The sequence below is a fragment of the Lissotriton helveticus genome, chromosome 9 (genome assembly GCF_964261635.1).
Source record: "Lissotriton helveticus chromosome 9, aLisHel1.1, whole genome shotgun sequence".
Taxonomy (NCBI): Eukaryota; Metazoa; Chordata; class Amphibia; order Caudata; family Salamandridae; genus Lissotriton; species Lissotriton helveticus.
The window spans coordinates 453,349,277-453,421,365 of record NC_136070.1 but is presented as its reverse complement, the minus strand read 5'-3'; positions in this window follow the sequence as shown (position 1 = coordinate 453,421,365).

Sequence of the window (72,089 nt, the reverse complement as noted above, 5' to 3'; positions counted from 1 at the left end):
GCCCGCCACTTTCTGAAAGAAAATCTCCATCGTTTTTAAAAACACGTTACATGCAATAAATGACTTCTTGCTCTCTACCACAATTTTCCACAAGGCCAAATCTAGTCAGAGCCATTTATAACTCTTGGATTTCTTGTAAGCCAATCCCGTCATTTGGCATTTCCGCAACTTTCAGAATTAAAATGTTGAAGATCATTTTCACAATCCTGGAATAGTAATATCTTCCCCTTCTTGCTCAGTCATGTTCTACTTTTCCTATGACACTGATACAAGCAGACTTACACTACCTCTATGACTACTACAATTATTTAATTCTCTACATCACTTTTAATCACAAAGCAATGTAAAACAGTAGACAGCATTGCAGACTTACATTCCCTCTACTCCATGTTTTGATTGGCTGCTTCAATTAGTTTATAAAAAGAAACAGTTTTTCTGAACTCATTCAAAGTGCACGTATTTCTCCATAATGTCCAGTCCTATGGTTAGAAGTTATGTCTCTGAACTACACTTATCCTCAAGGCCAAATTGTGTAGGAGCCATTAGAACTTCTTGAAATTCCACAGAGCACATCCCGAGATTATTTCCCTAAAATTTTGGTTTTAAAAACACCAGGTAAGAGTTTTTAAGGTCATACGGCAAATTTTTTTTGAAAATTAAAACAGAATCATTGCAGAATGACCAGCCATTTCTAGACTTTAAATAAGCTGTGTAATGTCCTGATGTTATTGAAGGGCCGTCATGATATATAATTGCTGCAGTTACAAAAGTCCTTCCTGATATTGACAACTGCGAAGCTACAAAATTTTTAATTAAAGTTGTCAATTTTGTTCCATCAGGCCTACATCGTTGGAACATTAAAATGACATACTGGCCATATGTTCGTATAAATAATGTGGACATCATTTCAGATTTACATTGGCTACACTCCATGTTGTGATCAGCTGCTTTTACTAGCTTATTAAAGGAGACTGATTTACTGTCTGGCAAAGTTAAATATATAAATCTTTCTGAGTCTACACTAGTAGTACTTGATACCATACAGTTCTCGCAGTCATGCTGCCATTGATAAGAAAGCCCAAACAGCTGATCTACATCTACACCTTCAGCATGTAATACATCAAGCATATACATTAAAAACTCCTGACAATCTTGCTGAATATTTTGAGAGAATTGTGTTTGGCCTGAACATCTGTCTAACAGATTTCGAATTTCAGACACACTTTCTATGTTTCTTCTATCAGTGGTACATTTCTCTAACACAGAATTTAACAAACTGCAAAATCTTTGATCAGAATTGACCACAATCTCTTCTTTTACATTTTTTAGAGAAAACAAAACATTAATCACTACATTAGCATAGCAGTTGACACCAGAACTGTTTTCAAACTGAAAACCAACAACATCTTCAACAGAATCCTTTTTGTTTCTGCTTGTAATTTTAGGTTCATTGACTTTTTGTCTTTTTGCTACAACCTCCCCAGTATTGTTCTCATTTCTTCGTTTCCGGCCTACCACACGTTTCTCAAACAAAGGATACTGAGGCAAATGTGGCGCATACTCTCTTCTTAACCTATTGTATTCCTTAACACAATCTAGATCCGCACAAATGTTTGTGACATCACACTCAATCAAGTACAATCCCGATAAAGTTCTAACTCGTGACAATGCCACATATGCCATACCCTCCTTGAACACAGAACTGCCAATATTCACCAATGCACTGTCTACACTTAAACCTTGCGATTTATGGATTGTCACCGCATATGCCAAGCAAACAGGAAACTGCTTATGGCGAACATATAAGTCTTTTACAAGCAAAAATCTAGCAGAACAACGAGCAATTAGCTGTACTTCCTCAATGCCATCAAATTTAATTTTTAAAAATTCAATTCCATCTCTATTTCTGTATTTCACAAAATCAACAACATTACCCATTGATCCATTTACCAGACCTCTTTCAACATGTAAATTCCTTCTTAAAATTATACGGCAGTTCAAGCACACATTCAGAGTCTTTTCAAAACCTGCAGTTTTAGATATACTCTTCTCTAATGAATCCAATTTTGTTTTCAGATTCTCAGACAAAATAATTGTTGATCCCATATGCTCTACTCTATCAATAGCTTCCAGTTTCACAATCTCTTGCTTTTCTAAATGCAACATTTTGTTGTTAAATTTGGCACATTCTGCAAGAGTTGGCATCAAACATATTCCAGATTTCTTCTCAGTAATTTTCTGAAAAATATTCTCAGGCACAACATCTTGTTCTGGATATAAATTTGACAGTAATCGTGCATGTAAAGCTTCTTTCCCATGCTCGGTCACTTTTCCAATTCTAACATCTTGTAGAATAGTCTTGTAAACTTCATCCTTCGCCTGACGCATATTTTCATGCAGTTCAGCATAATTGAAGTTTAACCATATATTGACGTTGCCAATGCTGCCTAGGCACTTCCTGGTATCTTCATGCGTGAGCATTTTGAACACAGGTTGCCCTTTCACTGGTGTCAGCTGCAGAAGATCTCCGAAAACAATGATGTGTTTGCCACCAAATAACACATCATACTCAATAACACATCATACTCTGTTTTGAGAACTTCTTGCATCCTCAAATGCACAAAGGCAAGCATGACATTGGAAACCATGCTTACTTCGTCAATGATAAGAAGTTTCATTTTCCTCAAGATTCTTGAAACTTCAAAACAAGCATCTCCAGATAGCTTGTGATATTGTAATTTGTTGTCATGCTCCACTGGCAGCATCAGTAAACGATGTAAAGTAATCCCTTTAATATTATGTGCTGCCAGTCCAGTTGGAGCAGTGACAACACAAGACAGCGATGACTCTGTCCTTTCCTGCAAATAGCATGAAATTGCTTTAATGAGGAAACTTTTTCCAGTTCCCGCTTCTCCACTCACGTACAGTCGGACAGGCTTCAACGACGTACATGAGCACTCTTTCTTATCATGACTTAATCCATGATCAATTTGCATGGTAACTTCGTCATATATTTTCCTCTGCTCAATGTTGAGTTGTCTTTCCAACTCTTCTAAGTTAACCGCATCCTCTTGAGCATGTGCCATGGCTCTTTCCACTTCATTCATAGCAGTGGTAGCTTCATTTTCGATAACAGGTCCTCCTAGTGGATCCTGACTCAATGAAGCAGAACTCTGACTGTCCTGAGAACTGTCTCTGGCAATCTCGGCTTCAATCGTTGCTTCCTGCTCAATTTCCACATTCAACATTTCTACATATTTGGGAAAAGCAGGACATTCTATGGTCTCCTTGGCGGCATTGAAAGAGTCTTCGTAACAGAGGAAATCTCCAAGCAGTTCCTCTTCTGCACGCCAAGGCTTGAAAAGTTGCAAAAGTGCTAAATAGAAAAACTCCTTTTTTTCAGGAGATTCACCACTCAATTTTCGATGGTTTACCAAGTGGCATTTTCTTTGCTTGACCAAACATCCCTCACTTCCTATTACAGCATACACTCCTTTCTCAGTATCTTCTTTGATGTTCCTCTTGAATATGTAATTTTGCAGAACCTCATACAGACAAACATTCTCGAGGTGACTGCTTCGATTTGGATAATATGTATCCAACATGTTTGTCTTCAAAATGTCGGTACTGTTTGGCTCCTTTTCCGCCAAATACTCAATTTCCCGCACAGGTTTGAGAACTCGATTACGCGTTGCAGCAAGACCAAGACTCGCCCAAACGATACTCCTGGACTTGGCATAGAGACTTGCTGAAGACAACCGGTCAGAACATTCGTACGCTCCGATTTCTCGATGCGACAACATCTTCAGACTGAAACTGTACAACTTCTTGCTGAGGCTCTTTTCATGGGAAATGTCCTCCCACATATCCTTCAATTCTGTCTTCTCTTTTTTGGTGATGTAAGACGTCACATACCGAGCCACAGCCATACAGTTATCAGCCACAAACTGTATATCCATGTTAGCATTCCACATGGACAAAATCACCGGGTTGTAGTCGTTGATGTACTTGGACTCTTGGTTCCTCTTCAAATTGTATGTGTTTTTAGGTGATTTCTTCATGACATTGTGTCGCAGCGAAGACATCAAACTGTTTACTCTTCCTTTAGAAATCACCGGTCGTGGAAAGCCGAAACGACATTTAGTGTAGAACTTGTGCTTGTTTCGGAATTTACGACGGCAGTACTTTCCACATCGATGGCTTTGGAAACGCAGAACTTTTTCTCTTAGGCTTTTCTTCTCCTTTGCGTTTGGAACAGCACACGTAGAATACTGTTGGATGAAACTCATCACTGAGTCTTCTGGATCCGTTCCAAATTTAGGTGCATCCTTGATCCACAGCAACATATGTATATGAGGAGCACCTCTTGCTTGGTACTTCTTTCTCCAGAAGAAATCCAACACCTCTCCAAGAGGTGGATTCTTCTTATTCATGATGAAAGACATCATAGCTTCAAATCTATGATTGAAGTACCTACATACATTGACTGGATCCAAAGAGCACAGTTCTCCAGGTGTCTTGAATTCGATGTTATCTACGTTAGCATTTGCCTCTCGTAGAAATTCAAGTAAGTCTTCCCAGCCATACTCGGCACAGCTCAGAGTCAGGAACCATGTGGGAGTACCTAAGTTCCTCAGCATACATTTTAAATCACTATGACGACGGTACCAGTACTCATTAGTACCACGCTGACACGCCATGAGATTAATCAGGTGAGAATCCAAAATACTGTCTTGGACATTGACTTTATCCATAAAGTCGCTTGCCGAGATGTTTTGCATGTGTATACCACTTTTCAAGATGTGGTTCACTGCATATGACAGTCCAGACAGATCGCTTTCAAACAGGAGATGAAACAAATAAGGAATGCATTGTCGAAACCTAGCATCTCCTGCATACAATCGCAAAGTCCGGTATTCAGAAGCAGGAATTTGATGAGGTCGCTCATCATATCTTCCTCCCTGACCTGTTGGAAAAAGCTGTGGGAAACACCGAGCTTCCAAACTTTCCTCCCAAACACTAATGGGACTCCCTTTGGCTTGTTTCATTTGAAACAACTCAATAGCATTCCCCATGACTTCCTTGGAATGCAAAGGATGAACACTATAATGTTCATATATTTCTTCACTAGTAGAGGGTTCTACTTTCTCAATTTGACCAGCACACAAATCGCTATCCTCTTCCTCACTTACTTCCTCTTCTGCAACATATACATTCTTATAGTATTTATTATTTTTTTTCAAATACAATGTTGCCTTTTTAACTTTCCTAACATCTACTAAATCTTGCCATATTTTCTTATTCTTTGTCGGAACCCCATCAACTAAGATAACCAGAGGTTCCTCTTCCACTTTTTCTACTCCAATTGTGTTAATGTTTTTCTTCAAATCTAGAGGCAAATAAACAACTCTTCCCTTTAATCCTCTCTGTAAATCTGATGGAGGCAATTTCCCTGTCTTTGGCTCCATTCTTACAATAGCCTGAAAGGGATGGATACTTTGAATCAAAATAGATTCATAAGTATTTAAATCCTTCAATTCAGAAGGAATCTCAACCAATTCCAGATTATTATGAACTGCTCTAGCAGGCATCTGGTTTTGATTTAATTTGCAACAACAATAAGTACACACACGTTGATCCAATCCCAAATCAAAACAATTTTCTACCATCAAGTATGTTGCAAAATCCTTCCATTCACTATTATTTTCCCTTTCACTTTTTGCATATAAATCCACTAACTTAGTCTGATTCTTATAATAAGTGCGTCGACAACACACACAAGTGAAATTAGGCCTCTCACTTGATTTCACCTCAAACGTCGCAATTTCCCTCTGGAAATTATCTGTACTGGAAACCTGTACACTATCTTCCACATGACCCTCTTCTTCTTGCTCAATTTCAACATTCTCCTCTTTACTTCCAAAGTAACAAAACTCAATTTCTTCACATATATTCTTCACATCTATTTCAGAACCATGCAAAAGAGCAGCGCATAATTGTTTAAGCATAATTGCTGGACTCTTAGCATAATACAACATTCTAACTAATTTCCTCACTTTGTTATGATGCACTGCTAGCATCCTGAAATGATGAAATACACTCTGGCATACTCTCCTGGAAAGACAAGCCAGTGAATGTCCATGCAAACCTGTCACTTCTCTTACTCTGCAAGGATCTAATTCTTGCAACAACATCATTTTCTGCTTCAAACTTTTCTTATTAAATGACCGTACAAAATCACAAAGCAAATTGATGGAATCCTGTCGCACACTGCAAATACTACTACACTTCCAGGTGTACACAGGACCCTTAGCACGTCTTCCTAAAACCTCATTACCTAACACCTCTTCTGCCTCTGTTGTCACAAGTTTTTCTTTTTCAACTGGACAACCATCTTTCACTTCATAAGCACGACCACTGGTGTCAACTGCATGCACCAAATCATTATCCTGGAAATAACTCTCCTCATTAAAAAATGCCTCACAGTTTGAACTATGCATCCATTCTCCAGAAAAAACTTCACAAAAATTACTACGATTAACTATTCTCTTCCATCTACTATTTCTTTTGAAATCATAAATTGCCTTGTTTAGCTTCCTAATTCTATTGATTATCAAAATAAATAACTTACGTTTAATTTCAAATGCCTGATCAATAACTTTCTCAACTTTTTTTTTTCTCTTATAAAAAACCAGTTTCTGTTGACCTTTCTTAATATTTTTTAACAAATTGCCAATTATCCTGTTGCGGAACATTCGTTTACGAATCTCCCTAAACTGTTGTTTCCTTCTACTATCATGCACAGAGTTATCTCTTGCTCTAGCACTAACATTTTTGATTGGCCTTTCCTTTCCATTTGAATTCCTTCTCGTTTTATGGACTGAAACATTTTCTGTAGTAATATTTTTTTTACTACACATATTTCTTATAAATAGTTTAGTGCTCTTACCCGGTGCTTTCTTCGTGACTTGACAAATCTTTTTGTTAGAGGACTGCTGCGTTTTTTTTTTCACCTGCTGTCTTTGACGTTTTGCAGCCTTTCTCTGTCTTTCTATTGTAGGCATGGTGAAATCTTGAAATGATCTGCAGTTGAATCTGTGGAAAAATATAATAAATAATGTTATTAACCATTATTACCAAACAGTAAATCAGTAACAGTGATAAAAAACTTAACACACTACTTGACATTTTAATTAGAAGATTTTTTAGTCGTTGGCAAATTTACAATACAGAAATACCAGAAAAGAAATGACATTTATATTTATGTTACCTATGCTATTTTATATGTGAATCTGATCTAATTTTATGAGCATATTTTAATATTTTATTGAAGACACTACACATAACCTGCTTTTGAAGGTGTCTTTATTTTTAAATTAAACGGTTTACCTTTTTACTTTTTATTAATTATAAAATTTAAAAATAAATGTTTATATTTCCAAAGGCTCAAGCAGGTCAGCTTCCCATCCTATATCATATAATTCGGACAAATCTGCATCCTCATCACGCTCTTCTTCATCCTCATGGTTTAAATCATCCAAGGGATCAACATCCACTGATGTTTCAATTACAAGTTCAATGATGAGGTCAAAATCAACTGATTGCAGATTGTCGCTCATGTTGAGGTTGTCTTTATCTTTAAAGAAAGATAACAACAATGAGATGTTGCAGAGTAAGAGACAAATCTCACAGATTATAATAGTAAAATTGTTTAACAAGAGTAACATTTTGCAGCTATTATTTAGCCATGTCCAGCGATGCTGAGCAGGTGAAGCCTATGTCTAATCTTTCACTGAACAGGACTCATCTCTTCTTAACCTTGGATAAGCCTCACCGACCCTGTGTCCCCTGCACATACTTAAATGTAAAGGGGCAGATTTATGTTAAATGGCACATCCCCAGGCATGCACCAGTTAACGTGCACCACTGCTCTGCCACCCATGGTGTGCCACATTTACAATCAGATAGGAGAAACCTGCGTCAAAACCCTGCGCCTGCTTGAAGCAGGCATAGGTCTTGACGCAACATTGTGGAGATGGTGCACCCCTGAGCCTTGCTGGAGCTTCATCGCACTTGCGATACAACTCCAGCAATGCGCCACCTTAACGACACAGATGCGTCAAGCATCTGTGCCGTTTTTGCCCCATGCTGTGCCGCATTGTAAATGCAGCACACCATGGGTGGCGGAACAGCGGCGCAAGATGACTGGCACATCCCTGGTGATGCGCCAGTCATCATAAATCTATCCCTAAGCTTCTTATCTTGTTAGAGATGAACTGCCATATGTATCATCAAAATATTTTGCATTTCCTAAATAGCGAATTTTAAGGAATAAATAGCGATTCTTTACCATTCCTAATTTGCGATGAGCAAATTGCTAATTGCAAGTTACCCATTCATTTCCATGGGCTAGGAGGCTCATAGGAATGAAGGTTTAATTTGCGATTAGCAATTTGCTCATCACAAATTAGGAATTTTTCCAAGGGTGCAGGGGTGTCTCAAGAACACCCTGCTGCACCCCTGAAAAAGTAATTTGGGGGCATATGGCACACATACATGCCCTAAGGGCATGTGTTGGCGTCATATGGGACCTTTTGTTTTTTTTAAAAAAAGCTTTTTGAAAAGAATTCACAAATTACCACCAATTTACCACAATAGTTTCCAAATCCTTAATGTCATTTTTTACATATTTTTTGTTTGATACATTGCATTTAAGTAGTCACAAAATTTGCAAATCCTTCAGTGCAATTGCAAAATAAGGAATAGCAAATTTTGCTACTCCTTATTTTGCATCAAACTTGTTTGATACATACCATTTGTCTAATTAACATTCGCAAAGGCCAAAATTCGTAGAATTTTGATCTTTGCGAATGCTAATTAGCTTGATACATATGGCCCCAAGTGAGGCCTGTCTTACGACATGGTGCATCTTTTGCATCACTGCTGCATCGGTTTCATGTGGTACGTTTTTTTTACACCATGACATATCTGCCTAAATGCATCAATTTGTAATGTTGTCGCCTCATAGCAAATCTTTTGCACCGCCGCTGCATCATAAAAATGACGCACAGTGGCACAAAAGAGGCATACACCTATCATAAATCTGTCCCTAGCATTTTAAATGATTAATCCAGGATGACGATAAGGAGTGGCCTATCCAGAGGTTTGTTTAAGGTGAGGCCTACTCAGGATTGCAGATTAAAGTTACGCTTGATGAAGAATACAGAGGAGATAATACATGTAAAGGCCTACCAATGAAGTAAGTAATGTGCACTTTATTGCGCCAGTCATCATAAATGTATCCCTAAGCTTCTTATCTTGTTACAGATGAACCACCATATGTACCATCAAACTATTTTGCATTTCCTAAATAGCAAATTTTAAGGAATAAATAGCAATTCTTTACTATTCCTAATTTGCAATGAGCAAATTGCTAATTGCAAATTACCCATTCATTTCCATGGGCTAGGAGGCTCATAGGAATGAAGGTTGCAATTTGCGATTAGCAATTAGCTCATCACAAAATAGGAATTTTTTCAAGCATGCAGGGGTATCTCAAGAACACCCTGCTGCACCCCTGAAAAATAAATTTGGGGGCATATGGCACACCTACATGCCCTAAGGGCATGTATGGGCGTCATATGGGACCTTTTTTTTGGGGGAAAAAATGATTTTTGAAAAGAATTCGCAATTTACCACAAACTAGAAGTTGGTGGTAGTTTCCAAATCCTTAATATCATTTTTTACATATTTTTTTGTTTGATACATTGCATTTAAGGAATCGCAAATTTTGAATTAAGGACATTTTAAGTCATTTCCACATGTGCAGTGTTTTCAAATTATGATTTGAAAATCGTTTTTGGGGAAAAGTAATGGTTTGCAAATTTATGACAAGGACATAATGGTGTATGCTTCTCTATAAGGCATTTCAGTGTCTCTGATGTCATTTTTCCCATATTACATTATAAGACCTTTCCCCATGGAGCACATTCCTTGTAAATATGCTCCCACCTGTGCATGGCGAATTTAGATTTTGACTGTTTGAGTCACATAGCCATGTTAAAAGTGACCCAAATAAATTGCAAACGTTTTAAAAAAACACATTCATGTGTCTTAAGGACATTTTAAGTCCTTTCCCCATGGACAATGTTTTCTAAGTGGCGCAAAAGAGGCATACACCTATCATAAATCTGTCCCTAGCATTTTAAATGATTAATTCAGGATAACAATAAGATGTGGCCTATCCAGAGGTTTGTTTAAAGTGAGGCCTACTCAGGATTGCAGATTAAAGTTACGCTTGATGAAGAATACAGAGGAGATAATACATGTAAAGCTCTACCAATGAAGTAAGTGATTTCTACTTCATTGCGCCAGTCATCATAAATGTATCCCTAAGCTTCTTATCTTGTTAGACATCATCCGCCATATGTATCATATAACTATTTTGCATTTCCAAAAAAGCGAATTTTAAGGAATAAATAGCGATTCTTTACCATTCCAAATTTGCGATGAGAAAATTGCTAATTGCAAATTACCCATTCATTTCCATGGGCTAGGAGGCTCATATAAATGAAGGTGCAATTTGCGATTAACAATTTGCTCATCACAAATTAGGAATTTTTTCCAAAGGTGCAGGGGTGTCTCAAGAACACCCTGCTGCACCCCTGAAAAAGAAATTTGGGGGCATATGGCGCACATAAATTTTAACAACATTCCTTTACCTCAAAAACGATTTTCAAATCATAATTTCAAAACACTACACATGGGAAAATTACTTAAAATGTCCTTAAGACACATAAAAGCGTTTTTTGATTGCCTTTCCTGCATGGTTGGGTCACTTTTAACATGGCTATGTAACACAAACATTCAAAATCTAAATTTTCCATGCACATGTGGGAGCATATTTACAAGCAATTTGCGCCACAGAGAAAGGTCTTACACTAAAATGAGAAAAATAACATCAGGGACAGTCAATTGCCTTATAAAGAAGCATACACCATTATGTCCTTGTCATGAATTTAAAAACAATTCCTTTTCCCCAAAAACGATTTTCAAATCATAATTTCAAAACACTGCACATGGGAAAATGACTTAAAATGTCATTAAGACACATGAAAGCGTTTATTGATTGCCTTTCCAGCATGGTTGGGTCACTTTTAACATGGCTATGTAACACAAACATTTAAAATCTAAATTTCCCATGCACAGGTCGGACCATATTTACAAGCAACTTGCGCCACAGAGAAAGGTCTTACATAAAAATGGGAAAAATAACATCAGGGACAGTCAATTGCCGTATAAAGAAGCATACACCATTATGTCCTTGTCATAAATTTAAATCAATTCCTTTTCCCCAAAAACGATTTTCAAATCATAATTTCAAAACACTGCACATGGCAAAATTACTTAAAATGTCCTTAAGACACATAAAAGCATTTTTTCATTGCCTTTCCTGCATGTTTGTATCACTTTTAACATGGCTATGTAACACAAACATTCAAAATCAAAATTTTCCATGCACATGTGGGAGCATATTTACAAGCAATTTGCGCCACATAATTCATAATTCTCTCCTTAAAGCACACTATTCTCTATCTAAATTAAAGAAATATTTTCTCACCTTAGCAAATACTTTGAGTTTGAAAACAGTCTCAGAAACACACCAATTTGTCTTCAGCAGAGCAAAAGGTATGCACTCCAGAGTCTGCAGCTATCAAAAGCACAGAAATGCTGTAATTCTTCACACATATTTCTCATGTCACCCAATCAAAACTCTTCCCTCACTTTTTTTCAAATGAAAACCCTTCCCCCCTCTGCCCTTTCTGCCTATTTTGCATAGCAACCACCTCTTGGAAGACCTCTGGTGTTTGCAAGTTCACACAACAATGTTGCAATTGAACTCTGAACTCTCAGTGCACCTGCATATCCAGTGCATTCTTTCATTTAATGATTTTTTATTGACCACTCAAAATACATCTTTCAAAGAACACATCTGTGCACCCTAACTTTCTGTTTTCAGCAATCAAAATCCACCAATCACTGTTACTGCTTCATGAACACAGAAACTCCACAGTTTTTTTTTCATTTTACACTCTCATTTTTTCAACTGCCATTTCATTGCCACACTTCATCTGACTGCAGGAGAACCTTCTCTCACCATGTTTTCTGTCTGGATTGTTGGACATAGTTATATTCACTGGGCTCAAAGGTACGTTGAAAACAGGAATTTACCTAACCTCAATTTACAAGATGTGGAAATTAAGTGGTTTGGCCACAGAGGATTAAAATGTCACCAATTGATACCATTGGTGAAAACCTTTATGCATTTGCCAAAACCTGACCTGTTAATTGTGCACTGTGGAGGTAATGACTTGGGCACTTTGACTGGTGTAGGTCTGGAAATGCTTTTAAAGGACACCTTTGAGCAATTAATGGCACTTTTTCCTCAGACTGCCTTGGTATATTCAAATATATGCCAAAGACAGAAATGGAGGTGGTCAAACCAATTTTGTCCACAAATTGAGAAGTCGAGGAAGCATGTAAACAAATCTGTTTCAGCTTACATGAGAGACCATGGAATGGGCTCCCTGTACAACAATAACTTGCGTTACTACATGCAAGATATCTACAGAGGAGATGGAGTTCACTTCTCAGATGAGGGCAACAGAATTTTCACTCTGAATTTAAAAATGTGCATTGGTACCTACTTATAAGTACCTAAATGTACCATAAACCCAAAAGCTCTTCTCAGAGCTACCCTACATCTGATCACTCACAATTATTATTTAACTCTAACATTTTTCACTAATTTTCAACAAAGTACGCTCCCAGGGGCGCTACCCGGTACGCGAACCGGGAGCTAACCTCGCGAAATTTTTTTTAAAAATGTTTTTTTTTCGCACATATAAGCCTCCTCAGCCACCCTCAGAAAACCTAGGGGGTCAAGATAACTCTACCGTGCCCCCTTCTACCCATTCTGAACATTATTTGCCCTCCATCTTGTATCTTAATTCGACCGAAACACAAAATGGTGGACTCCCGGAACGCTTAAGGTCCGCGAACCGAGGCGCTCAACGGTTCGCGTACCGGGTCGCTCCCTGGGAAGCGCACCATCAAAAAAGGTGGGAAAGTAGTTCACAGAAAAGCCACTGGAGACAATTTCACCAAATATAGATTAGCTCATACTACATACCAATCCCTACCATTTTCACAATTTTTATTGGAATTCCATTTAGCCATTTAGCCTGTAGACCTCTCTAAATACCCTGAGGTAAATTACTTCACAAAACACATCTGAAGTGTTGGAATTGACAACCAATGAAAATGTTACTTTCATTTTCTACTTTTTTTACCTGACATTTGATTGGTTATGTACCTGAATATATATAAAGGAAGAGAGAGAAACACAGCCATTTTGACTACTACTTCCTGAACTACATTGCAAGATCATTTTCACTCACAACTTAAACTTGATTTTAGAAGGTGAGATATTATTTTATAAATTTGAAAACATTTTCAGATAGTTATATACTATCCCTCTGTAAGAGTTAGACATTGAGAAAGGCTTCTTTGTTATAATTATGGATTGATTTAGGTTTCTGTGGTATAATTATGAATTTACTTAGGCTTCTTCACAGGCACTTTTTAATAGTACTACTTCACGCCTGAAACCATACAGTGCCCATAGATTACTTCTCTGTTATAAACTCACAAGTACCTGTCTGAACTTAAACCCAACAGTGCCCTATCTCTACTGATATATTTATTTTTTATGCAAATTACAGCAAGAAAATGGAAGGAGAGCAGACTGTTTCCTTTGAAATTGTTCTGGAGAACAACACAGAAAAAGATATTGAGGACAATGATGACTCAGATTTCATGGATGAATCACGGGACCATGAATTAGTTCAATGTGTAGAATCTGTGGATCATTTACTTCATTATGATGACGGTCAAATGTGGGAACTTATGTTCACTCAACAAGAGGACATATCGGACAGTCAAATGCTAGACGTACTAATAAATTTTGAAAAACAATCTGAAAAATAAAATTGTATGTAATATTAAAAAATTGTTTGAGTCTTTAATCATTTTTATATGTAATTAATAAACTAGTTAAATGTTAGAAATGTTATTAAATTTTCAACCACAATCACAATAATAAATAATTGCTTAAAAAACTTAAAAAAATAAAAAATAATCAACAAAACCAACAATCAATTAACATACTGCATTTGAAAAGTCTCTCATTCATTTTTCATTGCAGTACGCTGCCCAGAACGCTTCCCGGTTCGCGGACCGGGCGCTACCCACGAAAAAAAACAAAAAAATAATAATTTTTTTTTTGCCCCGCGGGGCCCTTTTAAAGCCTCCACATTAAACCTAGGGGGTCAGGGAGGATCTACTATGCCCCCTTATGGTTATTTCCCCCTTTGTTTTGGCCTCCTCTTGTCTCTCAATCCTACCGAGAGACAAGATGGCGGCCGCTCCGGACTGTTTAGAATGTTGACAGACACCGGAGAGCCAATCAGCTTCGCTACGCGAAGTTCTGGTACGCGCCCCGGTCCGCGAACCGGGGAGCTGCCCGGTCCGCTGTTACAGATATATATCTTTTTTTAAACGGTAATTTCTCAAAATCCACTGGAGCACATATATTGAGACCTACAAAAGGCACATCGGGCTACCAGTCCCTACAATTTTGCCAAGTTTCGTGCAAATCCATTCAGCCGTTCGGGCTAAAAGTGAGGCCAACCGCCCTATGGAAAACTCAATGTTAAAAACACGTTATGGGACCCCCCTTTTTTCTCGGCCCCCCCTGGACGAACCCCCCCCAAATTTTTAGGGGCTGCTCAGAAACAAAATGTTCCATTTTCCAGAAAATTTCATCCAATTCCGTCCACAAACGCCAAAGTTATTAGACATAGAATTTTCAAAAATCCCATAGGGAAAAAATCCTAACTATATATACCTACTGGCGACCGCCAGTAGGTAATATATATATATATATATATATATATATATATATATATATATATATATATATATATATATATATATACATCGCCAGTAGGTAGTTATAGTAAGGACCTAGTTTCCTTTTTAAATCTTTATTGGATTTTAATATTTACAACAAAACAACCCCTCTCCCCCCACCCCCCCACCCCCCCCCCGGTCAGACAAGCAAAGAAGTAGAACAGGCAGAGACATTTTTTGGATACACAAATAACAGTAATAAATCGGTAAATTAATTAATTACATAATTTTTCCTCTTTTAAGAGAATACAGACATAATTGATGACTTATATTCCAAATGTTGGTTTACAACACAAAAAGGTGGCAGGTACTGTTGCTGCACTAACAAACAGTCATTTCAACCGTTCTTTGGTAAGCGTTTAAATTTATCACTCTTGCCCACCTCCTAAGACCAGCCACCAAAAATGGTCTTAACATATAAACATGTGTAGCACAACATTGGAGAGGCAAAGCGTATCAATACAAATATGTAGCCTTAAATGCCATATAAATCAACATAGATGACAGGAATAATAGTTTTCCAGTCGGTGATGTGATTTTCAAATGCTTTTATTGTGTATCATAAAATCCACAGCCAAACTCCACAGCCTACGCGTTTCGCCCAACACGGGCTTCTTCAGGGCTGTAAATAATGTACATATACATATCATAAGTACAATATAAAAACACACACATATATAATACCTAATTCCAACATACAAGCGAAATGATACAAATGTATTTAAAAAAAAAAACTTATTTACATTATCATTCTCTGAAAAGGAGAAAAAAAAGAAAAAAAGGAGAAAAAATGAGAGAAAGAAAAATGACCAAAAGGCCTGTCTAAGTACAGAGTAGTTTTACATCGCAGTCACTAGGACGGACCAGCCAAAGAACAATAGTATTTACATCACAGTAGCTTAGACAGGCAAGCCAAGATTTAACCTCTGATTTACACTTGATGTTATCTGTCTCTATATTGGTTTATCCCTAAAAAGGTTTAACCAGACACAAGCTAATACACCATTTTATCAAAGTAGAGACTTTTATATTGTTGGAAGAGAGAGGTTCCAGATTTCCTATTTAGCCATATGTCGACTAATAGGGCAGAAAGACCATGGGATCATGGAGCTATTAGTAGTTATTGACACAAATATAGGCAGGAACCCCCTATAAAATATATGGGGCTATTGGCAATGGGGTGATTGAGGTTCTAATAAGTTATATGTTGATATAAGAGCTTTCAAAGGGTATACCTTAGTATCGTATCTCAGTACTGTTTTGGCTCCGAAAACTGAGTAATTCCATGAATATGGTTCCAAAGGACTAGCGAATGTGTCCCCTTTCCCTGAGACCACGCTTGAGTCAGGTCAGGTATTATCTCCTGATATAGAAATGACAAATACCATCATCTTATAAAGTTCATAAAGCTTAGTTAGAGATTACACATTGTATATATGTAACGCAGTATACTAAACACGCTTACCCTTTATGTGCTATCAAACCCCTTGTTTAGGAGGATGAGATGAAAACTTCGAATTTAGCCGTGTCGCTATACCATGCCGATTAGGGCACAGTATCTGTAAATAAGAGAAGGAAATGTGTGTTAGCCTCTTCCCCTCTTATGTCCATAGATACTAATTTTATCCAAAATTAAAAATCATTACTATTAATCAAACGGTTATAATTATATCCTTCCTTTAAACCTCATTAACATGATCGTCATATCCACTACTAATGTTTATGTTTCTAATACATATTGGTGAGAGCTCAATGTCCACGGGTCCCTCTAGTGGCCAAAATGAACATTCTCATGTCTCCCTATGACTTTTGAGAACTGCAGTGTTACTTTCTCACATGCGTGACTCATTGTGCATTGGTGGTGCGACTCGAGTCAAAACAAGGCCAGCAATTTAAAACAAAACAGAAGCATAGCGCAGATTTATATATACGACCCTCTTTGCCTGAAACATTACCCTTAGCATCCATCCTGTCATGAAAAAACGACTTTACCGCCTGCATCAGACCTGTCACGATCACCTGTTCTTACCTCCTACGTCAGGACCCTTCTCCCTCGGTATTCTTTCCGGAAGTGTGGATAAGCAACGCTAGCATGGGCCCCTTTTTATCATGACATTAATTGGAAAAATCGTTTCACCTGCCTCGCGCGCGAAAAGGTTACCGCGGTGTTCCAAAAAACCCGTACCGGAACCGGCATTAATGTCTATGCCGGTAATTGTATACCAAGTTTAGGACCAGAGAATACAAAACTAAGAACCCTGAACAAGTCCAATATTTTTATAATTGTAGCGATGTTGTTATGATGGCATCCGACTGCTCACAAATAAAAAATAATATTTAATCTATAATAATCAAGAAAAAAATATAATTTAGTCACTGTGTGCCGGCTCGAACTCCCTACACCATGGGTTGGATGCAACAAGCTCCTACCAATGGTGCTATATCTCTAATCATTATCTATATAAGCAAATAGTGGCTAATAGAATTTCTTTGGGGTAAATATTGTAGTGATGTTATTAAATGTAATGATGGCACCCGGCTGATCACGAATAAAAATTAATATTATGTCAAAATTTATTTGGTCACTGTGTGCCGGCTCGAACTCCCTATGTCATGGGTGAGATGCAACAAGCTCCTACCAATGGTGCTATATCCCTAATCGGTATTTATATAAGCAAATAATGGCTAAGAGAAATTCCCTTGTGAGATGATGTTGGTAAATTCCAACCATATTTTTGTTTCTAGGAAGGGGAGAACCCCCCTAAATGTGACTTTAATTGAGCACAATTTATTTAATGATTAAAAATTATTGTATAGAGTCACATTATTAGTACAACTCTTTGAATCTAGGGTTCCTATTTGAAATAGTGAAACATAAGTATATTACTGCTAAGTACTGGCGTGAGTATACTGTATCTCTGGTTAAGTATCATGCGTTAATACTATATGTGCTATTGTAGTCTATAACGGGATTCTAAATGAGACTTAAGACTAAATAAATATTCCGGTCATATATTTGGAAATAGGCGCAAAGGACAGGCGGGATTCAACGGGTCACTGAAAATCTTTTACTTTATTTAATATGGATGTTATCTAGTTGGTTCAGGATATCTTATGGAGGGGGAAACCATGATGGATTTGGAGGTTCTAATAATTAAGTTGGTTACCCCGCTCTTCCAATATGTAGTCAAAAAATAACACACAAAATAGAAGAAACAAGTGAATAACTAGATTCTCCTGGTACTATCTTACATCTTGTTACACCTGTATATTTTACTGTAAGAAATAATGCATTTCTGAATCGATATTCAGACCCTTGACGGTAGCGCGTAGCCTACAGATCCATTTAGCTTCCAGTTGGCGTAGTTGTAACTTTCTATCACCTCCCCTTTCCAAAGTTGGGAGATGATCAATTGCGTGAAATTTGAAATTGGACCTGTCACCTGTGCTGTTGCACTGATGTGACACCAACGCATAAGACAAATCTTGATTGATACAGGCTCGTTTATGTTCCTGTATCCGAATTTTAAGAGGCCTGACAGTGCTGCCTACATAGATTTTGTTGCATTTGCAAATGATGACATAAACCACAAATTGGGTCAAACAATTAATGAAGAATCTAATGTCTTAAATTTTGTCTGTGTTGTACTTAAACCTAGTCATTCGGCTTGCTTGTGCACACATATTGCAACATCCACAGGCAAAAAATCAATTTTTTGGATTTAGCCAAGCTTTTTGTCTATCTCGTGCTGGTCGGGTGTAACTTGGACATAAGGTTTCCCTTATGGTTTTGCATCTCTTGTAGACTACGTTGGGTTTATGATGAACCAGATTACCAATGCCCGGAGCACATTGTAACAAGTGCCAATGTTTTGCTAGTATCTTGTATATATCTTGATTAAGATTGGAGTTGGTGGTAACAAACGATAATCTCTCTCTAGGGGTTTTGACTCTGGGTGTTAAGGTCACCTGCCGATCTAGTTTTTTTGCTTTCTCAGATGCTTGTTTCAGAGTTTCTTTGTTGTACCCCCTTTGTTTTAGACGGTGTACCAAGTGAAGACTGTGTTTTTCGAATTCTGCTGTCTCACTGCAGTTTCTTTTAATTCTTACTAACTCACCAAAAGGAATGGCATTTTTGGTGCTAGTAGGATGTGAACTTTCGTAATGCAAAAGACTGTTCACTGAGGTTTCCTTTCTGTATAGTGTACTTTGCAGAATGTTGTCTTTTACATAGAGCGTTGTGTCCAGAAATTCAATCCGAGCCTGAGACATGCTCATAGTAAATTTTACATTCATGGCATTGTCATTTAAATAGCTGAAGTAGGCTTTAAAACTATCTTGCGTTCCTGACCAGATGACAATTACATCGTCAATGTAACGACCCCAAAAATGTATGTGTTCTGTCCACTGCGATGCTGCATGGGCCCATACATGTTTCGCTTCTACCCATCCCATAAACAGATTGGCATATGACGGTGCTACCTTGGACCCCATTGCGGTTCCTTGTAGCTGCTTGTACCAGGTCGTGTCATACAAGAAAAAGTTGTTGTCTAGGATTAGATGTAGCATCTCCAAGAGCATTTGATTATGATCATAGTACTTGGCATGGCGTGAAGAGAGAAAGTATTCTACAGCTCTTACACCTAGATCCTCCCTTATGCACGTATATAAGGATTCTACATCTAGTGTGCAGAGCCAAAAAGAATCTTCCCATGGTAATCCATCCAATTTGTTTAGCAGATCCATAGTGTCTTTGATGTGAGATGGAAGATTATACACCAGGGGTTGCAGGAATGAATCTACAAATTGAACCATTGGTTCTGTTAAAGATCCTATACCCGCAATTATAGGGCGTCCAGGGGGAAAGACCGCCTTTTTGTGGATCTTAGGCAGTAGGTATATACACGGATATCTGGGATGTTCCACCCACAGATATCTGTGTTCGGTATCGGAGAGTAAGCCAATCTCCTTCCAATGGCTTAACTGATCCTTGATTAATGCAGATGCGTTTGGGTAAGGGTTAGATGTTAGTTTTTGATAGCATGTTTTCACCGATAGCTGTCTATACACCTCGCATTCATAGTCCTTCCTATTCATGAGGACAATGTTTCCCCCTCTATCTGCTTCCCGGATGATCAGATCTTTATTGTTCCTGATCTTTTCTAACGACATCCTTTCTTTCTTATTTAGATTTTCATACCTATAGATTTTATCGGAGGTAAGTAATTTGTCTTCTAGTTGGTATAGACCTAATGTGACTTGTTGGTGAAAAACGTCAATACTGTTTAGGTGGGCTCCCTGTGGAATGAACCTGCTACTGGGGTGTAGACCACTATCTAGTGTGTAGTCCTGTTCTATACCCATGTCTCTCATGGTCTGTTCAACTGTCTGTGAGTCCCCCTCCGTAATAGACAATAGTAAAGACACATTTTCTACAGCTGACACTGATAAATCTGAGGAAACCATGGATCTTTGTTCAACATTTTTATTGACCTTATTCAATGCAAAATGACATTTAAGTTTTGCCAATCTTGAAAATTTAAACAGATCAACGTGTATATCTGAAAAGTTGCCTCTATTTACTGGACAAAAACTTAGGCCCTTATTCATAGCAGACATTTCATCTTGACTTAGTACATAGTTTGACAAATTTACCACCAGATTAACCTCATCTTGTATAGTCTCTCCATATACATCATTCCCCTCTGCTCCCATTGTTACTGTTTGTTCATTTGCTTTCTCTGAAACCGAGTCTGGACTCCTGGTCTTGCATCGATTTTTTCGCCTGCCACCCCGTCAGGTCTTTCTATTTTTTGTCTGTTCCCAATCCTGAAACGGCGTACCTCGTTTAAAAAATGCGCCGAATTATTCAAAAGCCCCCTGGTATCTGAGCTGGTGCTAGGTTCTGGCTCCCCAATGGAGCCAGTATATATACGTCGCCAGTAGGTAGTTATAGTAAGGACCTAGTTTCCTTTTTTTTTTTTTAAATCTTTATTGGATTTTATATTTACAACAAAACAACCCCTCTCCACCCACCCCCCCCCCCCCCCCCACACCCACCCGGTCAGACAAGCAAAGAAGCAGAACAGGCAGAAACATTTTTTGGATACACAAATAACAGTAATAAATCGGTAAATTAATTATTTACATAATTTTTCCTCTTTTAAGGGAATACAGACATAATTGATGACTTATATTCCAAATGTTATTTACAAGCGTTACTGATTAATGTTAACAATTTTTTTTTCCTTTCCTTTTTTCTTTCCCTCTTTTTTTCCCCTTTGTATTTCCCCTAAATCAAGATAATTGGAGCATCGTACTACTGGGAGTTACCTTGGGATTGGGACCATTCGATTAAAGGGTTCCAGATTTTAAGCCCCCTGGCCCTCCGCTTCCTGCCTTTACTTTTGTATATAGCCATTCCTAGGTTAAATATGGCTAGTAGTCTAGATAACCATTGTTGGAATGATGGGGGATTGGGGTCTAGCCAGGCAGAGGCAATGCAGATTCTTAAGACTGCCATTGCGATAAAGACTAATTCATGGCCCTGGCAAGGATCGTTGAGACTTGTTGCCCCTAGCATAACCACTTCATTAGAGAGAGCTATTTCAGTTTTTAAAACCATCGTTAAGAACCTCTCAATGCTTACTTTCAGGGAGTTTAAGTTTACACAGGAAGAAAAGATGTGTGTACAATCAGCTTTAGGAATCATACATCTAAAACAACAAGTCCCCCTCCCACTCCCCCATTTAGCTATTCTGTCTGGAGTATAATACATAAAAAAACAGGTTTTGTAGAAATGAGTTTGCAGTTTTGTTGACATGAGAATAGTTTGAGATAAACCATAAGCATAATTAAACTCTTCTGTTGTGATAGCTAATATTTCCTGCCACTTCTGTGCAGTTTTCTCTAGGTTATCCGGAAAATGAGATAATAAGAGAGAGTACATCCCCTCAATGGTGATTCTTTTGTTTTTTTTAATACTTCAGCTGTGGTTAGTTTCTCAAATATGATATTTCCCCTAATCCGTAAAAAATCTCTAATTTGAAGAAATTTTTAAAAATCTCTCCACTCCAGTCGATATTTCTCTCTTAGGGCTTCAAAAGAATGTAACCCTTCGCTAGAGAATAGGCATCCAATATGTGTGATTCCATCTGTGGTCCATCTTTCAATGCAGGCACCTCTAAAAATTTCAGGAAGGGCAGGGTTATTACTTAAAGGAGAGTAGTACGAAAGTTGTCCTATACCCAGCAATTTCCTCACTGACTTCCATGCTTTAAACCCCCCCAACAGGGTTTTCAGACGGACTTTTTTATGATAGCTATCATAGAGAAATAGCCATAGATAGCCCCTACTCTTGTTACCCAATACTAGCTGATGAATTGAGGGTTGGTTCTCCCCGAAGTTATCTCAGTGCCATCTAATAAGAAAAGTTTGTGATTGTATAGAAGCATCAATGCCCAATAGTATGCCTTAAGCTTAGGGAGGGCTAGGCCTCCTTTTTCTTTGGGGAGAGTCAAAAATTTGTAAGCTCGTCGAGGTTGTGAGTATGCCCACATGAAGCTGGTAAAGGTGCGTTCCATCAGTTTGAACCAATGCTCTGATATTTCTAAATTAATTGTTCTGAACATATAAAGGAGCTTAGGAAAATAAACCATTTTTAATGCGTTTGCCCGAACAATCAAAGATAGATGTAAGTTATCCATGCGGCGAAGATCTTTTTGCATTTTATCTAACACAGGTTGTATGTTTAAGTCAACCAACTTATCGAGCTTAGATGTAATACAGACGCCCAGGTAGGTCGCTTTTTCTGTGACACAAGAGTCTATCATAGTGCATTTGTTATTCAATACCACTTGGGTTTTACTCTGGTTGAGTGCATAGCCGGCAACATTGCCAAAGCATTTAGCCGCTGTTTCGATGATAGGTAGGGCTGTATTAGGATCAGGCGTGACTATGGCAATATCGTCGGCGTATGCCAAGGTCTTGGTCAAGTGTCCTTGGGTCAAGATGGGAGTGATACCTTCATTGGATTCCAAGCTGCGGATAAAGGGGTCATTGTAAATGGCAAACAGCAATGGGAAGCACGGGCTTCCCTGTCGGGTACCCCTTGATATTGTTAGTTCTTTCGAAAGATTGCCGTTAACCATAACCACAGCTTTAGGATCAATGTATAATTTTTGTACCGCTTGGATAAAACGAAATGAAATGAAATGAAATGAAATGAAAAGGAACTTGCTAAAGCGCACTGTGGCCAAGCGGCTTCCGGGCGCTGGGGGGGGGAGTCGGATTCTACAGTGCAACCAAAAGGGGCTAACCGGGGAAGGCCTGGGAGAAAAGGAAGGTTTTTAAGGCTTTACGAAAGGAGGAATAATCGGGAATGGACCGAATGGACAACGGAAGGCTGTTCCAGAACTGGGGGCCAAAACCGAGAAGCGGGTACCACCGATTCGGGATTTACGGAAGCGGGGTACTTGGAGAAGAAGAAGAGATGAGGAACGGAGGGTGCGAATCGGGGTGTACGGAATGATTAGAGAAACAATAAAGAGGGGAGCAGAGTGGGTGTAAGCCAAGAAGGCTAAGCAGGCTAATTTAAAAAAGGATCGAAAGTGCACCGGGAGCCAGTGGAGGGACTTAAGGACAGGCGTGATATGAGAGAATTTGGGGAGATGAAAAATGAGACGGGCTGCCTGGTTTTGAATTGCCTGTAGGCGTCGTGTTTCGAAGGCCGGGATGCCAACATAAAGGCCATTCCCGTAATCAAGACGGGAGGTGATGAGAGCCATGATGATCGATTTGAGGGCAGTAGTAGAAAAGAAACGGGAAATTTTTCGGATGAGACGGAGGGACAAAAAACAGGATGAGACGACGGAGCTGACTTGGGCATGCATGGAGAGGTCGTTGCTAACCTTGATGCCCAAGGTGCGGACAGAGGGAGCTGGTGGGGGGGAAGGGCCAAAGGAAAGGGGCCAATGAGACGGGGACCAGGGATTGATGGGACCACCCGTGAGGACAAGCTCCGTCTTGTCCGGATTCAACTTGAGGTGAACCCTGTTTAAATCCCACTCGAGTCATTGCAAGCCACAGGAATGGCCAGGAGACCCTATCGAAGGCCTTTTCGGCGTCTAGAAGAATTAGCGCCATAGGGTCTCCTATTAAATAGGCTGAACACTCGATGAATATGATCTGTAGTTCCTCTTCCGGGCACAAAGCCATGCTGGCATTTTGCAACGATTTTGTGAATTATTGGAGAAATACGGTTTGCAATTAGTTTAGAGTATATTTTGGAATCTACGTTTATTAGGGTGATGGGGCGATAGGAGCCCATCTGATCTGGGGGTTTATTTTTTTTAGGGAAGATAACTATTTTAGCCCTTGACCACGAACTTGGAGGTTGTCCCCTCGAAATATATAAACACAGGGTCTTGGACCAGGGTCAACGGACTTGATAATTCTCGCCTCAGTGCCTACTCTAACCAGGGAACACACTCGGTAACTCTGGGCATTAAGCTTGCCTCATCTCTACAACGGCCCCCCACAGACGCCGGGGATGCCTGGTTTCACTCTGGAGATACCCAGAAAGGGACCATCTCACAGGGAAAACCAGGACGGGTTCCCCAGCGGTCTACAGCGCCAGGACACTCGGGTAGAGTAACAGTGCGCTTTACAAGTATCCCACATTTACATTTACATTTACATTTACATAAATCTAGCAGAATATCTTTAAGTTGGTCTAAAAAGGTTACATAGAACTCTAAGGGGATAGAGTCCAGACCTGTTGCTTTTCCTCTAGGTAGATCCTTAACCGTTTTTAGGATTTCTTCCAGGTCTGGAATCTCCTCCAAAGAATCTTGATCTTCTTCGCTAAGTCTACTGGATACGTCTTGATCCAGGTATTCGCTCATTCTCTCTACGTCAGCCCCTCCTTCTTCAGAGTATAAGGTGCTATAGAAGCGCCAGAATGCTTCTCTAATCTTACCACAGTCTGATACCAGACCTTCCACTGGGTCCAATATTTCGTGTATGAGATTCTGTGAAGTTTGTTGCCTCATCCGTACCGCCAATTGCTGACCAACTAATTCGCTCACTGCATAGACCTTCTCACTGTGAGCGGTAGCTTTTTTAACCGCTCTGGTGGTAAATGTGTTCATAATAGCAGCTTTATTAATTGCTACCTGATATTGAATTTTAGTCAATTCTTCCACAGCTAAAGAGTCTCGAGTTGCCTTAATGAGTTCTTCTTCGGACCCCTTCAAATTTTCCAATAGTACCCTGTGAGAGTCTCTTGCCAATTTGTTAACCCTCATTGAATATTGCATAGTTTCCCCGCGAATGCCTGCTTTCAGAGCATCCCACACCGTTTCTATCTTAGCGCTCCCCACATTGTCCTCTAGGAAGCTGGGTATCCATACTCGTATATGATTGCAGTAATCATCTTCAAGGAGCAAGGATTTCTCAAAAGTCCCGTTTGTTGGTTTCTGGGCCATTTGTGTTAACCCTAAAGTGCATAATAAGGGGTTGTGATCTGAGAGTACACGGGGTAGTTTTTCTATCTGTGTTATAGGTCTTAATGCTTGTGATAATAAAAAATAGTCAAGCCAAGCATGTACACGGTGAGGGTTTGAAAAGAAAGTGTAGCCTGGATCATTAGAATTGGAGATTTGCCACCCATCCAAGAGTCCATGCATACGACATAACTGTTTTAAGGCTTTGAAAACTTTAGGTTTCTGACCATGGTACTGCCAGTTATCTCTTATTGACCAATCGGAGGGCAGATTGATATTAAAATCCCCACAGATAAGTAATGGTAATGGCCAATGTGTGAGTTCGTCCGATACTTCATTGATCACTGTAGGATCATCACAATTGCTCTCATAAATTGAGCAGATGGTAACTAGTTGCGATTGTTCGACCTGACATTCTGTAATTGCCCATCTGCCGAATGTATCTGTTTTACATCTATTGAAGCTAAATCCTTCACCTCTAGCTAATATTGCCACCCCCCGACCCGTGCTCCTTGTGATGTAGCGCAGACCAATTTGTACCCCAGTGACTTCAACAGATGAGATTGTGAACCTTCGATATGAGTTTCCTGCATACACAATATATTGGCACCTATTGTTTGTAACCCTGCCGCAACGGCTTGCCTCTTTTTAATATCATTTAAGCCGCAGATGTTAAGTGAGATAATTTTTAGTGTCCCCATTCAATTATACAAAGCATACTAAAATAGTATTCCCCCATGATCAAGGTGTTAGCTACCTCCTTATAGCTTCCTTTTTTCTCTGTGAATTTTAATACTCTTTTCTGACCTTCCTGCAAGCCCCCCCGCCCTAGCTTCCCCCCACCCCCCCCCAGCCACCACCACCTATGGAGGTTACCTGACCCCGAGTGGGCCAGGGACGTGACATCCGTCGAGCGAAACCCATTGAGCCCGCCGAAACCACCCCAAACAAGGAACAAGGAAAAATACTAACAGAACTATCTAAAAAAATAAATAAAAAAAAAGGTTCTGACATGCTATACTAAAAGTTCAGTCAATGCAACAACAAAAATAGAACGCTCTTTTAGCATGCAATCTCATAATCATATTATATTGTATCATTGAATCTTAAACATGCTAGTGTTTCGACATTAACAACCCTACGTAAGAGAAAAAAAGTAAGCTCTTTGAATGACTTCACCTTCTCCCACCCCCATCAAGGAGTAGGGACAGCCAATACTGAGCATGAGAGAGAAAAAGGAAAAAAAGAAAGAAAATCAGAGAGATGAAAAGTGAGAAAAAGTGAGAAAAAAAGGCACCCCACAGAATTGTAGTAAAAAAAAAATAGTACCAAGATTTAACAATCTGACTAGTACATTACTCCTGCTATTTGGATTTCTTGCATTATCTGTACCATGGGAAGTTTACTGTGTATATATATATTTTTTTTTCTCCCCCCCCCTCTTTTGCATTATTTATGAGCTGAGATTTCGTCTAGGTAGTTTTTTGCCTGAATCTCCGAGATGAATCTGCGGGTTTGACCTTTATAGACAATTTTTAATCTTGCCGGGTTCTGAAGAAAAAACGTAGCTCCAATTTTTTGGAATGGGTCAAATAATTGCCTCAATCGCCACCTCCTCTCAACTGTTGCATGTGCAAAGTCTGGCCTGGTAAAAAAGGATACCCCTTCAAAGGTCCTTTTGTTGTTAGGTCGGACTAGGTCATAGAGAGCCTGTCGTAGTAAGAAGTTTCCGAAAAACAAAAGCATGGCTCTTGGGTGTTGTTGAGATGCTGTTTTATGGTGTTTAATCATCAGGGGGAACCTATGAGCCCTTTGAACCTCTTTCTCCCAGTCCCAAGATTGAAGTTCCAGGAATGCATTTTTGAGGAGGCCGATCATGTACTTCCTTGCATCGTCCTTTTCAATCCCCTCGGGTATTCCGAGGAAGCGGAAATTATTGCGCCGCTGGCAATTCTCTTGTTCTTCCAGCTTCCACATGATAGCTTTAACGGTTTCTTCATGTTCCTCAGATTTAGCCTGGAGTGATGTAACCTCCTTCTCAAGTTGTTCAGTCCTTTCTCCGACTGCAGCCATCCGATCCACAATCTCGGCACAAGTTCTGCCCACCTTCCTCACTGCCCCTTGAAGTTTTTTTGCTGCCATTCGGGACCTGCGGCTGTCTGCTTTGGCTTCAGCTTGAAAGCTTTTGATAGACCCCAAAATGTCAGCCAGAGAGGGTTATAGTTAAGAATTAGCATTTAAAAAACCTTAGATATTCCCTGAAAAAACCACAAGTTTCAGGGACATTATAGTGAGGCTAACATTTCACTCGTACAAACCCAGAGAAATTCATCCGTTACAGTTAGCTGAGCTAACTATAACTTGTGCCCACTCAATGCACTGCTCATGATGTCACATATTACATCACTCATGACATGGTCATTGACATTAATCTATATATATATAAATAATATATATATATATATATATATATATATATATATATATATATATATATATATATATATATATATATATATATATATATATATATATATATATATATATATATATATATTACCTACTGGCGGTCGCCAGTAGGTAGTTATAGTTAGGACCTAGTTTCCATAGGAAATCGTCAACATTCTATTTGGATTAACTTTGGCCCTGGCTCGGTCCACTGCGCTCCTTCCCTGAAAATTTGGGGGGGATTGGTGAAGTGGGGGCTGAGATAAAAGGGGGGTCCCAAAACGTGTTTTCTCCATGTTATTTTCCATAGGACGTTTAGACACGGCTACAGGTCGAATGGCTGAATGGATTTATAAGAAATTTGGCAAAACTGTAGAGTCCGGCTTGCAGATTACGCTTTTTGTGGAATGGTGTAAATCCGTTCAGTAGTTGCTGAGAAAATTAAAGTTAAAATCAATTATATATCTATAAGCGCGGACGGGTGCGTGCACTCGAGCGGCTGCGCGCGAGCGGAATTTTTTTTTTGCTGCGTGACGTCTGTTAACGTTCGATTCGAAGGAAATCAGGAAGTGTTGACCGCCATTTTGTCACTGCCAGTAAATATATTGTCATTTCAAAGCGTTGGAACATGGAAAGGGGAGAAGGTAGAGATTGTTTTGCTGCGTAGGTTTTCTCAGGGTGTGCAGTAAGGTCCTTAAAGGCGAAAATATATATATATTTTTTTTTTTGAAAAAAAGTTGCGGGGTGCGCGCACTCGGGCGCGCACACCTATTTACAAGAGTGTGAAAATGGAGATAAATCAGAAGTTTGAGTGCTTTGATATAAGGTGGCTCTGAAAAGAGCCCTTGTGTTTATTGAGTTGTTTCTGCATTTATAAGTAAGTACCGATGCAGAGTCTGATGTTGCAGAGGAAGATTTTGTTTCCCTCATCCGTGAAATGAACACCATCTGTCCTATAGATGTCTTGCATGTGGTAACGCAAGTTGTTGTGGTAAATAGAACCCATGCTATAATCTCTGAGGAAAGCAGAAACAGATTTATTAACATGTCTCCTTGCTTTCTCAATTTGTGCACAATGTTGATTGGACCAATTCCATTTCTGTCTTTGGCATATATTGGAATATACCAAGGCAGTTCGAGGAAAAAGTGTCATCAATTGTCTAAAGGTGTCTTTTAGAAGCATTTCCAGACCTACCCCAGTCAATGTGCCTAGATCGTTCCCACCACAGTGCACAATTATAAGGTCTGGTTCTGGGAGATGCATAAAAGGTTTCACCAATGGTATTAATTGGTGACATCTTAATCCTCTTTGCCCAATCCACGTTATCTGCACATTTGGTAAATCAAGGTTGGAAATTCGTCTGCTTGCTGCATATTTTCCACTCCATTGAATATAGCTGTGTCCTAAAAGCCAAACCTTCATTTTCAAGGCAGATGCAGTCGTGCTCCGATGGGTTGTGGAAGTGGAATGGCAGTTAGAAGCTGAAATTCAGGATAAAAAAATGGATGAGGCTTGGTGTGGTTGAAAAACAAAAGATGATTGGTTGATTCTAATACGTGAAGATTGAAGACTACGTTGCATGTTAATGTTATGTAAAAGAAAAAGTAGTATTGGGTGTGAAAAAAATGACATGTAACAGAGCTGTGGATAGGCAGGTGTTTCTGGAGGGAAAACAGTGTTGTTAGTTTGCTGTAGAACGTTGAGATATGAACTTTTGACCTGTGCCTTCAGCCAGGTGCAGAATGAGGTGTTACCATGGAAACAGCCAGAGATGGCAGTGGGTGATGGGTGACTTTTATGTGACATTGAAAATATTGTGAGGGACAACCAACTGAAATGTAAATTTGAATACAAAAGTTTGCGGGAGGAAATATGATTGGCTGAAGAGACATATATGAGTCTGTATTGACTGGATATCTGTGCCATTGAATTTTGGTTGCAGTGATAGCAGCATAATTGAGACTTCCGTCAAACGAATATCTATTTTGTTACTGTCACTGTTGTACATCGTACAAAGCATTGGTAAAGGTAAGTCTGTAACTGTTTGTTTTGTCATGTACTGTAAAAGAAAGGGTTCACGGGCTGTTATAGGCCTGTGGGTTCTAGTATGAGTAAATCAGGTCGACAAAAGAAAATATTAAGTTAGTACAGCTGAAGTTACGTGGAACTCATGAATACTGTTTCAATATACAATCATTTTAGTTGAGATTATGGATTAAAAGAGAGAACGTGTATATTTGAAATGTTTATTCAGAAATGCACTGTTTTCAAGGCAAGTTTCTTATCTAATACGAGTGCAGACATTGTAAAAAACAAAGTAATCGGTATAGCCACTAGTACATAAAATACAAACGGTATAGTTGATGAAAAATGAATATGGTTTAGCAAAATTAATTATACACTCTTATGAGGAAGTATATTGGGGCAGATTTATGAAGGCCTTGCGCCGCCGGTGCGTTACTTTTAACATAAATAAGGCTCATTATATGTTAATAAATGGATGACTGTGGTCCGCGGACCCCCAGGGGTCCTTGACCCATTCTCAGGGGGTCCGCAGGCAGCAGTTTTAAAAGCACTTCAAAGTTCCATGCAGAATTATCAGTTTTGGAGCAACAATAAAAGTGTCAAGATAACACCAGTGATTAATGTACCTGCTGGAGAGAGGAGAGTTTTGTCCAGTGGCAACTTCAATTTATCTAATGTAGCACAGAGGGTTACTGCAAAGAATATGCACCATGTATTTAATTTAAAAAAATGTTATATGTATAGGTCAGTGGGTTACTTACTGCTTTTGTAAGTAACTTATTTTTCTTCCCAGATTGTCGTATCCTTGTGCATAATAAGGTCTTCATTTACTATTCTTTGAAAGCTAATAAAATTCAATCTGTAATGATAACTGTGTTGTAGACTGCACCATTGTTTCCCAAAAACCTTTGGGGGAGAGCATTCCAAAGCACCCTCTGTAGTGGTCAGGCTCACTCATTGCACTTGGTATGCACCGTATGTGGACTGGTCTGAAAACATTTTCTAGGGCTGCTTTTGGTTTCCAGACTGGCCCTTGCAGGAGCAGGAGCCTCGAACAGCAAAATAAAACCAGCCATGAAAAGGTTTGTCACTGGGATGCAGCACCAATCTTCCCATTAAATTATTTAGTTTTTTGTAAATTCACAGAAGTGGAGGAGCGTGTCGTTATCCTCCTTGGCTTAATGACACGGTCCACCACTTCGGAAACGAGGGTTTTGGCCATATTTACAAGAATATGGTGCAGCCCTGTGTTTCCCCTGCGCTTGCGCTACACTTAGCAGGGTAGCGGCAATGCAGGCACCCTTGCACCATAGTGCAAGTGTGACTGCGTGCAAGGGAAGATTGTTTATGTACAGGAATATCCTCCTTCCTGAACATAAAAAATCCAAGGCGTTTTGCTTTTTCCATGTGTACTGCATAAGGCAGCACACATGAAAAAAGCAAAATCGAGGAGAAATAAAGCATTTATCCTCGTTTCGTCAAGTTAAGTCCAGGTGTTTCCTGGTTTTAATTAGGGCGCAGTCTCCTATTTACGCTGCCCTTGTAAATAGGAGGCAGCGTTAAAAAATCAATGGCTGTTGCAGTGGAACGCCCATCGCAACACCCACTGCCCACCTCTTTCACGTTAAGTATTGCATGAAAGTGGTTCTTATTTGCAAAGCAGCGTTAAGCCATAGTAAGTGGCTCAACGGTGCCTTGTACATAGGGCGAAACCCATATCGCCACGGGAATATCGCAAAAAGTGACGTTCCCATGGAGATAGGGGTTTGTAAATCTGCCCCAAAAATTGTTAGTAATTCGAGTTTTTCCTTTGTGTACACCTGAAACAATTTCCCTGAGATATGTGGCATACAAGGTAAAACAGAACACCGGGATCTTTATCGATTGCGTTATGTTGCACAAAAGAAAAAAATACACGTAACAGACTTGGATCATTTACATTTTCACTATTTCTAGGCACTTTGCTTTTTGACCTTTCAGTAACCGACTTGCTTTATTTCGCCTGTATTTTACGTAGATCGGAAACAATGGCTATGTATTCGAACTTACCAATTCAAGAGCTACTATTATATTTGGTTTTCACAAAATCTTTATTAAAAAATGATGACGTACAAATGCAGGCACACAACCACGTAAGTGATGACGCACAAATGCAGGCCTAAAACTACGTGGGCCAGCCACGGAGCAGACTGGGGCTGTACAAGAGGGCATATTTATCTGAGGAAAACATAACTGAGTCGGTGGTCATTTTATTTCATCAAGGTACGATAAGTGCAATAGAATCATATCGAAAATTCATTGTGGGCAAGTACCATCAGTGTTGAAAAATCGACCTTTCAATAATACTGTAATTAAAGATGCGTGAGAACTTAATATCAATTCATTGTCCGAATGTTCAAGCAATACTCATCCCCTCCCGCCATGTGCTTCAAGAACTGCATCCATATTTCATGATCTGAAGTCTGAGCATCCGGAACACAACGGGGAATTGCGAGTTTCGTTTATATCGGCACTATTTTGGGTGGGGTCAGGCGGGCCCAAGTATAGTCAAAATGTCTCCACCAACTCGGGGTTGGACCAGAATCTCTTTCGGCAGTCCAGAAGTTCCGTTAAGGGGCAACAGAAGGGACCGGTGACATGAACCATCAACCAAAGAAATTGAGGGGCAACAATCTTTCCTACCGGGTCATAGTGATGTTCCACCGGAACCGATCGAATCAGTAGTCTGCAGGATTTTTGGTCATTCAAACTGAGGCTGGCGTCAGCATGAGAGTGCCAACGTCTCGTGGCTACGCTTTGGTCGTTCTGCGGGCAATCATGGCAGTCCTTTTCCATCGGGGGCGGTCGGAGGCCCGCGGAGGCCGAGGGCCCTCCGCAGCTCTCGTAGAATCTTCAAAGTTGAGGAGAACGCCTCTGGACAGGTGTCTTCCATTCAGAAAATATTGTTGGCAGCATTTTGAAAGGAAAGACAGGGGCCCATTTTCTGGTTAACAGGCGACCAGGCCAACTTTTCACTCCAGGCCCATTCCTGCAAAGTCGACCGCCATTTTTAGGAGATCTGCAACCACCGGCAGTCACTGGGTTGCAGGAGCAGATGGACTCAAGCCTGTCGGGCGAAGCATCGTTGCACCGCCACAGTGGACGAGACCCTGCTGGGTGAGTGGAGCGTCGCTGTACCTGCAAGGCGCCGAAAAAAGAAGAGAATGGGAAGACAACTACATCTCGGGTCGGGCCCATGACTTCTCTGGCCGATGGCGGCCGGCCGCTCTTTGCCACGGCCCCAGGAACGGATCCCTTGGTTCATCCTGGGGACATGCCTTGGCGCGTGGTGTCGCCTCCGGACTATTCGCGTAATGGTTCTCCACCCCAGGCCGTTGCCGACAGCTTTTGTAGACTTTCTGACGCTCAAAAACCCTACTATAAAGCAGCCCAAAAGTAGCCCAACATTGCTACTTTGGGGAAGGAGGGACAGGGACGGCGTGAAGAAGACGATGAAATGCATTGTGGGTTTGTTGCTGCGGCCGTTTGTCATGTAAATAGTTGTTTTAATATATTTCTGTTCAAGAATAAAAACGTTTTAACCTGTTATTTTGCTGTCGTGTGGTATATTTCTAATATTTGTCGCTCTGATGTCGTTTCCCCTCCCAAATGTAACATGTGATTGTAATCTACAGCCGGACATTCCGACAGGACATGAGAGCAAAAGGGGGGGTCAGATCTGAAGTTGGGCAGGCGATAAGATCACGTTTTGCTATGTGGGGCTATCTATGTTCGTGATGGGGCCTAAAAGGGGGCAAGATGGCGTCGAGCTCGGATTCTCTCACTAGTTTCATATTTCTCATGAGGGGTTGTTCCTAATGTTTCTATTTTAGCGAGGTCAAAAAGAGATCCTATCAGTGGCCTACTGATTTTGTTCGATTCCTTTTGTTTTCTCTAACGATTTTTAAGTTAAAGTTTGCTAGTACGATACAGCGGCTAGTCCGCATTTTATATATATGTCTTTTTTATTAGGGGTGTCCTCCGGTGGAGTCGGACGATCTACCTCTAATAAACGGTAAGTGTTCCTCTGAAGGAATGCGTCTTGAAAGTGGCTGACTGTAATGTATGATATTTCACTCAGTGACTTTCAGGCCCATGCTGTTTCAAAACTGTGCATGTGTTTGAAGTAGGCGTAGGTATTGACGCAGCATAGAAACTACTAGGAACCAATTGGAAGTGTTGTTTTCAAGTCACATGACTTCACATGCGCGTCTCAGGACGTGTACGCGTGATAGTATCTGGTCACGTACGCCATTTGGAAGTAGCGGTCTAATTCAGCGAAGTTTCAAAACGTGAAAAGGAGTAAATCCAAACACATCCGGATTGAATATATCTTCTGAGCTCGATTCAAGCATACAATTGTTAAAGTATAAAACCTTTTATATATTTTTTTTAAAATACCAAGGTGTGTACATATGGAACTATAAACATTTATTTTTTAAATTTACTGGAAATAAAAAGTGAAAATGTAAACCGTTTCATTTAAAATTAAACATGTAAATGTAAATGTAAATGTGTTGTATTTGTATAGCGCGAACAGTAACACGGAGGCATCCCGGCGCTTGTACTCCTACCACAAGGGAACCCCTCCTGGCTTTTCCTTGTGAGGTGTCCACTCCTGGGCATCCCAGGGTGAAACCAGGCATCCCTTGTGCATCGGGGGCCGTTGTGGAGACTAAGCAAGCTATTGCCCAGAGTTGCAGCGTGGGGCCCATGGTTAGATTCGGCACTGAAGCGAGAATATCCGGTCAGAGGAATTTAAGCCCGACCCCGCCGAGGCGGGAATCGAACCCGGGTCCCTGGCCAGCGTTCTGCATCAAGGTCTGCCGCTCTAACCATTGAGCCACACTTCTCCAAGCATAACTTGAAAAACAGGTTATGTGTAGTGTCTTTAATAAAATAGTCAAATATGCTCATAAAAATATTTCTAAACCAATGAAAAGCCTTATTAACAAGTCACATGACCTGTTATGCTTACGTTACGCACTCCGCGCCGCGCCCCGGATTGCTTCCGGGAAGCTGCGCTTCGCGCCTCGCGCACCGGAGGACTTCCGGGTGCGCTAACGCGGCGTGTCATATGACGCATTATGCAACAACGCGATACGTCGTTGGGGCTCCACCGGAACTGATTGAATTGGTAGTCTACAGTGTTTCTGGAAGTTTCAGACTGAAGCTGGCGTTAGCATGAGAGCACCCCGTGGCTACGTCGTGGCCATTCTGCGAGCAATCATGGCAGAATCTCCCCACCGGAACTCTGCGGGAGTCGGGGGCCCCTGTGACTCTTGTAGAATCTTCAAGGCTGATGGGACGCTTTTGGGAATGGGGCCCATGCCGTAGCAGTGAAGCGTCCGAGTTCCAGGGTTGTCCAGAGGCATCCTTGCAGGCCAGGCCCAAGTCTGTGGAGCCGACCGCCATTTCCTGAGCTCCGTGGCAGCCTGTGGTAAATAAATAATTAATTACCGGTACTATTTTTGATTACTATGAATAAAACAGATAGCTCAATAAATAAGAGACAGGATTCGAGGTATCAGAGTCTGACAGGCTTTAATCAGGCATAAGGGAAGGGACAGGAACGGGATAGCCTGCACGGAAATAGAATGAAGGCAGCTGCAATGCTTCATCGACATTGCAGCATATATATAGTAAAATACATTTCATTACATTGCATAGAATAGGCGTAGCAGTAGGCGTAACTCGTAGCAGTCGCGAAAGATAAGAGTAAAATGGGTGTAGCAAGAAGGCGTGTACAGGGCGTATACATAGACATGTGATGTAGACGCCACAGAAGTGTCATAAATGGGGCGGGAACATGGAGGGGGCTACCTGAGCAGCTGGGACCTAGTGGTGCGCGCAAACGGGCAATGACGTGTTACCAGGAGGAACTGGGGGCTATGACTTCTGCGCTAGAAGAGGAGACTAAAGTCTGCAGTGTCAGAACGACTTGTACCTATAGTATATCTAGTATCTGGTGTTTGGAGTACATGTTGATAGCATCCAAAAGTTATCAGGGCAAAGGCTACTTGACACTAAGACTGGTGCATGCATAATTCTACATGTATTGCGTGTGCTAGGAATATTCTATGAATATTAATACAGTATTTCTCTTACATGGAGACAGAAAGGCTAGACCATGGCTGAAACTATTGAGGCGATTCAGTAGCTTAGGAATGCAGAGAAGGAGGGCTGGACTGATAACTAGAAGCATAACATACTCTTGGCAGACTGGGAGGCAGAGCCAGGCCGGGCCGGGCACTGCGAGGCAGGAAGTAAGTGAAGGGTCAGGGATGCAGGTGGGGGCTGTATCGCTCCTCGGAGAGGGTTCAGGAGACTGGAGCTGAATCTGGTGTCCGGGCCCTTTTGAGGCCTAGGAACGGGGACAACTCAATGAATGAACGTGTACACTGTAAAATGGCAACATAGGCCTAATACTCGTTGCTTTCACGAGAACTGGAAACTGGCATACTAGAGTTGGACACAACTATAATTGCGTCTTTAATCGATCATAGTGGGTACATGCATATCGATCATGCACATATAGCATAAGATGGGGAACACGTAGGCACATATAACATGGCAAAATTTTACTTTTCCACAAGAAACCCAGCCAAATTTTACTTTTCCACAAGCCGCCTGTCGCTGTACCGCAAGAGTGGGTGCAATTCAGCCGGATGACGGGTGAGACGCTGTAATAGCAAGAGCAGGCGTAATTGAGCTGGCCGAGCGAGGCAATGTGCTGCAGGAGCGGGCGCAACTCAGCTTGTCGAGTGAAGCGCTGGGGTGCAGCTGAGAAACCTCCACCTGGGGAGGTGGGGGAGGCTCGTTGGCGCCGCCTCTCCCTTCCAGTGCAGCCCACGCCGTCTCCTGGCACAGGTATATGTGATGGTTGGACCAGGGCACCGCAGGACGTGTCTTCAGGTCAAACGGATTGTGGGACAAGGTCCAGAATGGAAAAGTCACCAAAAGGCTAAAAGTTCAGCCGGACCCCGGGAGCCGGCCGCCTATGTCGAGTGAAGTGCTGGGGTGCAGCTGAGAAACCTCCACCTGGGGAAGTGGGGGAGGTTTGTTCGCGCCGCCTCTCCCTTCCAGTGCACCCCACGCCGTCTCCTGACGCAGGTATATGTGATGGTTGGACCAGGGCACCGCAGGACGTGTCTTTAGGGTGTAGCTGAGAAACCTCCACCTGGGAGGTGGGGGAGGCTCGTTCGCGCCGCCTCTCCCTTCCAGTGCACCCCACGCCGTCTCCTGGTGGAGGTATATGTGATGGTTGGACTAGGGCACCGCAGGACGTGTCTTTAGGTCAAACCCTCAAGTATGGCACCGAACATCCAGGACTTATGCCATTTGTGGAAGGCAGTGACATCGAAGAATCTCTGGGATCAAGCATATCCAGAGTCCTCCCCGGGGTATTTGCACAACGGTCCTCCACCCCTAGGCCGCCAGCTATGCTACCTTGACAGGAACAGTGTCATGCATTTGGATCGATGTTGCAGCAGGCTGACATGTAAATAGTCATTTAATGAAACGTTTTACCCTGTTACTTTGTTGGTGTGTTGTATATATTTATAATATTTGCATAGGGTTTGTGGTTATTTTGGGCGGGGTGGGCGGCGTAGCAAATTCACTGAAAAAACCATAGGTTATAGACCATATATAGTTAAATATCTCAAGTCCTTCTGTGCACTCGATGGAGATACAGGTCGTCGATCAGAAAATGTGCTGGCCACCTCTAATGGTAATAGCGTGGCCAGGGCTTTTGTCGATGCCTCTGCAAATTGCACACGGTGCATTTGTTTGACATGCCGCACCGTGGTATGTATGGAAAAGGAATATTTTTTTGTTGGATTTCCTCTTGAGAGAAACGAGTCACATATCGTGCAGGTTACTTTTGGTATCTATTTTGTGACTGTCACTGTTGTACATCGTACAAAGCATTGGTAAAGGTAAGTCTGTAACTGTTTGTTTTGTCATGTACTGTAAAAGAAAGGGTTCACGGGCTGTTATAGGCCTGTGGGTTCTAGTATGAGTAAATCAGGTCGACAAAAGAAAATATTAAGTTAGTACAGCTGAAGTTACGTGGAACTCATGAATACTGTTTCAATATACAATCATTTTAGTTGAGATTATGGATTAAAAGAGAGAACGTGTATATTTGAAATGTTTATTCAGAAATGCACTGTTTGCAAGGCAAGTTTCTTATCTAATACAAGTGCAGACATTGTAAAAAACAAAGTAATCGGTATAGCCACTAGTACATAAAATACAAACGGTATAGTTGATGAAAAATGAATATGGTTTAGCAAAATTAATTATACACTCTTATGAGGAAGTATATTGGGGCAGATTTATGAAGGCCTTGCGCCGCCGGTGCGTTACTTTTAACATAAATAAGGCTCATTATATGTTAATAAATGGATGAAGGTCTCTGGCCTTTCAGTTTAGGAACGATACATGAAAATGCTAGTGGTTAGACCAGTGTTTCCCAAACTGTGGTCCGCGGACCCCCAGGGGTCCTTGACCCATTCTCAGGGGGTCCGCAGGCAGCAGTTTTAAAAGCACTTCAAAGTTCCTTGCAGAATTATCAGTTTTGGAGCAACAATAAAAGTGTCAAGATAACACCAGTGATTAATGTACCTGCTGGAGAGAGGAGAGTTTTGTCCAGTGGCAACTTCAATTTATCTAATGTAGCACAGAGGGTTACTGCAAAGAATATGCACCATGTATTTAATTTAAAAAAATGTTATATGCATAGGTCAGTGGGTTACTTACTGCTTTTGTAAGTAACTTATTTTTCTTCCCAGATTGTCGTATCCTTGTGCATAATAAGGTCTTCATTTACTATTCTTTGAAAGCTAATAAAATTCAATCTGTAATGATAACTGTGTTGTAGACTGCACCATTGTTTCCCAAAAACCTTTGGGGGAGAGCATTCCAAAGCACCCTCTGTAGTGGTCAGGCTCACTCATTGCACTTGGTATGCACCGTATGTGGACTGGTCTGAAAACATTTTCTAGGGCTGCTTTTGGTTTCCAGACTGGCCCTTGCAGGAGCAGGAGCCTCGAACAGCAAAATAAAACCAGCCATGTAAAGGTTTGTCACTGGGATGCAGCACCAATCTTCCCATTAAATTATTTAGTTTTTTGTAAATTCACAGAAGTGGAGGAGCGTGTCGTTATCCTCCTTGGCTTAATGACACGGTCCACCACTTCGGAAACGAGGGTTTTGGCCATATTTACAAGAATATGGTGCAGCCCTATGTTTCCCCTGCGCTTGCGCTACACTTAGCAGGGTAGCGTGCAGGGGAAGATTGTTTATGTACAGGAAGATCCTCCTTCCTGAACATAAAAAATCCAAGGCGTTTTGCTTTTTCCATGTGTACTGCATAAGGCAGCACACATGAAAAAAGCAAAATCGAGGAGAAATAAAGCATTTATCCTCGTTTCGTCAAGTTAAGTCCAGGTGTTTCCTGGTTTTAATTAGGGCGCAGTCTCCTATTTACGCTGCCCTTGTAAATAGGAGGCAGCGTTAAAAAATCAATGGCTGTTGCAGTGGAACGCCCATCGCAACACCCACTGCCCACCTCTTTCACGTTAAGTATTGCATGAAAGTGGTTCTTATTTGCAAACCAGCGTTAAGCCATAGTAAGTGGCTCAACGGTGCCTTGTACATAGGGCGAAACCCATATCGCCACGGGAATATCGCAAAAAGTGACGTTCCCATGGAGATAGGGGTTTGTAAATCTGCCCCAAAAATTGTTAGTAATTCGAGTTTTTCTTTTGTGTACACCTGAAACAATTTCCCTGAGATATGTGGCATAAAAGGTAAAACAGAACACCGGGACCTTTATCGATTGCGTTATGTTGCACAAAAAAAAAAAATACACGTAACAGACTTGGATCATTTACATTTTCACTATTTCTGGGCACTTTGCTTTTTGACCTTTCAGTAACCGACTTGCTTTATTTCGCCTGTATTTTACGTAGATCGGAAACAATGGCTATGTATTCGAACTTACCAATTCAAGAGCTACTATTATATTTGGTTTTCACAAAATCTTTATTCAAAAATGATGACGTACAAATGCAGGCATACAACCACGTAAGTGATGACGCACAAATGCAGGCCTAAAACTACGTGGGCCAGCCACGGAGCAGACTGGGGCTGTACAAGAGGGCATATTTATCTGAGGAAAACATAACTGAGTCGGTGGTCATTTTATTTCATCAAGGTACGATAAGTGCAATAGAATCATATCGAAAATTCATTGTGGGCAAGTACCATCAGTGTTGAAAAATCGACCTTTCAATAATACTGTAATTAATGATGCGTCAGAACTTAATATCAATTCATTGTCCGAATGTTCAAGCAATACTCATCCCCTCCCGCCATGTGCTTCAAGAACTGCATCCATATTTCATGATCTGAAGTCTGAGCATCCGGAACACAACGGGGAATTGCGAGTTTCGTTTATATCGGCGCCATTTTGGGTGGGGTCAGGCGGGCCCAAGTATAGTCAAAATGTCTCCACCAACTCGGGGTTGGACCAGAATCTCTTTCGGCAGTCCAGAAGTTCCGTTAAGGGGCAACAGAAGGGACCGGTGACATGAACCATCAATCAAAGAAATTGAGGGGCAACAATCTTTCCTACTGGGTCATACTGATGTTCCACCGGAACCGATCGAATCAGTAGTCTGCAGGATTTTTGGTCATTCAAACTGAGGCTGGCGTCAGCATGAGAGTGCCAACGTCTCGTGGCTACGCTTTGGTCGTTCTGCGGGCAATCATGGCAGTCCTTTTCCATCGGGGGCGGTCGGAGGCCCGCGGAGGCCGAGGGCCCTCCGCAGCTCTCGTAGAATCTTCAAAGTTGAGGAGAACGCCTCTGGACAGGTGTCTTCCATTCAGAAAATATTGTTGGCAGCATTTTGAAAGGAAAGACAGGGGCCCATTTTCTGGTTAACAGGCGACCAGGCCAACTTTTCACTCCAGGCCCATTCCTGCAAAGTCGACCGCCATTTTTAGGAGATCTGCAACCACCGGCAGTCACTGGGTTGCAGGAGCAGATGGACTCAAGCCTGTCGGGCGAAGCATCGTTGCACCGCCACAGTGGACGAGACCCTGCTGGGTGAGTGGAGCGTCGCTGTACCTGCAAGGCGCCGAAAAAAGAAGAGAATGGGAAGACAACTACATCTCGGGTCGGGCCCATGACTTCTCTGGCCGATGGCGGCCGGCCGCTCTTTGCCACGGCCCCAGGAACGGATCCCTTGGTTCATCCTGGGGACATGCCTTGGCGCGTGGTGTCGCCTCCGGACTATTCGCGTAATGGTTCTCCACCCCAGGCCGTTGCCGACAGCTTTTGTAGACTTTCTGACGCTCAAAAACCCTACTATAAAGCAGCCCAAAAGTAGCCCAACATTGCTACTTTGGGGAAGGAGGGACAGGGACGGCGTGAAGAAGACGATGAAATGCATTGTGGGTTTGTTGCTGCGGCCGTTTGTCATGTAAATAGTTGTTTTAATATATTTCTGTTCAAGAATAAAAACGTTTTAACCTGTTATTTTGCTGTCGTGTGGTATATTTCTAATATTTATCGCTCTGATGTCGTTTCCCCTCCCAAATGTAACATGTGATTGTAATCTACAGCCGGACATTCCGACAGGACATGAGAGCAAAAGGGGGGGTCAGATCTGAAGTTGGGCAGGCGATAAGATCACGTTTTGCTATGTGGGGCTATCTATGTTCGTGATGGGGCCTAAAATTGGGCAAGATGGCGTCGAGCTCGGTTTCTCTCACTAGTTTCATATTTCTCATGAGGGGTTGTTCCTAATGTTTCTATTTTAGCGAGGTCAAAAAGAGATCCTATCAGTGGCCTACTGATTTTGTTCGATTCCTTTTGTTTTCTCTAACGATTTTTAAGTTAAAGTTTGCTAGTACGATACAGCGGCTAGTCCGCATTTTATATATATGTCTTTTTTATTAGGGGTGTCCTCCGGTGGAGTCGGACGATCTACCTCTAATAAACGGTAAGTGTTCCTCTGAAGGAATGCGTCTTGAAAGTGGCTGACTGTAATGTATGATATTTCACTCAGTGACTTTCAGGCCCATGCTGTTTCAAAACTGTGCATGTGTTTGAAGTAGGCGTAGGTATTGACGCAGCATAGAAACTACTAGGAACCAATTGGAAGTGTTGTTTTCAAGTCACATGACTTCACATGCGCGTCTCAGGACGTGTACGCGTGATAGTATCTGGTCACGTACGCCATTTGGAAGTAGCGGTCTAATTCAGCGAAGTTTCAAAACGTGAAAAGGAGTAAATCCAAACACATCCGGATTGAATATATCTTCTGAGCTCGATTCAAGCATACAATTGTTAAAGTATAAAACCTTTTATATATTTTTTTTAAAATACCAAGGTGTGTACATATGGAACTATAAACATTTATTTTTTAAATTTACTGGAAATAAAAAGTGAAAATGTAAACCGTTTCATTTAAAATTAAACATAACTTGAAAAACAGGTTATGTGTAGTGTCTTTAATAAAATAGTCAAATATGCTCATAAAAATATTTCTAAACCAATGAAAAGCTTTATTAACAAGTCACATGACCTGTTATGCTTACGTTACGCGCTCCGCGCCGCGCCCCGGATTGCTTCCGGGAAGCTGCGCTTCGCGCCTCGCGCACCGGAGGACTTCCGGGTGCGCTAACGCGGCGTGTCATATGACGCATTATGCAACAACGCGATACGTCGTTGGGGCTCCACCGGAACTGATTGAATTGGTAGTCTACAGTGTTTCTGGAAGTTTCAGACTGAAGCTGGCGTTAGCATGAGAGCACCCCGTGGCTACGTCGTGGCCATTCTGCGAGCAATCATGGCAGAAGCTCCCCACCGGAACTCTGCGGGAGTCGGGGGCCCCTGTGGCTCTTGTAGAATCTTCAAGGCTGATGGGACGCTTTTGGGAATGGGGCCCATGCCGTAGCAGTGAAGCGTCCGAGTTCCAGGGTTGTCCAGAGGCATCCTTGCAGGCCAGGCCCAAGTCTGTGGAGCCGACCGCCATTTCCTGAGCTCCGTGGCAGCCTGTGGTAAATAAATAATTAATTACCGGTACTATTTTTGATTACTATGAATAAAACAGATAGCTCAATAAATAAGAGACAGGATTCGAGGTATCAGAGTCTGACAGGCTTTAATCAGGCATAAGGGAAGGGACAGGAAAGGGATAGCCTGCACGGAAATAGAATGAAGGCAGCTGCGATGCTTCATCGACATTGCAGCATATATATAGTAAAATACATTTCATTACATTGCATACAATAGGCGTAGCAGTAGGCGTAACTCGTAGCAGTCGCGAAAGATAAGAGTAAAATGGGTGTAGCAAGAAGGTGTGTACGGGGCGTATACATAGACATGTGATGTAGACGCCACAAAAGTGTCATAAATGGGGTGGGAACATGGAGGGGGCTACCTGAGCAGCTGGGACCTAGTGGTGCGCGCAAACGGGCAATGACGTGTTACCAGGAGGAACTGGGGGCTATGACTTCTGCGCTAGAAGAGGAGACTAAAGTCTGCAGTGTCAGAACGACTTGTACCTATAGTATATCTAGTATCTGGTGATTGGAGTACATGTTGATAGAATCCAAAAGTTATCAGGGCAAAGGCTACTTGACACTAAGACTGGTGCATGCATAATTCTACATGTATTGCGTGTGCTAGGAATATTCTATGAATATTAATACAGTATTTCTCTTACATGGAGACAGAAAGGCTAGACCATGGCTGAAACTTTTGAGGCGATTCAGTAGCTTAGGAATGCAGAGAAGGAGGGCTGGACTGATAACTAGAAGCATAACATACTCTTGGCAGACTGGGAGGCAGAGCCAGGCCGGGCCGGGCACTGCGAGGCAGGAAGTAAGTGAAGGGTCAGGGATGCAGGTGGGGGCTGTATCGCTCCTCGGAGAGGGTTCAGGAGACTGGAGCTGAATCTGGTGTCCGGGCCCTTTTGAGGCCTAGGAACGGGGACAACTCAATGAATGAACGTGTACACTGTAAAATGGCAACATAGGCCTAATACTCGTTGCTTTCACGAGAACTGGAAACTGGCATACTAGAGTTGGACACAACTATAATTGCGTCTTTAATCGATCATAGGGGGATACATGCATATCGATCATGCACATATAGCATAAGATGGGGAACACGTAGGCACATATAACATGGCAAAATTTTACTTTTCCACAAGAAACCCAGCCAAATTTTACTTTTCCACAAGCCGCCTGTCGCTGTACCGCAAGAGTGGGTGCAATTCAGCCGGATGACGGGTGAGACGCTGTAATAGCAAGAGCAGGCGTAATTGAGCTGGCCGAGCGAGGCAATGTGCTGCAGGAGCGGGCGCAACTCAGCTTGTCGAGTGAAGCGCTGGGGTGCAGCTGAGAAACCTCCACCTGGGGAGGTGGGGGAGGCTCGTTGGCGCCGCCTCTCCCTTCCAGTGCAGCCCACGCCGTCTCCTGGCACAGGTATATGTGATGGTTGGACCAGGGCACCGCAGGACGTGTCTTCAGGTCAAACGGATTGTGGGACAAGGTCCAGAATGGAAAAGTCACCAAAAGGCTAAAAGTTCCGCCGGACCCCGGGAGCCGGCCGCCTATGTCGAGTGAAGTGCTGGGGTGCAGCTGAGAAACCTCCACCTGGGGAAGTGGGGGAGGTTCGTTCGCGCCGCCTCTCCCTTCCAGTGCACCCCACGCCGTCTCCTGACGCAGGTATATGTGATGGTTGGACCAGGGCACCGCAGGACGTGTCTTTAGGGGTGTAGCTGAGAAACCTCCACCTGGGACCCCACGCCGTCTCCTGGCGGAGGTATATGTGATGGTTGGACTAGGGCACCGCAGGACGTGTCTTTAGGTCAAACCCTCAAGTATGGCACCGAACATCCAGGACTTATGCCATTTGTGGAAGGCAGTGACATCGAAGAATCTCTGGGATCAAGCATATCCAGAGTCCTCCCCGGGGTATTTGCACAACGGTCCTCCACCCCTAGGCCGCCAGCTATGCTACCTTGACAGGAACAGTGTCATGCATTTGGATCGATGTTGCAGCAGGCTAACATGTAAATAGTTATTTAATGAAACGTTTTACCCTGTTACTTTGTTGGTGTGTTGTATATATTTATAATATTTGCATAGGGTTTGTGGTTATTTTGGGCGGGGTGGGCGGCGTAGCAAATTCACTGAAAAAACCATAGGTTATAGACCATATATAGTTAAATATCTCAAGTCCTTCTGTGCACTCGATGGAGATACAGGTCGTCGATCAGAAAATGTGCTGGCCACCTCTAATGGTAATAGCGTGGCCAGGGCTTTTGTCGATGCCTCTGCAAATTGCACACGGTGCATTTGTTTGACATGCCGCACCATGGTATGTATGGAAAAGGAATATTTTTTTGTTGGATTTCCTCTTGAGAGAAACGAGTCACATATCGTGCAGGTTACTTTTGGTGCATTTACTTTCTTTTGATCTTCAGGATAAGTGAAAAATTGCCAGATGAAAGATTCTTTTTTTCTTCTTAAAGGTAGTCGATCATTTTGGAAGTGTTGTTTTCATGTTGCAGCAGGCTGGCATGTAAATAGTTATTTAATAAAACGTTTTACTCTGTTACTTTGCTGGTTGTATGTTTTTTCAACAAACTCCGTTGTAACGCATGCCTTTACCACGCATGCGTTACAACGGAATGCTATTTACACGCCTATCTTTTTCCACGTATTTTAGCGTGGTGACGTCATTAGTAAAAAGAAACCGGCCTTTTCCTTCCTCTCAGATGCCGATTGCCTGCCCATCACGTCTAATGGTGAGTGTTTTTTTTTGGGGGGGAAGCCCCCCCCCAAACTCCCCTTTTTTATATGTACCCTTTACCACACATGCCTTTACTACGTACCTCGTAGTAAAAGTATGCGTGGTAAAGGCTGTCGTTGTAACCACGCATGCGTTGTAATGCATGCGTGGTTAAAGTTTTCGTTGAAACGGCCTCGTTGTAGTGGTCGTTTCCCTTCAGGCCCATGCTGTTTCAAAAGTGTGCATGTGCTTGAAGCAGGCGTAGGTATTGACGCAGCATAGAAACTACTAAGAACCAATTGAAAGTGTTGTTTTCAAGTCACATGACTTCACATGCGCGTCTCAGGACGTGTACGCGGTGATAGTATCTAGTCACGTACGCCATTTGGAAGTAGCGGTCTAATTTAACGAAGTTTCAAAACGTGAAAAGGAGTAAATTCAAACATATCCGGATTTAATATATCTTTTGAGCTCGATTCAAGCATACAATTGTTAAAGTATAAAACCTTTTATATATTTTTTTGAAAATAGCAAGGTGTGTACATTCGGTCACACACGAAAGTTTAAAAAGACATTCGGCTCCATTTAATGAAAATGTTCATTATAATAAAAAAGAAGCCTAGGTTTAGTGTCTTTGACGTAGTATAAGTTCTTTGATGGGTCTATGAAGAAATTTAATAAGTTGCAATTGTAAAGTTTTCTCGAAATATATAGGCGAGTGCGCGCACACGGTCACGCACGAACGAAAGCCAAAAAAGCGGAGATAAACCCCCTTTATAATATGCTCCTGGAGCTCTTTTTGGTACAATGAGTTAGTTCTGAAAATAACTTTTTTTTTTTTTTTAAAACAAGTGTTATGTTGTGTTTGATTTTTTAAACTTGCAACAACATTTTCATGTGTGACACAGGATCGAAATGAAATGAAGAAATTTATCTTTTCTCGGGGCATTTATGACTCTCAATTTTTAGTTTAGTAAGAATGAGGCTCTGCTCTCCGTACAGAAGAATTTCTCCACACTCGTTGCATTTCATGTGCACCTTTGCAAGATATGGTCTCAAGTCCATCACAGCACTCGATGGAGATACAGGTCGTCCACCAGAAGATGTGCTCGCCACCTCTGATGGTAATAGCGTGGCCAGGGCTCTTGTCGATACCTTTGCAAATTCAACAGGGTGCACTTGTTTGACATGCCGCACCATGGTATGTATGGAAAAGGAATATTTTTTTCTTGGATTTCCTCTTGAGAGAACCTTATTGCATATCGTGCAGGTAACTTTTGGCGCATTAACTTTCTTTTGTTCTTCAGGATAAGTGAAAAATTGCCAAATAAAAGATTCCTTTTTTTTTTTTTCGCTCATTTCCTTCAGATTCGGAAGATGAATGCGGGGCGGCAGCCATTTCAGCAAAGTCTTCCGAAGGGTGTTGAACGTTGTTCTCTTTTGAGAGTAGAAAAGATAGTGAGAGAAGTGGGTGGAGTACTCTGTGTAAATTGCAGAATAGAAACTACTAAGAACCAATTGGAAGTGTTGTTTTCAAGTTACATGACTTCATATGCGCGTCTCAGGACGTGTACGCGGTGATAGTATCAAGTCACGTACGCCATTTGGAAGTAGCGGTCTAATTCAGCGAAGTTTCAAAACGTGAAAAGAAGTAAATTCAAACATATTCGGATTTAATATATCATTTGAGCTCGATTCAAGCATACAATTGTTAAAGTATAAAACCTTTTATATATTTTTTTTAAATACCAAGGTGTGTACATTCGGTAACACACGAAAGTTTAAAAAGACATTCGGCTCCATTTAATGAAAATTTTCATAATATTAAAAAAGAAGCCTAGGTTTAGTCTCTTTGACGTATTATAAGTTCTTTGATGGGTCTATGAAGAAATTCAATAAGTTCAGATTGCAAAGTTTTCACGAAATATATAGGCGGGTGCGCAGTTGGTCGCGCACGAAAGCTTAGAAATGCGCTATCCATTTTATTGAGAACTGTTGCCGAGAGTGCGCACACCAGGTCGTGCACGAAAGTTTAGAAAGGCTATTTTTATTTATAGACAAATTTTAATGCGTTGAAAAAAAGGCAAGGTACAGACTTTCTAATTCTGTATCACTTTACAAGGAGTCTCTATGCAACTTGAACAGTGAAGAAAACAGATTTTTTCCGAAAAAAATATTGCCAGAACTTTATTGACAAAAGTATAGGTTGCATACACGAGATATTTCTGAATTAGCATTTTAAAAACCAATGAAATTCACTGAAAAAAAACATAGGTTTTACACACGTTATAGTTAGGAAGTAGCATTTACAAAACCTATGAAATTCACTGAAAAAACCATAGGTTTGACACCAGTTATAGTTAGCTGGAAATTTTACTGATATAAAACCAATGAAATTCCACGTTATAGTTAGTTGGACTCACTATAACTTGCGCGTGTAATGCACTGCTGATGACGTCACATATTACATCACTCATGACATCACTGACGACACCATCCTTGTGACACAGTGACAGACCTCCTTTCACTGTAATCTAACCCTTGAAACACATATTCAAAAATAGAAACTAACATTTTCAAAAAAATGGAGATACCCATACCAGTTACAACAACCAATTCAATAATTCCACCATCTATATACACATGCACTAATTCACCAACAGTTCTATATATTCACTCATACATATATTCACTAATCATATGTAGTGATACACCTACACATCCTGTTACACACCGAAAGTCATCCAAAAATTATTCACACACATACTCACACATGCAAATAAACTATTGAACATCCATTTATTTGCATAAACAGCTATACACACACTACCACTTTACTTCTAAGGAAACTTACACATACTCTCTTAAAAAATCACTTATAGAAAAATACTAATTTAAACAGGAACTCTTACAATCTCTCACTCTCAGATATACTCACTTATATACATCAATATTCACATATACTAGATTAAAACATATGTAGTTACTGATAAAGACACTAATAAGACAGTCATTCACTCACTAACACAGACATATACACACTCATCCACCCATACAGTCCTGCACATATGCTGTCTTCAAAACACATACAAACAGAGACTCAGCCATTCTTGCATCTATGTAGTAAGTAATACCCCCACCAAACCATGCAAACACTCATACTGATACTAAGAAAAACATCTAATAACCTATATACATACACATGTAGCAACTCACCAACCCATGCAGGCACTTATACACAAAGTGAAACACTAATACATATATTGAAATATTTAAGCATTACTCACTAATATATGTATTCACTAAGATATTCAATAATATATACATATATAACACATATTTATTTTTCAGAAAGACACACATTCACTGGATGGTGTCATCAGTGATGTCATGAGTGATGTAATATGTGACGTCATCAGCAGTGCATTACACGCGCAAGTTATAGTGAGTCCAACTAACTATAACGTGGAATTTCATTGGTTTTATATCAGTAAAATTTCCAGCTAACTATAACTGGTGTCAAACCTATGGTTTTCTCAGTGAATTTCATAGGTTTTGTAAATGCTACTTCCTAACTATAACGTGTGTAAAACCTATGGTTTTTTCAGTGAATATATATATATATATATATATATATATATATATATATATATATATATATATTACCTACTGGCGGTCGCCAGTAGGTATATATAGTTAGGATTTTTTCTCTATGGGTTTTTTGAAAATTCTATGTCTAATAACTTTGGCGTTTGTGGACGGAATTGGCTGAAATTTTCAGGAAAATGGCACATTTTGTTTCTGAGCAGCCCTTGAAAATTTGGGGGGGGTTCGTCCAGTGGGGGCCGAGAAAAAAGGGGGGTCCCAAAACGTGTTTTTAACATTGAGTTTTCCATAGGGCGGTTGGCCTCACTTTTAGCCCGAACGGCTGAATGGATTTGCACGAAACTTGGCAAAATTGTAGGGACTGGTAGCCCGATGTGCCTTTTGTAGGTCTCAATATATGTGCTCCAGTGGATTTTGAGAAATTAACGTTTTAAAAAAGATATATATCTGTAACAGCGGACCGGTTAGCGCTCTGGTTCGCGGACTTTTCGCGCAACGGAGCTTTGTGAAGCGAAGCTGATTGGTTCTCCGGCGTCTGTCAACATTCCAAACAGTCCGTAGCGGCCGCCATCTTGTCTCTCGGTAGGATCGAGAGACAAGAGGAGGTCAAAACAAAGGGGGAAATAACTATAAGGGGGCATAGTAGATCCTCGCTGACCCCCTAGGTTTGATGTGGAGGTTTTAAAAGGGCCCCGCGGGGCAAAAAAAAATAATAAAAATAATAATTGAACGGCTGAATGGATTTGCACGAAACTTGGCAAAATATTAGGGACTGGTAGCCCGATGTGCCTTTGCTAGGTCTCAATATATGTGCTCCAGTGGATTTTGAGAAATTAACGTTCAAAAAAAGATATATATCTGTAACAGCGCTCCGCTTCGCGTAACGGAGGTTTGCGAAGCTGATTGGTCATTCTGTCACTGGGCTATAGTTGGGCTACATCTGGCTGATATTTGGGCTACATTTGTTTTTTTGTGTGTCTGGCGGCCATCTTTGGGCTACATTGGGCTACATTGGGCTTCATTGGGCTACATTCGGCTAATTAGCAAATAGCTCATCGCAAACTAGGAATGGTAAAGAATCGCTATTTATTCCTTAAAGTTCGCTATTTAGGAAATGCAAATAACTTTGATGATACATATGGCGGTTCATCTCTAACAAGATAAGAAGCATAGGGATAGATTTATGATGACTGGCGCATCACCAGGGATGTGTTAGTCATTCTGTGCCGCTGTTCCGTCACCTATGGTGTGCTGCATTTACAATGCGGCGCATCACGGGGCAAAAACAGCACAGATGCGTGATGTATCTGTGCCGTAAAGGTGGCGCATTGCTGGAGTTGTATCGCAAGTGTGATGAAGGTCCAGCAAGGGTCGGGGGTGCCCCTGTCGCAGGGTTTCTGTTCTCACACAGAACTGTGGACAGAGGATTGGAACCTCGGCGAATTAGGGTGTCCCAAAACTCACGTTAGTAATCAAAAACTATTTAGCAAGCTAGGTACAGTGTCACATTGGATATAACAAACTCTCAATGTTTAGACAATCCAGAATATGAACTTATAGTACCTCAGGATACGTGGAACTCATGAACAGTCGGTCGTTATATATTTCTTAGAAACCAGAACATGGAGTTAAGAAGAACACATGTGTATTTGAAATGTTTATTTACTAATGCCGTCTTCTCAGGCGTAGTACCTTAGATAATAAAAGTACACATATTATCAGTAGCAAAATTACCAGCATAGTTACTAGTACATAAAAAGCGAATGGTGACAGTATGTTAACATGCTGTAAATGAATAAGAGTTAGCAACACTTATAAGCAGCCGCGGGCCGTGGAGGGAGTTACGGTGAGGCAGGGAGGCGGGGAGGGGGAGAAGCAGGGTGGAGAATACAAGTACACATATTATCAGTAGCAAAATTACCAGCATAGTTACTAGTACATAAAAAGTGAATGGTGATAGTATGTTAACATGCTGTAAATGAATAAGAGTTAGCAACACTTATAAGCAGCCGCGGGCCGTGGAGGGAGTTACGGTGGGGCAGGGAGGCGGGGAGGGGGAGGGGCAAGGTAGAGAGGGCTCCACCCTGCTTCTCCCCCTCCCCGCCTCCCTGCCTCACCGTAACTCCCTCCACGGCCCGCGGCTGCTTATATCTCACCCTCCCTAATACACATATTATATTATTTGCTAAGAAGGTCTCTTTGTGTTGGTTTAGGGCGTGCCCATACTTTAGTGTCTTAGATTTGAAGGAATCACATCAGCATACACCAGCTCTCTCTTCATGTGAACCGCATCAACTGTTGTGTATGTGTGTTCGGCAAAGCAATATAAAACCCGCCTCATGCCCAGAATTGGCAGAAGTTGCACTTATGTTATGAGTATGAAGTCGTGGAGATCAGACCTCATAACAATTCTGTATCGTGTTGTTCTTGAAACTTTAGCACTCGCTGTACAGATATAGTTTAACAAGTAAAGCAGATAGTAGACCAATAACATATTATTCTCATGTAAACCACGATGAACTACTAGGTGGAAAGCTAAAGCAACAACTAAATGTCGTGTGCAGAAGTTGCAAAAAAGGAAAAATGGCGTTTAAACCGGTAATGAGCCCATGCTAACTTAACACGGTGTAAAGATATCCAGGACCTAGATGACACCTCCTCATGATCCGGAAACGAACTGAATAAGATAATAGAAGTGCCATCTCATGAGAGCAGATTGCAAGTTTATATGTGGACGGTCCGCAAGGTAAAGCATTAAAAACTAGGAAAATTCAATGCTAAAGAAAAATAAAACAGCCAAGTACTTTATCGAGTCTTAAGCCAATAGGCAAGGTAAATAATAAAAACTTGACAATTAAGTCAATGAATTGTCAATGAAATGCTAGTACTCAGCATATGAAACATGAAAAAGGTCTATGACATAACTGTGTATGCAAAATAAGCTGCAACAGCCTCCAACAGGAAGTCACCGTCTTCATCCGAAAACAGTTCAGCCATCCAATTTAAAAGCGGAAAAGAACATACGTGCTCTCCCAGCACCGGATCCTCTATCACCATCAGAGGACAGCTCGGTGGGTTTTCAAGAAAGCTGTGTTCCAAGAAAGACTGTGCTGCCGCCAGTAAATTCCAGGGACCAAGTAGTCCATGCATCAATGCCACAGCCATAATCCTTTCGCCAGGACAAATCAACTCGTGAGTAATGATAGGAGTCATCAGCTGATTAAAGTCGACGTCAGGAGAAACCGGTCCGCAGGGACACAAATCAATGGCCCAATCGAAATCACAGGTCAGGCAGTGAAATACAGGCTGGACACAGGTGAAGTAGGAGAACCGAAAAGATAATCCATATGCCGTGCTTAATATCGCCAACGGCATTGTGCCATAATATTCTAGCATGCGATTGCGGAACAGTGTCAGCAGCTGCAGGGTCGGAGGTTGCATAGGAGGGACATCCATATTTAAAAATGTAAAAAAGCACAAGAGCGTCCGCTGGTAATGCAAGTAAAAATGCAATCCACGAACCAGAGTGGAGAAAATGGAATGAAAGGGAGCAGGGATGACTCCAAAGATTTTCTCAAATGAAGTCACGAGACCACTGGTAACAACTTTAAAAAAGTGTGCCAGGGATTTTGTGGAGGATGCGTTAAAGATAGTCGGAAACATGTTGCTGAAATTGAAAGGCAAACCTGTGTACGGGTGTTCGCTATGTGAAGTACGAAAGTTTCACGGGCCGAACTCAAGGCCACCTCTCTCTGAGACAAAAGAGCTCTTATTCTTGTCATGCCGTTGAAACGTGTCCCAAGGTTGGTATTTGTGGCCAGATTGAAAACTCCCTATGTTCATGTGTGGGAGGAAATAGAACATTTCTGCAGCAAATAACCCGTTCACTTACTGTTACGATAAAAGGAATACTTTTAATTAACTCAGAACAATCTTCATTATTGAGCATCAAATAACTACCATTTTCCAACAACTTGAACGTGGGGATGATAGCAGGAACTGGCGTGCCTTGCAACACGCAAGCCATATTTGGTCGGTGTTTGTTGCATGAATCGTGTAACTGTATGTGCCTACACATTAGTGAATGATCTGGCGTCTCAGTGCATTCCTCTCCATTCAGATAAACTTCTTGATCATCTTTGAAACATCTGTATGTGTATGGAAGCGACCAGACCTCATGAACAAAAGCACTACCTAAAGGTTCATAAAGACCTATTGGTATATATTTCATACAATTTGAAAACTTATATAAAGCAAAAGGCAGCGTTATTAAACCGTGGATAAGGCATGTTGCCAAAAAACCCGCAATCCTCTGCTGATGATGTCACTGAGCATGTCATGAATGATGTAATATGTGACATCATCAGTAGTGGATTATGGGTAATAGTATCTCTAGTTTACTCCCCTATAGCTGTCTTTCTTTTAACATAAGTGTGTGTTTCCTTCCCTTATACTTACTGTTTTTGGTTCGCTTCCAGTTCGCGTACCAGCGAGCGAACTAGGAAGCGAACTAAGAGAAATAGAGGTTGGCACAGTTCCAAATATTGTACCAATTTTTTAATAACGGGGAGGTAGTTCTGAAAAGAACTTTTTTTTTTATTTTTCTGAACATTTTTTTAATGTTTTTGAATTTTTCGGAACAGTTTTATATTTTTTTGGGTTTTTCTTGGAGGGGGCAATGAAAACGATTCATTGTAAAGGGCTCAACAGGAGCAACAAAACAAAAAAAAGAAGTATTTATTATTTTGGGCGTTTCGGACAAACTTGCATATGATAGTCAATAGCTCTGTTGATCAGAGTGATGCTTCTTTCTCCGTAGGAAATGAATCCATCGCAAAATACGCAGGTGTGTTTTACTTCACCAAATCTCATTTGTATATTTGGCACCATCTCCCTGCCCTCTGGTCCCGTTACTTCCGGTACAACAGATCTTCTGGCCATAATAGGGAGATTATCTAGGTCGTTCCGAAACTGTGCAGCACTGTAGTTGTTAGGATGCCACCTAGTCATATGGCGATGCATTGTGTAGTTTCCGAAACTGTATTTTTTGTCGGTCCCTCTGGACAGTCTATCTTGACATATAAGGCAAGTTACGTATCTTGCATTTACTTTTTTCTGACCTTTGGGAATTTTAAAAAATTGCCAAATGAAGTTTTCTTTCCGGTGAGACGTCTTGGGCTGCTCAGGCAAAAACTGCCTCTCTTCGTGCTCGTCCTCCTGTTCCTCTTCTTCTTCTTCTTGTTGAATTACAACTTGAGCAGGTGGTCCACTCTTCCTTGGATGTGGTGGAGGTGGTGGGGAAGCACCAGCTGAAGCTACTAAAGAAGCCATTGCTCAGTGATCACAAAGGGTCTTTCTCTCACAATGATGAAAGTCAGAGTGAGGAAAGAAGGAGGGATTTTCATCATTTGGGAAAAACAAGAGTTCTCAACCAATCAAAAGTGTTCATTTTAGATTATATGACCTAGTCTTACATCATTAGGAAACCAAAAGTGAAATGAACCAATGAAAAGTGTTATTACCAAGTCACATGACTTGCTGTGTTTACGTTAAGCGCTTTGCAGGGCCTCCCGGTTTGCTTCCAGAAACCTGCGCTTTGGCACTCGCTTCGCGTACCAGTTCGCTAACGTAGCACGTCATATGACGTATCACGCGACAACGTGGAACGTCATGCGGACGGGAGGCGTCACGATGTTGTTTTCTAACGCGGCACTTGCGGTAAAGAAACGTTTACCGGCTCGCGGTCTATTTCGCGGCATCAAGGTCAGCTAACGGGAAGCTTCCCGATTCGCGAAGCGGGAACGAAGAAAAAAAAATATTTTAAAAAAAAATTATTCATAAACATATAAAATATATTTTTGGATTTAAAGAAGAATACATTTTACAGCTACAGATATTAGCTGTTAAAAAAACAATGAAATTCACAGAAAAAACCATAGGTTATAGACCATATATAGTTAGGAATTAGCATTTACAAAACCTTGAAAATTCACTGAAAAAACCATAGGTTATAGACCATATATAGTTAGGAATTAGCATTTAGAAAACCTTATTTTACTCACACAAAACCATTGAAATTCCATATATAGTTAGTTGCACTAACTATATATCGCGCACCCGCAATCCACTGCTGATGATGTCACATATTACATCATTCATGACATGGTCAGTGACATCACTGATGACATCACTGATGACAACATCCAGTGATTATGTGTTTCTGTAAAGTTTAAATATGTTTTACATATTGAAGAATGAGTGGATGTATAAGTGTCTGAATGAAGGTTTTAGTAGGTGCGTGATTGACTGTATGAGTGAGTGATTAAATGCGTCTTACTGAATGCACGGGTTAGTGACTAAACTGTCTTAATTTGTGCATCATTATGTCTGTTGTGATGTAAACTGCTGCATGTGTTGATCATTAGCTATACGAGAGGCTATATGTGTTATTAATTGGTTGCCCAAGTATTTCTATGGGAGATTGAGTTTGTGTGGGGGTGGCTGGAAGGTGTGTGACTCTGTGCATAGATGTGTGAGCAGTTTATTCACTAGGTGTATGAGTTCAAGAGTGCATGTGGAAACAGCTACATGGGCAGTTGACTGTGTGCATGAGTGTATTGATGAGTGAATGGATATCTCAATGCTACATGTCATAGTAAGTACATATGTCAAACACAGTACATGTGAGAGTTGGCATATATAAATAACTGTGCATGAGAGCCACTGAGTGAGTGGTTGTATCGATCATTGTGAACTTGTATCAGGGATTGTATAAGAGAGTAAATATGTGTTAGTATATGTTTCAATAAGTAAGGTGTGTATAACTGTATAGTTGAAGAAATGGAGGTGAGATTGTTTCTTTGCATGACTGACTGGGTGTGTGAGTAACTCCATGGATGAGTGGCAGTGTGTGAGTGTCTGTATACACTGAGTGTATCTAAGGTTATATTAGAGTCTGAAGAAGTTTATCGTATTAGCACAAGAATGATGCCAAATGAGACGTCATCAGTGATGTCATCAGTGATGTCATTTGAGATGTCATCAGTGATGTCATCAGTGATGTCACTGACCATGTCATGAATGATGTAATATGTGACATCATCAGCAGTGGATTGCGGGTGCGCGATATATAGTTAGTGCAACTAACTATATATGGAATTTCAATGGTTTTGTGTGAGTAAAATAAGGTTTTCTAAATGCTAATTCCTAACTATATATGGTCTATAACCTATGGTTTTTTCAGTGAATTTTCAAGGTTTTGTAAATGCTAATTCCTAACTATATATGGTCTATAACCTATGGTTTTTTCTGTGACTATATATATATATATATATAACATTCTTAGTCAGTGGTCGCCAGTAGGTAGTTATATTTAAGACCTAGTTTCCCTAGGAAATTCACAACATTCTATCTTCGTGAATTTCTCCAAGAAAATGGCCTGCTCGGTTCTGCTCCTTCCCTGAAAGTTTGGGGGTGATTCGTCAAGTGGGGGCCAAGAAAAAAGGGGGTCCCAAAACGTGTTTTCCCCATGCAATTTTCCATAGGGACCTTTAGCCAGGGCTACAGCCCTAACGGCTGAACGGAATTACACCAAATTTGGCAGAGAGGTAGAGTTCTGTACGCAGATTGGGCTTTATGTCAAATGGTGTTAATCCGTTTAGTAGTTTCTGGGAAAATTGCAAGTAAAATCATAGCGATATCTGAAGTCCGAATTCAGTACGCGTACTGAATTATGTTCAATTACGAGCGCGAGCTGCATGCTGATTGGTTGTGACCTGTCTGTCAACACTCGAAACCAGGAAGTGTTGGCGGCCATCTTGTGCCTCGCTAGAACCGAGTCACAAGAAAACAGTAAAAAAAATTGAGAAATAAGGGAAGGGGGTAGGATAGAGACATTCTGACCCTCTAGGCTTGCTCAGGGGGTCGTACATGTATGTTTAGGCTCTATTTTTTATTTTAAAAGACAAATTGCGGCGTACGCGTATGTAAATACCTACAATTACGAGCAGCAGCTGCATGCTGATTGGCTGTCAATACTCCAAACCAGGAAGTGTTGGCCGCCATGTTGTTTGTCGGGAGAGCAGTCACAAGAAAACAGTAAAACAAAGTTGAGAAATAAGGAAAGGGGACCAGGATAGAAACATTCTGAGCCTATAGTCTGGGTCAGGGGGTGGTACATGGATGTTTAGGCTCAATTTTTATTTTTTTTAAAATAAAAAATGGCGGGTTACTCGTGCAGTACCTCTACGCGGTAAAAAAGGTGAAAAAATAAAATGAATCCGTTTTATTCATTAGGTTCCGGGGGGGGGGGGGATTACGGGGGCAATTTTTCTGCATAATGGGGGCTTGTAAGTGCTCCAAGCACTGGGGAATGGCACTTCTCTGGTTTTATTTTGAAGTATGTGGGGGGGTTACGGTCTTACTCCCCGCAGTCTCGGGGAGCGGCATCCCTCGGGTCTTTTTTAAAAAAAAATATGTTTTGAGGTCTCTCTCTCTCTCTCCCCGTACACGTCACGTGGAACGCCACCTTTCTGGGGCAGTAATTTGCAAAATGACCTTCCAGCTCCGGGTACCTGCATTGTCTGGGGTTTTTTATTAATGTTGTGAGGGTGGGCTTGATAATACGTCCTTTTTAATTCCCATAGAAGCCTATGTTCTGGTGTTAACATGGGCTTCTATGGGAAATAACAAGGCCGTATTATCAAGCGCAGACGCGGCCCCTGGAGGGAGTTGCGGTGAGACAGGTGGAGCGGGGGAGGGGCAGGGTGGGAGGGTGATAAAGACCGGAATCTGGATGATTGTAGGTAAGTAAACAATTAAATTAATAAAACAAATTTCGTGCCACATTATCAACAAAAAAGGCGATACATTATCGCCGGTTTTATCGGCAGGAAAGTGCCGATAAAGCAGTGATAATGGTCTTGATAATATGCCCTTGTGAATTTCCATAGCAGCCCAGGTTAACACCAGAACATGGGCTGCTATGGGAATTTACAAGGGCCTATTATCAAGCCCATTATTGCCGCTTTATCTGCAGTTTTCTTTCGATAAAAGTGGCGATAATGTATCGCCTTATGTTGTTCATAATATGCCGCTTCGTTCCGTGCCCTGCATGGCATTTTGCGATGCAGGGCGCATTACCAAATTCGGGGCATATTATTAAGGACCGGTGTTAAAATTATCGACGTTTTATCGTATTCGGGCGTATGCTGAGAATTATTAGTAGTAGAAACTATGGTGCGATCACTCTCTCACTGTCAAATCAGAGCACAGGGTGCGCTATGAAAATAGTTAGAAGTGGTGGCTTATTAGAGATCCGATTCAGCTGTGTGGCTTATTGTGCCATGTTAGCAGGCATCGTTTACATGATTACGGTAACTGAGTGTGTGGTATGATTAAAACAAAGTTGTGTTAACTCCTCTGCATGGGAAGCTGGATGTTTCCATCTGGCTGTCGATTTCGACCTTGAAAGCAGACTCAACCAAATGAGTCATATAAGAGCCCTATTGTCTTAAAAAGAGGTCGCTCTTACATCTGCTAGAGAAACATTTGTCCTTTATCTAGCAAACACCCGCACAGAAGTGTATGCTTTGTTAAATACAGACGTGGCGTGGAATTTTAGGCAGTTAATTAAGACTATCTCTAATGCGTCCTCGAGTAGGGGGTTAGCTTACTTTTTTTAAATGATAAGAATTGGTCTTGTGACTTCTGTAGAAAGTATATTTGGTGTCTTGTCGGTGTTTGTTCATTGCATTTTTTGCAGCATCTTTGGTGAATTGTGCTTAATGGTCACATTAGTTGCCAGTGTGCTTGTATTAATTTGTTCACTTAAAAATGGATGCACATCTTGCAGCGGACAATAATATTTCTCGGTTGTTGCTGGTCCTCAACCGAATGCATAGTTACTATGGCGCACTGCCTCTTGCAACGTTGAGTGCAGCTTATGGATTATCGTTTCGATTCTCCTTTTTCAAATGTGTTCAGCCTGTCTTCCATTGCCTGAGCTGTGATGTCGACTGGGCCCTGCATTTGTGTCTCTGCAGTACGGTGTCTCCCAACGCGGATTATGACCAGTTGATGAGTCCTTTAGTGGTTCATGACGTGCTCTGTTCTGGCGTGGGATTATGGCCTTAGCAGCGACACATGGAAGAATGGGACGTAGGAATGTTTTTGCAGCGGCGCTTGAGTTCTTGGCATGCAGTTACATTGAAGATGACCCGAGTTTTCCTCCGATGGTGATAGAGGCTCCGGTCATTGAGGAACATGCATATTCATTCCCACTATTGAATTGGATGGCTGAAATGTTTTCATATGAGAACAATGACTTCCTGTTGGAGGCTGTTGCTACATACTGTGCTTACACGCTGTTGGATTAAGACTCTTTGATTTTTCTGCGTATTCTTTATTTTTTAGCTACTGCTTTCTATCAAAGAGTAAATAACTTTTTTTTGGAAATGTGAACTTGACTCTGGTTTTTAGTCTTGGAGTGTGTGTTTCTAAGTGGCACATGTTTACATCACATGTTTTGATAAAGAAAGGGTGCCGCGGGGCTGAGGCTTTCAGTAACACCCTGTTAAGTTAGCATGGGTTTATTAGAAGCTTACATGCTATTTTTGCTTTCTTTCTCTGATTTGCATGTGACACATACTTGTGATATTGTTTGGAGAAGGCTGAGTATTTTGTTTTACATGAGAATAATTTGGTATGCTAGATTTGTAAAGTGCCTTGCTAGTTTTGTGTGTATAGTGAGAGCATGGAACATCAAAGTTATCTTGAATACTGTGTCTGTTCAGAATGATCGTCGGAAGTTAGAGCCAAAATACACATGCAGTTGTGTCCACCTTTGATACTTGCGCTTTTCATAATGCATTGTGGAGGCAAAGTTACACACAGTTGGAGAACATTCATAACTTGATACTTTGTGGAGTACTGAATGTGATCTATTACTGCTGAGTAGCAGAGGTATGGGTCTGACCATGTAATCCTATGAGACTTTCTGTAGTTATAAACTAATCTGCTAGGTAGGGAGGGTGAAATGTATGTATATTTTAAAATTTGTTTACCTTTAGTATTATAGGATGCTTTTTCCGTTTGTATCTTATAGAACAGTAACAATGCTGACAACCTTGTTTGTGATAATATGTTTGGTTGTATTATCTAAGGTACTGTGCATGAAATTTTTGCGTTAGAAATAAACATTTCAAAGTTGCACGTTTCTTTATTTCCATCTTGTATTGGACTGGTGTAAGAGCATAATGAAAGAGTGCTATTGTTATCCACGTTACTTCATGTAATCTAAGTGGCATGTTCTGGGTTGACTAGTCGTTGGTGTTTTTGTTGTAGGGCAGTAGTTCCCAAACTTTTGACTCCTTAGGACCTCCCATAGAGTCACCACTAGAAGCTAGGGACCCCCTAGCAATTTGTAGGATTTAAATTTCAAACATTAAAACCGTAATTCGGAAAAAAATAACACCTACGTGCACACAAAACAAATACTCAAATTACTAATGATTTTAGTGGCATATTTACAAGCCCCTATCACCATGGGAACATCACTTTCTGAGAGTTTGTTTTCTATGGCGATAGGGGCTTTGCCTTATTTACAAGGCAACTTTAAGCCACTTAACGTGGCTTAACGTCCCTTGTAAATAAGACTCCCTTTGACACAATGCTTAAGGTGAACGCGGTGGGCAGTGCGTGTTGTGGTGGGTGTTTCCTCTGCGACACCCATTGATTTCGATGTTGCTGCCTATTTACAAGAGCGGCGTACATGGGAAGCAGCGCCAAAATTATGGCCAGGGAAAACCTGGTCTTAACTTGGCGAAACAATGAGAAATGCTTCATTTCTCCTCGTTTTTGTAAAACGCCTTGTATTGTTTATGTTCAGCAAAGCAACCTCTCCTGCACATAAACAAACTTTAGAAACACAATATATTTTGTAACTTCCATGTGTGATGCATTAAGCAGTACACATGGAAGTGACAAAATGACATTTCAATATTGTTTATGTGCAGGAAGGGGGACCTTCCTGCACATAAACAATCTTCCTGTATTAAATGTAGCGGCAGTGCAGGGGAAACACAGGGCTGCACCATATTCCTGTAAATATGGTGCAGCCTTGCGTTTCTGAAGTGGTATTTATTTATTTATTTTATTTATTTTGAAAGTTTTATATAGCGCGAACAAGATCTTTGCAGATATCAGAGCGCTTTACAAGGGCATGGGGATAAAAAATACAAAGTAATAAAGCGTATATACAAAGTAATATATGAGGTAGTTAGGTACAAGGTGCTAGTTACATAGGTGGGACAAAGGACATGAGGTAGGTCACAGGTGAGGTAGTGTCGATACACAGTGTATAGACAAACAATTGCGTCAATAGTATAAAGTGCAATAATAAGGAGCATGTACTTGCTTAAGCGTGTTTAGAATATTTAGAGTTTAAAGGTGGGCACAGTTGAGGTGGGTGTGAGAAGGGTGTATAGTCCCACAGGTGCGACAGTAGTAGGGGAGTAAGGAACGTTGAGGTGGAGAGGGTAAAGTGTGCAAAGTCAACCAGGTGCGTCAACAATATAACAATATACATAATCAACCAGGTGCATCAAACATTATAACAAAATACAAAGAGTGAGCGTATACAGTTAAGTAATTCGATAATACGGGTGGTACAATAGACCAGGGTCGGGCAGGACTTACAGAGCAGATTCATGAGTGATACGGAATAATAGATCATGTGTATTTTGCCATGAGGATCGCTTTAACTTCCTTCTTAAAGATTGTGTTGGAGGAGATGAGCCTTGTTTCCGGAGGGAGTGAGTTCCAGATCCTGGGTGCCATTCCTGAAAAGGAGCGTTTATAAGTTTTTTCCTTCCGAAATCTTCGAGGTTTCAGCAAAAGATTGTTTGTGCTTCTAGTAGTTCGGGAGCCACCCGAAATTGTCAGCTGTTGTGAAGCCAAGGAGGCTGGTCTGGAGAAGCATAAGCTTAAGGAGTGCTGGTCTGGAGAAGCACAAACTTAGGTTCCAGAACATAACACAGTGGTTAGCATTGACTTTAACAATAATACTGTATTTCCACCCAAAGAAACCTTTTTAGAAGCATCAGGTTTACTGAAAGACTGAAAAAAAGCGTGTCACTAACTTGTACCTTGCAGTTTGCAAGCAGTTGTTTGATGACAGTTTTTTGATCACTGTCCTAGATTACGATTGACACTTATGAACTGCAGTGTAACTAAAGAATCTGTGTGACAAAAGCTGTATCCCACTGATGCATATCAAATACTGTTTTTTAAAATGTATGGTGCACTTCTTTGCAGTAGGCATATTAACCCTCTGTGTTACATTAGTTCAGTCACAGCTGTCACTGGACAAAACTCTCATGTCTCTCCAGCAGGGAAATCAATCACTGTTGTTATCTTGACATTGTTATTGTTCTTTGAAAACTGGTAATTAAACAAGATATTTTGTAGTGCTTTTAAAACTGCTGCCTGCGTACCTCCTGGGAATGTGTGAGGGGGTCATGGGGGTCCGTGGACCACCGTTTGGGAAACACTGTTCTAAGGCGAAGAACCAAAGAGGCACTGATTGCTAGTCTGGTAGGTTGTTTGTGTAGTAAGGTGGGTTTTGGAACACCGTAATACATTGAGGTTCTAAGTCTTTATGCACAGTTCTGTGTATGAGCAGAATTCCTGCAACAGTAGTTACAACAAAAAGGCTCGATAATGGGCTTGCACTTTGAATATGAATATAAAATAGAAGAATAGTTTATAATCACAGTTAAGGAATGCAGCAATTAGATCTGTGTATGTGTGGATGATGTGTACATTGAGTGAAAGTTGAAAAACTTGAAAAATTAGAGAGGTTGTAGGGATGCAAACTTTCCATTTCTTTGTAAAGGAAGTGGGTTTTTAGTTTTCCAGTGCATATATATATTCATTGAAAAAAACATAGGTTTCAGGCACGTTATAGTTAGGAATTAGCATTTAAAAAAGCTTAGAAATTCAGTGAAAAAACCATAGGTTTCACTCATGGTATAGTTAGCTGGACATTTCTCTCATACAAACCCTTTGAAATTCACTGAAAAAACCATAGGTTTCAACCACGTTATAGTTAGGAATTAGCATTTAAAAAACCTTAGAAATTCACTGAAAAAACCAAAGGTTTCAGCCACATTATAGTTAGGAAATAGCATTTATAAAAACCTTAGAAATTCACTGAAAAAAACCAGAGGTTTCAGCCACATTATAGTTAGGAATTAGCATTCAAAAAACCTTAGAAATTCACTGAAAAAACCATAGGTTTCACACACGTTATAATTAGGAATCAGCATTTAAAAAACCTTAGAAATACACTGAAAAAACCATAGGTTTCACACATGTTATAGTCAGCTGGACATTTCACTCATACAAAACCATTGAAATTCCCCCGTTATAGTTAGTTCAGCTAACTATAACTAGCGCGCCCACAATGCACTGCCGATGACGTCACATATTACATCACTCATCACATATGCAGTGACATCACTAATGACATCTCAAATGACATCACTGATGACATCATCCACTGAATGTGTGTCTTTCTGAAAAATAAATATGTTTTTTATGTATATCTAAAGGTCAATGGAAGAACAAATAGCTAAATAAGTGTTTAAATGGATGTTTGTTTTGTACATTTCATTGTATAACTGACTTATTAAGTGTATGTTAGTGAATACATGTATTAGCGAGTAATGCTTAAATATGTACATATCTGTATCAGTGTCTCACTTTGTGTATAAGTGGCTGCATGGGTTGGTGAGTAGCTACACGACTGTCTATATGTTATGTTATGTTATGTTATGTTATACTTGGTTTTGTATAGCGCACGGCTACTCAGAGAGTGTCCCGGCGCTTTGGTTTGCACACCTATCTCATAACATAACAAGAAAAGACAACAAAAAAACAAAGAATCCAGAAAGAAGAGAAACCCCCCCCCCCCAAAGAAGCAGCTAAGAAGTAAAAAGCCAAGTTTTGAGCCCCTTCCTGAAGGCGAGCAGGTTTGAAGTACTGCGCAAGGCCACTGGCAGCGCATTCCATAGCTGGGGAGCCAGCAATCTAAAAGAGCGGCCTCCAATACGCGCCCTTTTGACCCGAGGGACTGCGGCGAGGAACAAGGATCCTGACCTCAAGGGCCTGGCTGGATGGTAAAAAGCCAACCTTTTTTGAAGGTATTTCGCTCCGGAGGCATGCAAAGCTTTATGCGCCAAAGTCAAGGTCTTAAAGATAATCCGCTTCCGGACGGGAAGCCAGTGCAGTGCCTGCAGGAGGCCCGAGGCTCTGGCACGGCGAGATAGTCCAAAAATTGCCCGTGCTGCCTAGTTCTGGACCACCTGCAACCGTTGAAGCAGATATTCTGGCAGGCCGAGATAAAGAATGTTCGAGTAGTCAATTCTCGAGCCAATTATCGCCTGCACTGTAATCTTCCTGTGCTCCTCCGATAGTAAAGGGAGAAACTTACGCAGCATCCGGAGCAGGCCAAAACAAGTGCCAGTGAGGCCGATTATCTGAGAGCGCAGTGTTAGGCCGTTGTCAATTTTAATCCATAGGTTTTTAGCCACCTGGGACGAACTTGCTGGTGGAAACATGTTCTCTGGCCACCACACCTTCCAGTCCGGATCTGAACTGCACCCGAAGAAGAGGACCTCAGATTTGTCCGAGTTGCACTTGAGGCTGTTATGTTGGAACCACTGAAAAACAGCCTCAAGGCAACCCCGGATCTTCCCTCCATCGAAGTCCGCACCACTCTCACAGGTGAAGAGGAGCTGGGTGTCATCAGCGTAGGAAACGATCTGAGCCCCGAAAGACTCCGCCAGAGCCGCCAGAGGGGTCATGAAGATGTTAAATAGAGTCGGGCTCAAAACTGAGCCCTGAGGGACTCCGACACCCAATGGCGACATCTCGGCGGAGCAAGCAGAGGCCCAGACCGTTTGTCGACGGTCCGCCAGGAACGAACGAAACCAGTTGAACACCGTCCCCCTCAGACCGATCTCAGAGATTCTTACGAGGAGACCCTCGTGGGGAACGGTGTCGAAGGCCGCCGACAGATCTAACATCACCAGCATCGCCCTGCCACCTGAATCCAGCACCTCCTTAATAGCCTCCGAAACTTCCAGGAGTGCTGTTTCGGTGCTGAGATTAGAGCGGAATCCAGACTGAGTGGGGTGCAGTAAATCATGGGTTATTAGTTGGTTTTTTGAGTATCAGAATGAGTGTCTGTATGGTTTGGTGGCGGGTATTACTTAGCGCACAGATGCATGAATGATTGACTCACTGTTTGTATGTGTTTTGAAGACAGCATGTGTGCAGGACTGTACGGGTGGATGAATGTGTGTATGGGTGTGCTAGTGAGTGATTTACTGCCTCAATAGTGTCTTTATGAGTAAGTACATATGTTTTAATCTAGTGTTTGTGAGTATTGATGTATATAAGTAAGAATATATGACAGTGACAGATTGAAAAAGTTCCTGTATAAATAAGTATGTCTTTCTATAACTGATTGTTTAAGAGAGTAAGTATGTGTACGTTTCCGTAAAAGTAAGTGTACTGGTGTGTGTATACCTCTATATGCAAACAAATGGATGTTTGATAGTTTATTTGCATGTGCGAGTATATGAGAGTAACTGTTTGGATGAGTATCGGTGTGTACCAGAAAGTATAGGTGTATGAGTACATATAATGAGTGAGTACATGTTTAAGTGACCATATAGAACTGTTAGTGGATCAGTGGATGTGTATGTAGATGTTGGAATTACTGAATAGGTTGTTGTAACTGGTATTGGTATCTCCATTTTTTTTGAAAATTTTAGTATCTATTTTTGAATGTGTGCATTATAGGTTATATTACGGTGAGAGGAGGTCTTCCACTCTTTCACATGGATGATTTCATCAGTGATATCATCAGTGATGTCATTTGAGAGGTCATCAGTGATGTCATTTGAGATGTCATCAGTGATGTCATCAGTGATGTCACTGAGCATGTGATGAGTGATGTAATATGTTACGTCATCAGCAGTGCATTGCGGGCGCGCAATTTATAGTTAGCTGAACTAACTATAACGGGGGAATTTCAATGGTTTTGTATGAGTGAAATGTCCAGCTAACTATAACATGTGTGAAACCTTTGGTTTTTTCAGTAAATATATATTACCTACTGGCGGTCGCCAGTGGGTATATATAGTTAGGATTTTTTCTCTATGGGATTTTTTTGAAAATTCTATGTCTAATACCTTTGGCGTTTGTGGACGGAATTGGCTGAACTTTTCAGGAAAATGGAACATTTTGTTTCTGAGCAGCCCCTGAAAATTTGGGGGGTGTTCATAAAGGGGGGGCCGAGAAAAAAGGGGGGTCCCAAACGCGTTTTCCATAGGGCGGTTGGCCTCACTTTTAGCCCGAACGGCTGAATGGATTTGCACGAAACTTGGCAAAATTGTAGGGACTGGTAGCCCGATGTGCCTTTGCTAGGTCTCAATATATGTGCTCCAGTGGATTTTGAGAAATTAACGTTAAAAAAAAGATATATATCTGTGACAGCGTCCCGGGTAGCGCTCCGTTTCGCGTACTTTTCGCGTTACGGAGCTTTGCGAAGCGAAGCTGATTGGCTCTCCGGTGTCTGTAAACATTCCAAACAGTCCGTAGCGGCCGCCATCTTGTCTCTCGGTAGGATCGAGAGACAAGAGGAGGCCAAAGCGAAGGGGCAAATGACCATAAGGGGGCATAGTAGATCCTCCCTGACCCCCTAGGTTTGATGTGGAGGCTTTAAAAGGGCCCCGCGGGGCAAAAAAAATACAAAAAAAAAAATAAAGTTTTTTTTCGTGGGGTGCGCCCGGTTCGCGAACCGGGAAGCGGTCTGGGGAGCGTACTACGAGGAAACAAGAATGATTGACTTTTAACTTATTGTATGTTTATAGACTTTTTTTGATTTTTTTTTCTTTTTCTGCCGAGTGACGTCTCGGCCTATCTCCACGGGATGCAGTCCCTACCATCTCGGCGTTTAAGCCCAGGGGGACCGGTAGTGTGGGAGAGATAACGTCTGTTAACGTTCGATTCGAAGGAAATCAGGAAGTGTTGAAAAACATTGTCTGCACCATCTTGCCTTTTTTCAAATGCCACACTTTTGTCGTGCACGGCAGCCATTTTAGATGCCTTGACCAGACCCACTCTCTGCACGCTGTGGATCCTTAGCATGGCTCCCCACCCTCGCAAGCATCTCCCCCAGGCACTGGTCACCCCCGCTCTCTGTCTTATGCATGGGCAATAAACCTCCCCCCATCTGCGCTTCTCTTCCTTGAGAATCACACCCTGTGCCCGCCCGACACCTCCCTTTCGCCCTATTCACTACCGCACCCTCTGACACTCCTCTTCCTCTGTGTCCGATTGTCCAGGCCGGTCCCAGGCTATCACCTAGCCCTGCAGATGTAGTTTATGGCTCCAGCTGTAAAGAATCACCCCTCTTCAAAGGAGTTACAGTAGATCAAGGCCCCCACCCGATGAGATCCGTCACACCACACGCGTTCCTACTATCTGAAAACCATCCTGTATTGTGATTGGGGAGGGGACCCAGCCTGAAGCGGAAGATTCCAGGGATGCCTCTTTGTACATCAAAGTTTTTACAATTATGTGTCACATTAAAAATATATAGCACTCCAACAAAGTAGTAGGATTATAAAACTTTAATAACTTATAAATATATACAACGCAACAAAAACAGTAAATACATTTAAACATTTTTTAGAAAAAAGAAGCAACAATGGTCAGTAGCTGTGTTTTGTGCGAATTGTCCCAAGGCAGCACAACGTGCTGAGTTCTGGACGGCACCCAGGTGATGTTACCTGGGTGCCGCACTGGTTTTTGGTATCCTACAATGCAGCTCCGAAAAATGGCGTGGGGCGTCCCGGCGGGTGCGGGGGGAGGCCTCGTCAGTAGCGGTCTGTTGTGCGAATAGTCCCAAGGCAGCAGAACGCGCTGAGATGTGGATGGCACCCAGGTGATGTCCAGTAAGTTGCCGCACTGGTTTTGGTATCCTACAATGCCGCTCCGAATAACGGCGTGGGGCGCCCCGGGGGGGGGGGGGTGAGGCGGCGTGAACGGGCCTCCCCAGGTGGAGGCTCGTCTGCTGTAGTGGGGCGCCCCTTTACCGTTTCAGTTGCCATTCCGCCCGCTTTTGGTACACTGTGCCAAAATCCGCCATTCAGCTGAGTTGCGCCCACTCTTGCGGTGCAGCGATAAGCGGCTGCCACAGGACTCTCAAAATGGCGGCAGGCTCTTTCCTTTTTGGGCCTGGTCCACTGAAATGGCCCTGGGACACCTTGGAACTCGGACGCTTGTCTGCTAGGTCTTGGACCCCATTCTCGAAAGCGTCCCCTCAGCCTTGAAGATTCTACAAAAGTCTTGGGGGCCCCCGACTCCTGCAGGTTTCCGGTGGTGAGCGGCTGCCATGATTGCTCGCGGAATGACCACGACGGAGCCACGAGATGGTGATGCTTTCATGCTGGCGCCAGCTTCAGTCTGAAACATCCAGAAACAAGGTGGGGATTTCATCGTTTGGGAAAAAAAATGTTTTAATCCAATGAAAAGTGTTATTTTAGGTCATATGATCAAGCCTTCCTCATTAGGAAACCAAAAGTAAAATGAACCAATGAAAAGTTTTATAAACAAGTCACATGACCTGTTATGCGGCATAGGGTTATAAAAAGCGTAGAAAATCAGTTGGCACGTGAGGCGGCGTACGATGTGCGAATAGGCCGAAGGCAGCACAACGCGCCAAGATCCGGATGGCACCGAGGTGGTGTCCAGCAAGTTGCCGCACTGGTGTGGCCATCCTACAATGCTGCGCCGAAAGTCGGCGTGGGGTACCACGTTGGCCTGTGAGGTGGCGTCAGTAGCGGACCGATGTGCGAATAGGGCCTACGGCAGCACAACGCGCCAAGATCCGGATGGCACCGAGGTGGTGTCCAGCAAGTTGCCGCACTGGTGTGGCCATCCTACAATGCTGCGCCGAAAGTCGGCGTGGGGTACCACGTTGGCCTGTGAGGTGGCGTCAGTAGCGGACCGATGTGTGAATAGGGCCAAAGGCAGCACAACGCGCCAAGATCCGGATGGCACCGAGGTGGTGTCCAGCAAGTTGCCGCACTGGTGTGGCCATCCTACAATGCTGCGCCGAAAGTCGGTGTGGGGCGCCCCGTTGGCCTGTGAGGTGGCGTCAGTAGCGGACCGATGTGTGAATAGGCCGGAACCAGCACAAGGCGCCAAGAACCGGATGGCACCGAGGTGGTGTCATAGTTGAGAGTTCTGAGAAGCGGGGGGAGGCGGCGCAAACGAGTCTCTCCCTCCATGTGGAGGCACTTCATCTGCAGTGGGGCGCCGAGATCCGGATGGCACCGAGGTGGTGTCTAGCAAGTTGCCGCACTGGTGTGGCCATCCTACAATGCTGCGCCGAAAGACGGCGTGGGGTGCCCCGTTGGCCTGTGAGGTGGCGTCAGTAGCGGACCAATGTGCGAATAGGCCGAAGGCAGCACAAGGCGCCAAGATCCGGATGGCACCGAGGTGGTGTCATAGTTGAGAGTACCGAGCAGCGCTTGTAACACTGTCTGAAGCTTATTTGCACCTGCTGCAGCTTCACTATTGCCCTGGTGTGGCCTAAGATCGCCCATGACAGGGTCCGGTGGAACTTTTTTCCTTTTCCTTTGTGCATCTTGTCCCACAATCCGTTTGACCTGAAGACACAACCAGGTCCATGAATGTGTGCAGGGGGACGCTATTGAATGAATCAAAATGGCGGCTTCACACAAAGCTGACTCAAGCGTTGCTGCTGATGCTATACAGACAAAAACTGGTTTTCAGTTTGTACATTCTTCAGGATTTTTCCATCCAAGGCTGGTTGAGAGTTTGTAGAACAATGGCTTCAGATTTTCAACATACTACTCTTCAACATTCTTCCTAAATGTAACAATGTGAGACTCACTAGGAGAACGGTGTAGTGAGGGCCACAAACGGCTGTTTATCTTTCCTTTTAAAATGCTGCCAACAATATTTTCGGAATGGAAGACACCACAAGGCGCTGAGATTCAGTTGGCACCGAGGTGGTGTCCAGCAAGTTGCCGCACTGGTGTGGCCATCCTACAATGCTGCGCCGAAAGTCGGCGTGGGGTGCCCGAAGGGGGGGGGAGGCGGCGCAAACGAGCCTCTCCCGCTTCTCCATGTGGAGGCACTTCATCTGCAATGGGGCGCCGAGATCCGGATGGCACCGAGGTGGTGTCTAGCAAGTTGCCGCACTGGTGTGGCCATCCTACAATGCTGCGCCGAAAGACGGCGTGGGGTGCCCGAAGGGGGGGGGGAGGCGGCGCAAACGAGCCTCTCCCGCCTCGCCAGGTTGACGCACTTCATCTGCAGTGGAGCGCCGTCTAGCTGAGTTTCGCCCGCTCTTGCTGCTACAGCGACAGGCGGCTGCAACAGGACTCTCAAAATGGCGGCCTGTTCTTTGGATTTGGGCCTGGTCCACTAAAATGGCCCTGGGACACCTTAGAACTCGGACGCTCGAACTTTTTTTCCTTTCCTCTACATGCAAAAAAGGTAAATGCCCGGTACGTTACCTGCCTCATCTGCCACGATGTAATCTCCAGAGGAACCGAAAAAAATATAGTTATGGTAATTATACCATGCATCGTCATATGGAGAGGTGGCACCGATTAATTATAGTGGTGCACAAAAGAGAGATTTGGAGGACAACCCCCGACCTGCCAGTACATTCACCAAAGAAGTGGCACTGACAGCATCAGAGGCAAGGGAAACGGTCCCAAATATTCAGAAGAACTTTGGAAAGATTAAAATTACATGTTTAGATTGTGGCAAATTAATTTCATGTGGATAGATGAGTGTTACTCTAATAAATACAGCATATGAACATCATCATAGTCGATGGTTGGTGGAGACATTTTGACTATATCCTGGACCTGCCCGTCCTCGCCCAAAATGGCGCCGGAATAATTAGGACTCGTAACTCCTTGTTGTGTACTGGTTGCACAACCTTGATATCACGAGATATGTATGCAGTTTTGAAGCACATGGCGGGCGGGGACGAGAATTGATTGAATATTTATTGATTACTGTACTATTGAAAGTTCGAATTAACATCACCCATGGTACTTGCCCGCAAATGTATCTCTAGATAATTTTATTGTAACTGGCCCTGTCGTATTTTAATTATAAAATGTACGTCCACCCATTCCGCAACTGTTAGACACGTTAGTTCTTGCAACCTAATGGCCCGCCCGTTACGTTCCTCTAAAGTGTAAATGTCTCCTCATCATATACGATTACAGTTTGCTCCGTGGCCGACCCACGTGGTTATAGGCCCGTATTTGTATACTGACATTTTCACAATAAAGGTTTTTAAAAGAAAACATGATAGTATTATTTACATTGGTAAAGTTTTTAATAATAGTCACTGTTTTCGAATCAGTAAAAGGCAAGTGAAATAAAGCAGTCCAATTACATGAAGGGTAAAAGGTATAATACGCAGGAACGCAGTAAAGATAAATGGTCAAGGGCTGTTGTGTTTTCTACTCCTGCAACATAAAGT